General features: G+C 39.1%; 2 protein-coding genes across 5 annotated transcripts; one reads left to right on the forward strand and one right to left on the reverse strand.

Moving 5' to 3' along the window:
• Positions 1–7,597: 7,597 nt before the first annotated feature.
• LOC139780406 (solute carrier family 35 member G1) lies at positions 7,598–19,746 on the reverse strand. Of its 4 annotated transcripts, none has more exons than XM_071719042.1 (5): positions 19,144–19,746; positions 18,746–18,830; positions 18,041–18,211; positions 17,698–17,940; positions 7,598–17,412 (listed from the first exon to the last, which is right to left on the reverse strand). In XM_071719042.1, the coding sequence occupies exon 5, from the start codon at positions 17,408–17,410 to the stop codon at positions 16,364–16,366; it is 1,047 nt and encodes a 348-aa protein (XP_071575143.1). In that variant the 5' UTR covers positions 17,411–17,412; positions 17,698–17,940; positions 18,041–18,211; positions 18,746–18,830; positions 19,144–19,746; the 3' UTR covers positions 7,598–16,363. The 4 variants fall into 4 exon arrangements, 3 of the variants coding, with proteins under 3 accessions (XP_071575143.1, XP_071575144.1, XP_071575142.1); XM_071719043.1 differs by lacking the exon at positions 19,144–19,746 and adding an exon at positions 19,004–19,137; XR_011720224.1 differs by lacking the exons at positions 17,698–17,940; positions 18,041–18,211; positions 18,746–18,830; positions 19,144–19,746 and adding an exon at positions 17,503–17,691 and having other exon boundaries at positions 7,598–15,986; positions 16,078–17,412.
• A 1,995-nt stretch (positions 19,747–21,741) lies between these two features.
• On the forward strand, positions 21,742–39,059 carry LOC139780399 (FHIP family protein GK23746-like). Its single transcript, XM_071719034.1, has 3 exons — positions 21,742–22,393; positions 37,912–38,123; positions 38,629–39,059. Exons 1-3 carry the CDS (start codon positions 22,244–22,246, stop codon positions 38,726–38,728), a joined length of 462 nt encoding a protein of 153 aa, XP_071575135.1. The 5' UTR covers positions 21,742–22,243; the 3' UTR covers positions 38,729–39,059.
• Positions 39,060–72,089: the final 33,030 nt, after the last annotated feature.

The raw sequence follows: 72,089 nt of genomic DNA on the forward strand, positions 1-72,089 counted from the left end.
TTGAAGGAGATGAGGTATCCCAGCTTCATATTAAGCAATTATTTATAAATATTTAATTGAAATATTTATGTTTACAATTGTTTATCTAGATTTATATTGGATGTGGCAAGATGATACAACTGGCATTCTGGGAGTACATTAAACACCGTAGCCACTGGGTATTTTTACGAGAACTACTCGTAATATTTTGGGGCAAATATCATTTGGTAAACAGATGTTTTAAAACATCAAAAGTAACAACTGAGCTGTACGAAAGATCCCCTCGAAAATGCTTTACGCCAAAAAAATACAATAATTTGCGTCGTAAGTATTGATTTTCAGTTGCAAATCGTTAATGATACATTATTACTTCAAATAATTCAATTTCATTTTTAGGATTATTTAAAGATTACCTTGACGAAATATTTCATCATTCTACAAAGAAAAAAAGAATTCTTCGTTGTATGAACAAACACATCGGATATAAGATTAGAGATATCCGAAAATTAGATTATGAAAAAATTTTGGCGAAACTTCCGAAAACGTCCATGCTCAGATTTAGGTGAAACTTTGTGAATAGGTTCCTTTTAGATAAAAAAGACATATACCAAAAGGATTTCTTGCGACTTTAAAGTTTAGCAACTTTTTTAACATTTTTAACTTGCTGCCTCCGCGCATACATTTTCCACGCGAAACAAACCAAAACAGCTCTCAAGTAATGTAAACAACCATAAAGTCATACCCGTCAAAGTCACAACATAAACATCATTGGCGAAACTTCAGAAAATCAGAAACGTTGTAAACATGCATAGTTTTCAAGATATCAATTTATATAATCTATCACATAGTATAATAATATACACAGAATTAGCAGTGAGAGAGAGAGAGAGAGAGAGAGAGAGAGAGAGAGAGAGAGAGAGAGAGAGAGAGAGAGAGAGAGAGAGAGAGAGAAAGAAAAACAGTACACACGTAAGCAAGGGAAGGGCTACCGCACCTCCCCCGAAAGCAGGGGGTGGGGGTAAACCTCGGTTCGCGTGAAAAGTGTATGCGTGAAGGCAGTAGGCTCCGCCCCCCTGCAGGGGGCTCCACTATTATTAAACTAGACACATAGTGTGCCTCCAAAGTACATGCGTGAGTTTTCCACGCATGGAAAGTTGTAAACCCATGTGACACCTCGTTTCGCGTGGAAAATGTATGCGCGGAGGCAGCAAGTTAAAAATGTTAAAAAAGTTGCTAAACTTTGGAGTCGCAAAAAATTCTTTTGGTATATGTCTTTTTTATCTAAAAGGAACCTATTCACAAAGTTTCAACTAAATCGGAGCACGGACGTTTTCGGAAGAACAGCCAAAATTTTGATTTAATCAATTAACAGTTTTTTTTTATAATTATTTTTTTATTTAACAGTTTTTATATTTTGTTACCAAATTTTTATAATTTATTACTTTATAACGATGCGCCCCGAAACGCATCATTCCCGGCGAGCATCAGCCGGATGCCGCCCGGCCGAACACCCGCCGGGCGAGACAAGGCACGGTGTGCCCTTTTTTAAGTACATTATCTCGCGTATAAGTCCGCGAACGGACTTACCGCGGCAACTGACTCGGAGCGCCGGGCGGTGCCGAAAACGGCCGAAAGCCGCCGAACGCAATCGCGGCGTCGGGACGCCGTATTTCCCGAACGCTCCGCCGCTCCATCCCGGCGCTCGCGATTGCCGTCGCGTATACCCCCGCCACACCGACACACCACCGCGGGTGTATATAAACCGACGAATTGTTAGCAACAATTAGATTCCGCCGTGAGCCAGCAAACCGATCCGACCTGTTCTCCGCTGCTCGCGGATCCCGCAATCCCCGAATTCAAACAACCAGGAGTTAGAGAGGCATCTCTGGCTCTGCCGAGTGAAGTATCTAGGCGGTTGACTCGATCTTCCATCCGAGAGCCTGTGACACCGGAGTGAACCAGGGTAAGAGAGCTCTTCTCTTACTCGCCAAAGATCTTGGCCACCCGGTGCCGCTTCCCGCCCGCGTATTCCGAGACGCCAGGATATAAAAAGTTCTCTATATATCTGCTAAGGATCTTAGCCGCTCGATTCCGCGCGCTCCAGCGCCGCGCCGCCGCTGGCCGAAGCTTGCGCTTTCACTGTGGTCGCGCCCCGTGTTCCGCGAGCCCGCGCGCCCGCCGATCCGCGTACAGCGCCCGGTATATCGTCGTTACCGTATCCACTATCGCTGCACATATCTTCGAACTCCGCGATCGCTGCGGATCGCCGTTACCGTACCCGCGCCCGCGACTCCCGCGATCTCTGTATACTGTGCATATCTTCGAACTCCGCGATCTCTGTATATATCTTCGACTCCCGCGATCTTTGTATTCGAACTCCGCGATCTATCCGCGTCCGCGACTCCCGCGATCTCTGTATATGTCTTCGACTCCCGCGATCTCTCTGTACATTTACGCTTTATAGAATAAACTTGTTACATTGTCCATTTTAACCGAGTCTTATGTCTCCCTCCGCGCCTACTCCGAACCCTGACCAGCCGCGAGCTAGATCCGCGCTTCGGAAGCTAGGTTGTTTTAACTTTATAGTAATTTAGTAAAGAAAGATACTTTATGTTTGTGTTGAATACTAATGAAAGATGTTTGTCTTGTAATTTTCAAAATTACATTTCTTGAAAATTAATAAATTTATACTTACATTATTGTATGTTTAATTTTTTTCCTTTTTCATAAATTCTTTTAAATATAAAAAATATTTAAATATAAATATATCAACAAAAATATTTTTGAAACAAATTTATTAATAAAATCGTCATAAACTGCATTATATTGTACATTAGATCTTATTTTCCTATATCAAATGAAATATATCTTTTATGATATTAAATGAGATCTCATATGTGATACTATATGATATCTCATATGCAATATTAATTGAGATCTCGTATGCGCTGTCATATGATGTTTTGGTTGAATACTTAATATGAGATCTCATATGCGTTCTCATTTAAGATCTCGTAAGAGAGATCGTATGAGTTCTCATAAGAGAATTTTCATTAGGGCATAGACTTGCAAGTTGCGAGGAGAAGACGGATGAATTGATGAGGGGGATTATTTAAAAATGGGAGAATATCTCTTGGAGATTGAGGAAAGGTTTCCTCAATGTATTTGACTAAATAAGAGGCTTTACTACAGTACAATCCGCAATTAAATATTACATGGTTAATATTTTGCATTGGGTTGCCGCAAGGGCAGCGTTCGGCTGATGACAAAAAACGAGACGTCTGTCGTAGCGTGGACATAAAGTAAAGCATACATAGTAAAACGTAAGACGTAAAAGACTGTAAAATATATAACCTTTCGCGACTTACGTTATTCTCTACCTTATTTTAGTCTATTAACAGCCTTCCGAAGTTCCGATCACGGACTTATATCCAATTGCAGCACTGCGCTGTTTGGCGCCGTCGGTGCTCAACGAAATATTCAAGTCGTTGCTCGGTTGCCGGGTTGTTTGCGCACGCGCAGTAAATGGCGGCTCATACATGTAACGCAAGTAATAAAAAGCTGTGTTCAGCAGAGAAAACTACTTTGCAATTGTTGTAAAATTTGTGAAGGTGATTGGTGTATGCTTTTAATTTTGGCCGAAACTAAGAGTAATACACCAATCAAATTCACGAATTTTACAACTGTATATAGGTGCCTATATATTATATAAAAACTTTTTTACTTTCTGTCTTTAATATTTATTTTTAGTTATTTAATTTTTTTATTTAATTTAATTATGTTTAAAAAGTAATGGCAAACACGGCAGGTTTGTCTAGAATTCTTAGATAGGTGAGTGACAGAAAGAGAGTTCCTTTGAAGTCAATTTTGTCTTCATTATGTGTAGTTATCTTTACAAAAAAAAAAATGAACGCGTGGTCGCCACGCGCGTTAGAAGTGAAACTTCTGAAGGCAAGGCTTTGCCATAACTTTTCTGAAATTAATACAAAAACAGTACAACGGAATTAGTCACTCCAAGCCGCCCGCAACTCGAAAATGTAGTGTTACACGCAGTTCTCACTATATCCGTCTCGCCAGTGCCGTACGCCTGATCGAATTTTCGTGACGCGTTTTCGAGTCGCAAAATCGAATTTACTTACCGATCCAAAAAGAGTTTCATTTCGTACGCCTATTGGTCGAATTTTCGTTACACTTTTGAGTTTCGTGTCGCAAAATCGAACTTACTACCGTGCTAAAAGAAGGAACCGTCTCGCCAATGCCGTACGTCTATTGGTCGAATTTTCGTTACACTTTTCGTGTCGCGAAATTCGTGTCGCTTTTCCGTGTCGCAAAATCGAACTTACTACCGTGCCAAAAGAAGGAGCCGTCTCGCCAATGCCGTACACCTATTGGTCGAATTTTCGTTACACTTTTCGTGTCGCTTTTCCGTGTCGCAAAATCGAACTTACTACCGTACCAAAAGAAGGAGCCGTCTCGCCAACGCCGTACGCCTATTGGTCGAATTTTCGTTACACTTTTCGTGTCGCGAAATTCGTGATTTCGTGTCGCGAATCGAACTCACTACCGTGCCTAAAGAAGTTTCACTTCAAAAAATATGTTGACGTGAAAGAAATTGAGAGTAACTAAAAAGTTTTTACATTAGTTGAAATAAAAGCAAACCAAATCAGTAATCTGTCCTGAAGATAGAATAGAAAATAAATGAACTAAAATAAAAAACCAGATCTTATACAGGACGGAATTAAGATGTCTGGATTACTGATTGAAAATGTGAGTCCGAATGTTTACTGAAACGTATTAATACCGATTATGAAAAAAAAGAAGAAAGAAAAATGAAAAGAGAGGGGGGTCTCTGCATTAATGTCTATAAGATCTCAAGACGAATATAAACTCTAGCAGAGGCCCTTGTACTTTTTTGACTAATGTCTGTCTTCAAATATGACGTCCCAATGAGAATCTCTTAAGGGCCCCGCTCGCTGGACCGGACTCCTCGCCTCGATCCTCCCTCTCGGACGCTAGCTGCCGCAGCTCTCCCTTTCCTGACGGTGAGCTCTCCCTGGTGATCCGACTCTCGCTCGGTTGGTCTCCAGAACACGCGCCGCAACGATCGATCCGTCAAGAAAGAGGTAACCGACTCGACACGTTCGAAGAAACGCAAGCAAGTGCGGCCATGACACCTAACGAGTGAGGAAGGAGGCGGGAGCTCTTTGAGAGTGGCGACTCGCGCGTCGCGCCATCTAATGTGAAACGATCGGGTGTTGTAAAACGCGAAAAGAATTCGAGCGCAATATCTGAACAAATTATTTAATTTTTAATAAGTCCAATTATTAATATTTATTTTCATAATTAAACTTATTTTTTATTTTGATAAATGTAAATACAAATATCTTATTGTATTAATATTTAATATTAATAATTTAATTAGTTGCTTAATTTAACTTCTTGTTTAATAAATGAGCGGATGTAGTACTGAAAATGTACCTATTATATAATATTTTAATTTTCAAAATTGTCAAATTACAAACAGGAATTTTGTTGTGACTTTTACAGTTATAAAGTAACTATTTAATGGAAATGGAAGCCTAAAAAAATTAATATTGTAACGCAATTATTATAATGCTCAAATCATAAAATATTTACATTATTCATGTCTGCCAATACAATTTTTTATTTATATTGCATTCTATATATAATGGCAATGTTATTATATATTTGACAGGCAAATCAAAATAGCTTCGAATCGATATCGAAATGATGAAATATCGATGTCTTAACAGAAAATACATAATTTGCCTGTTTACAGTCTGACGCGATGAATGTATGTCACAAATAATCTCTTCTTTTAAAAAATGTCATATAGCACAAACATCGAAATAAGCTTCAAATTTCGAGCATTATTTCGATATGATGTAATATCGATGATTTCGACGTCAATTAGACGTCGATTCGATGGGTCATTTCTCGCTGGGGAGGTAACTTATGTGGGCCAAACCAAAAGACAATTGAAAACCAGAGTGAAGGAACATAGATTAGACATTAATAAAAATTCTGATTCCCCCTCGGTCATTTCTTGCCATCGGTTACAGACTGACCATGAGTTTGATTAGGACAATGTTGAGATACTGGACATAGAGACATCACTCCGTAAAAGATTAATTTCTGAGATGATACACATTAAACGACAGTCATCTCCGTTAAACAAGCAAAATGATACAGAATCCCTCTCAGTGGATTATCTTCCTGTTCGTAATTTGTTCCCACCTTAATAGCTCCGTGCCTTCCTTACCTTTCCTCTTCTTCCCCCCTCCCCCCCTTTTTTCCTTCCCTAGCTGTTTATATATACGAGTCGTTCTCTCGCCGCCGAGTATTTTGCGAGTTCTCTTTTAACTAGACACATCACCACCGTAATGCCGATCCTACAAAAATTGTTCACAGCGGAAAGAAACAAATTGAGATGTACGTATTTTATTAACTACTTATTGTTCTTTTTTAATTAACTTTACTAAATTATAACTGTTACAGTATGTCTACTCCGAACTCAACGTTTTCACCATTGCGTTAATTATAGTTGCGTCAATTTTTATTGTAATATTTGTAACGTCGTACTTTTCCGATTTTGACTTAAGTTATTTTATTGTAATTTTTGTAACGTCGTCTAACTTTTCCGATTTCGACTTAAGTTTTTTTGCGACACTGAAGATGGTCCTATTAAGGTCCGAAACGTTTGTTATTATTATTTGAATTAATACAGAATTTTTAACACTAACACCTTGTTACGGCGACGCTCCTTTTATCTTTGATTGATTTATAATCTTATGAGCCTTTTGTTACATATGTTACATAATATACTAATATTAATATATACATTTGTTATACTATTTATTTAATGAAATTGTTTGTATGCAGGGTGATCATTTATAATGTTAATGACAAATATCTCATAAAATATGCATTCTATGAAAAAATGGTTAAGACAAAACTTGTTTGAAATCAAAAAGAACACAAAATAGCACTATTCGCTTCATCACAGATGGCGCTACTATAAGTGAAACAAAAGTCAACTTTATTTTTAAAATGGAAACCCCCATTTTTTATTGTATTATCTTATGTCCCCTTTAATTTCAAACAAGTTTTGTCCAAACCATTTTTTTCATAGAATGCATATTTTATGTTTGTCATTAACGTTATAAATAATTTACCCTGAATAAATCCAAGAAAAGAAGAGACAGAAATAATGTGACATTTCTTTTTCTGTCTCGTTATAAATATCGCAAATCGTCGCGTCGCGTAAAAGAGTCACGGTCGGTCTCGCTCCGCGTGTACTTGGCGCGAGACACTACCGTGTCTCTTGATAAAATTCTATAGCGAGTATTTCTTTAAAATTGTCAGAGATTCAAAAATATACTATACTAATCAAACATTTAATCTTTCTTACTATGGAAATGCACCTTGTATATGTACACTTGAATCTATTACAATCGTACTTTCCTGTTCTTAACATCTCGGGACCAAATAAATTTCCTATTTTTAATTATTTTCTTAATCTCTACTTATTATAACATATGCACATAGTAAACATATCATCGCGTTAATTACACTATTAACAAATAAAGTTGGAATATACATAATATTCTTTTTTATTCACTTTTTCACTTTACAAAGTCACATGGAAAATCACATAACACAGGGTAAAGTTCGAGTTAAAATGTTAAAGATGCGGAAATTAAAAGTGTTAAATGTAGAAAAGTGTTAACAATAGGAAATTTAATTATCCTAATATTCCGACCTTTAATTTAAAAAGATTATGTACAATACATTTTATATAGGGGAGACCGGGGCCTAACCGTCAGTTTTTTTTCGGTGCCGATTTTTAACAAGAAAATAAATAATTTTAGTTAAATGTGGTATACCACTGTAAAGAGTGAACCTTTAGCTACAAAATTTATATAGGAAATTTTTATCTACGTCGCTTTGTTTAACCGGTATAGAGAAAAAACGACAACGGTGGAAAAATTGAAATCTCAAAAATGCCGGGGTTTAACCGTCACACTGCATTTTCAATACATATACGTACATCTAATCCTGAAAAATGATAAGATACATCTTAATAATTGTTTTTTAAGAGAAAAATATAAAAATTTATTTAAAATTTTTATGCGAAACATTATTAAAAAATAGTTACGAGGGTTCCTCTTTCCGCAAAAGTCACTCGCCCGACTTGTTTCACTCCTCGACGTCCGATGACTCTATTCGGTGTCTGAACGGTTGTAATTCCCGTCTCATCCATATTCCATATGCAATGAGCCTGGAAATGCCCGGAAATGCCTTGGAAATGCACCCGGACTGCTTACTGACGGATTAACCCCAAACACAAGTTTCAGGTTTGATCGCCCACGAAATATTAGACATCAACGATAATGAAAAAACTACACTGGATTCGTGTTCAGCATGCATTACTCTTTATAATCACGTACCTCGAGATTTGGAGAGCAAATATTATTGCAGATATTACAAAATTTCCACGCGCAGAAAATGTAACTTTCACCTTCCGAAAACACGTTTGCCCTCGTAAAAATCATAACACGGCAGGTAACCTGCCGAAACTCCGTTGGTCACATGGGTACCATAAGCAGCGTTTACAATGTTAATAGCGAGTTCGCACAATATACAGGTTCCGAGATATTTGATTTGACGGTTCAACCCCGGCGACGGTTAGGCCCCGGTCTCCCCTACATACTTATCCCACATGGGATATATAAACACGGCCGTTTCAAGGGCTTGTTGCGCCCGAGCGCAGAGTGTCCCGTCTTTTTCTACCGATTGTATTTATGTTGATAACCCAAATGAACCACACGAACCTTCATTAAACCCAAATGACTCCTATCCAACCCAACTCAAACTAATACGACCCAATAAAACTGACTCCACGTACATATGGAGGGGTAAAAGTCATAGTGGTATAAGTCAAATTTTTTTAAATTTTTTTTCGCGTGCATAGATGCAATCTATACAATATATAAATTGCATCTATACACACAAAAAAATATTTTTAAAAATTTGACTTACACCACTGTGGTTTTTACCCCTCCATATTGTTATTGGTAATTGATCGAAATCGAGCATCAACTTATATTAACAATTGCATTGACAGCAGAAGCGTTTTTCAAATATAAAATAATGTGCGTAGAGCAAAATTTCAATTATTTTTTGGTTTTTAATGTTCTGTAATATTGTTCGGTAGTATTTAAATATTGTTTGGCTTTTAATGTAATATTTATTTCAATGTTCGCTTTTAATAAATACCCCGATAAGAAAATTGCGCAAATATTGTACAATAATTTCTTCATTTAATTGAGAGGAATTTCACAATTATTGCTCTAAGATACCTCATAATACAGCGTTCTTGCCGACATAAAATTTCTGAATGATATTTGCACAAAAATTGAAAAATTCAATTTTAGGTTTAAATTTTACACAATTATTTCGACATTTAGAAGCAAAATTACTCCAGCACTCCACACTTCACTAAACACCGATATATAACAGTTACAATATATAGATACCACTGTTCATTATATTTTACATACGAGAAAAGATGTCATCTGTCGGCAACCCAGCAAACACAGAATATGCTATATACCTAATACAGGATCAATGACACATAATAAAACTTAAATATATTTCTCAATTATTTCGCAATTTCTTTCCAAATTTAATTTTGCAAATATTCCGGTAAGATAGTTCCTCTATCGCTACTATCTTATTAATTGCTGAAATACTATTCAGAAATAAATTGTGCAAATATTTATCAATATTTGCATAAAGGTCTAAATTTATATTAGTGTTGCTGCAAATATTGAGACATAATTGCAGCATTCCCAATTTCATCCATATTTTGTCATATGATGTTATGAATCTTTTCCTATTGGAGTATTTATTAAAAGCGAACATTGAACTTTAATATATTAATACAACAGTTTAGAACAGTTATAAAATCTGAATATCTTGATAAACATTGCACTAATTAAAATTATATTGATATAAAGCTCTATTTTATATAAAACGCGCACGTCTCGCTTTTACTTCAGCAAATTGTTTGATAAGCTTCGATGTTTCTAATTTGCTCACGATTTTATTTATGCTCGATCGAAATTGTTGCTAAAATTAACCTTTCCTGAGACACACTCGGACGCAAATAATTTTTTATAAATTTAAGTTTTGAAAATAATCAGCGCCACTGTAATTCAGCGTGATTCAGATTTCTAGTTTAACTGATATTTCAATTTTTTTCCAATTTTTTCATTCCCAGATAGCAACGTGTCTGCATTGTTGCTGGCATGTTGCCGACAACATAGTAGGGGAGACCGGGGCCTAACCGTCAGTTTTTTTTCGGTGCCGATTTTTAACAAGAAAATAAATAATTTTAGTTAAATGTGGTATACCACTGTAAAGAGTGAACCTTTAGCTACAAAATTTATATAGGAAATTTTTATCTACGTCGCTTTGTTTAACCGGTATAGAGCAAAAACGACAACGGTGGAAAAATTGAAATCTCAAAAATGCCGGGGTTTAACCGTCACACTGCATTTTCAATACATATACGTACATCTAATCCTGAAAAATGATATGATACATCTTAATAATTGTTTTTTAAGAGAAAAATATAAAAATTTATTTAAAATTTTTATGCAAAACATTATTTAAAAATAATTACGAGGGTTCCTCTTTCCGCAGAAGTCACTCGCCCGACTTGTTTCACTCCTCGACGTCCGATGACTCTATTCGGTGTCTGAACGGTTGTAATTCCCGTCTCATCCATATTCCATATGCAGTGAGCCTGGAAATGCCCGGAAATGCATTGGAAATGCACCCGGACTGCTTACTGGCGGATTAACCCCAAACACAAGTTTCAGGTTTGATCGCCCACGAAATATTAGACATCAACGATAATGAAAAAACTACACTGGATTCGTGTTTAGCATGCATTACTTTTTATAATCACGTACCTCGAGATTTGGAGAGCAAATATTATTGCAGATATTACAAAATTTCCACGCGCAGAAAATGTAACTTTCACCTTCCGAAAACACGTTTGCCCTCGTAAAAATCATAACACGGCAGGTAACCTGCCGAAACTCCGTTGGTCACATGGGTACCATAAGCAGCGTTTACAATGTTAATAGCGAGTTCGCACAATATACAGGTTCCGAGATATTTGATTTGACGGTTCAACCCCGGCGACGGTTAGGCCCCGGTCTCCCCTATATGTTGCTATCAGAATTGTGGCAACTGAGTTCGCATTTGTCGGCAAGTTGATGCCTTCACGATATAACAATTTTGTATAGCAACTTGCCAGCAATTTGTTGGTAACTTATGCTGCGTTCTAAAATCGTCTGATTCAAAATTCGAGCTGTTGCTGTCATGTTGCTGTAATAATTCATAGAATCACACAATGCTGTCATATTGCTATATAGCAACGCGAAGTAAATTTGATGCTGTTCTCTTGCCGACAAATTGCTGGCACTACATATATCCAATGTTGCCTGCGTGTTGCTTCAAATATTAAATTACTCGAAGTCAATTAAAGCAAATGTACGGCAAGTTGCCAGCATCATAAGCAATCACAGGTTTGCGCGATTTTGCTCAGACACGCTTTGCTATCTGGGTTTTTATTTCGGTTGTACGATTACTTTTAAAGACACGTCGGCGGCCGCTCGGGGAAACTGCACCCGTTGCACCCCGGCTTGAAACGGCCTTTATATAATATAAAGCAATGGACAGCAATGTGTGCGCACGTGCACGCACATACACTCTTATCAGCGTCTCCATTATACGTACGCACACTCACTTTCACTTTTTCTCTCGCATACATCCACATATGCAAGTTTACGTATCTAAAGAAAGAAAGTAAAGAACAATAGAAAAACCTGATTAAATAAGATATTCCAAATCTACCGTATCATCTGTTAATGATAGATTGCAGAGATTATTTGGACTATAATGTCAAAATATCAAGACTCTAACAGTTTTTAAACAGAAAGTTTAAAAATTGTTATACATAGTTTTTAAACTTTACTTTATATACTATAATTGAAGTTGGTCAATTAGGTTTGCCAAAAACTCAGGCATAAATAGCAACATCAAATATAGCAACATTTTATAATAGTAAAGATACCCTTAAATATCGACATGATTTGATATTAATTAGAATCATATGAAAAAAATATATTAGTCCTATATAATTTAAGTAATAACATAAATATTAGTAATATAAAAGCTTTGACAGTATAATCTACACGATATCTTAATGTAAATATTTATGCTACTATTAAAAATAAGAGTACAATTGCAAAATTACAAGATAGAACTATTATATTTATGTTCCTTTTTCTCATCACTGAGTTAACATGTTCGAATTCTTTTTTTATATTTTTTTCTAAATAAGCTTTTTCTGAATTTTAATTACGATTTGAAAAAATTAATTTTTTATTATTTTAATGAAATTATTCATACCTTTTAATAAAATTAAAATTTTTTAAAACTACATTAAATCATGATTTATACATTTCTAAAGAAATTTAACAAATTATAAAAATCAGTACTTTCCAAAAAAGATACATAAATGCAAAAATTATTCTTATAAAACAGTATTATAAACATTTGCTATTTAATGTTATAATCTCATAGGGTGAAAGACCCAATTACTGGCATATTAAGCATTCAGTAACATTTGATTTAATATATATATACAAGCAATGATACTTTGTCTTTTAAAAATATTTTTTTCTGATTGCTCCAATTATAAACTTTATAAATAAAATTAGAAAGTTTAAATAAAATTGATTCTTAATTTTTAATTAATATAATAATGACCAAGCTCAACTGCACCTAATACTGGTAACCTCTAAATTTTATGTTCCTAATTCTGGCAACCGGATGAACACATTACTGGTAGTTTTTCTAGCCAAACTTTTTATTTCCGACTGCTGCCGGCCGAAGGTTTGCACACAACGGAGGGAATACATATTTTAATTTATTATATATTTTGAATCGCCTTTATTTAAATAAGATAAAATATCATTGCTTGTATATATATATTAAATCCAATATTAAATTTTTTACTGGCAGCATTTACGCTCATGCCTGTATTTATTGCAGATAATGCTTCCTTTAGACTATTTGTGCTGTACAAACATCTTTTTTGTTTACTTATCTTTATTTTTTCTTAATTATATTAGCACTATAAGCAAAAGTCATAAATAAATTTAATATGTTAGAAGTGATTAAATAATAATTTTACTTACATTACAATAAATTTACTTACATTAACCTCAACAGGTGTGTCAAGCAAATTTTAAGAGAATAATAGGTATCTAATATGTGAGAATGATAGGTATTCCGATGATCTGTGTTTACGCTCTTATCCATCAAAACAAAGTCGACATAGAAGTTTAGAGGTTATTCTGTCATTCACCAAGCTGCCAGTATTATGTTCATTTCATGATTTATGTCCATAATACTGTTGACAATATTAGGATTTATGTCCATAATACTGTTGACAGTATTAGGAAAAACACGAAAAAGTGAACATATTACTGACATGAATAATTATATTATAAAAATTAATAATTTATTCCATATATATTTTTTTTTTCTTTAATTTCAACATTATTTTATCAGAAAAATGTGTTACCGTGAGACTTACTGTTCAAATTTTGCCTATAATCGGTAATCTTTGCAGCTACTTACATCTACTCTACTAATAAAAATGGACGTAACTCAGCAGAAAAATGAGTTTCTCGGACTTTAAGCTTTTTTTTTAATTAGTGGATTGGCTTTTAGTTTCAGTTTATTGTTATAATAATAACCAGATTTCTTGAAGATTTTATTAAAAATTAATAAAATAATATAAGATATAGTATTCATATTTTAAAAAGTATTTTAATTTTGATTGACAGTAATATGGACACTGCCAGTAATTGGGTCTTTCACCCTATTCCTTGCAAAAATTTGTTTTTTTTCTCTTTAGGCCAATATTTCGAATCAAAGCTTCCAGTAGTAAACGCTACCAGGTGACAAATCTAGTAAAAATCTAAAACAAATTTTTTTAATTGTTTCTTGACCATTTGCTTCTAACCATTTAAATTGCGAGAGGACTACTAGGAACAAATTTTTTATATATAATAATATATAAAATATGTCCATGTATATTTCTTGCTCTTGTATAATCTCTGTTTGTATTATATATAAAAATAATAAGAATTAAAAAATAATTAAAAGGATAATTTTTACATTGTTTTCACAAAAAACTGAAGTTCAATAAAATGAGAAAAACTGCCTAATATAATCATATATAAATGTAATTATATATAAAATATAATTATATATAATTGCATATAGAATATTGTATAATTTAATAGCAATTTTATTTTTTCAAAAAACAATGCAAAAATTAATTTTTTAATTATTTTTCAATTTTATTTGTTATTTTTCTATATACGAACAGAAATTATACAAGAGAAAGAAATATATACTTTGAATGAACTTATATATATATAATATATACAAGGTGATTGAGAAAGAATCTGCAATATTCCGGGAGGTAGTATTGATGATTCTAAGCAAAAAGAGTCATATGAACTTGGGTCCTATTCCTAACTGTTACTAACAATAAGATATTCTGGTTATAACATGAAAAGGGCACAATGTATATGGAGGGATAGAAATAAATCCATATGTATTATGCCCTTTTCACGTTATAACTAGAATATCTCGGTAACTGTTAGGAATAGGACCCATGTTCATATGACTCTTTTTGCTTAGAATCATCAATACTATCACCACCTGGAATATTGCAGATTCCTCCTCAATCACCCTATATATAAAATTATACAATATAGAAAATTTTTTTACTGTACGTTCAACTTCTTTTTTTAAACGTTCAGACATATTTAAAAATAATTGTATATAATTCAAAATATGTAAGAAATAATCAGTTTAAAAAAAATAATTAATATTTTAATCGTTTTCAAATACATTCTCCTCAACATTATCAGCAAGCACAACAGAGTTAGCACATAAATCAAACCTACGGCTAGTTCGCACTTTTTCGCCGATTTTGCCTACCGATATCCCAATTTTTCTCATGTTATGTAGCACCTTGACTACTCGTAGAGAAATAAAACACTCGAGCTCAGGGACAGTATTAGCTATAAATACATATAGGGTTTTGGCCAGTGTTGTTCCATGTACAGTTTGTTGTTTATTATTATTATATATATTGCGTTATATATACTGAGTGTCTCAGACCACCCGTATCACCCGATTTATTCGTAAACGCAACATTTTAGAGAAAAATGTTCCAGACCAAAGTTGTATGGTTTCAAGGGGTACATAAGATGGTGTCATTAGTTTCACCTTAAATGTTGCTTGAAGGTCACGTAAAGGTCACCTTCAATTTTTTAAATAGAACCACCTACTTTTTATTACATATTCTTGTAGCTTATCTCGAGGGCTTTCCAAAACACTATAAATAAGTATTTTTTCATTAAGAACTTTTGGAATTATAAGGCTTGAAAGTTCTAGTATTTTGACATAATTTATTGTAAAGGTTATTCGAATGTCTTGGATAACATTTTTCGAGAATTCGTCTCATTATTCTGTGCATAAAATTATTAAGGTGACATTAAAACTTGATGTTTTACAAGATATTTTGTATTTTATGTATATAATTTTATGTATATAATTATATATATTATATACCTATCTATATATGTACAGGGTGACAAGAAAATACCCGGAATTTTTTTAAAATCATGAAGCAGCTAGAAATCGGTACAGAAATTAAACATGTACACTTTAACTTTAAATATAACATAAAACTTTATTAGAAAAACACGATTTATAGCTAATATTCTGAACTTGAGCGTCTCTGCAAGCAGCATAGATGCTACGAGAAGTAGGGATGGCAGTAGGCAATATCGGCCAAAAAGTGCAAACCAGCTATAGGCCTGACATAAAGAAACAACATTGACAATGTTGAAAGATATTTTGAACAGACACAAAATTATATTAATATTTAAAAATTAATTGATATCTTACGAGTATCTTTATTGCAATATTTGAATGCATAAGATCTTGCCAATCCAATTTGCTAAATTCAAATGCTTATTTTGTATTAGAATTTTCATCTTCAAGTAATCACTAAAATCAACCATTAGCAGGTGAATTAATATATCTAAAATACCTTGTACATATAAACTAACAAATTTTAAAAATTAACATTTAAATTGTTATTATTCATAACAATATTTTTCATATATGATTGCTTTTTGGGCATTCTCTTTTGCAGTCTACTTTTTTGTCTCTAAATAAAAAAAATTATTATTTATAAGACTAAGATTCCAAGAGACTTTTTAATATTTGATGTTTCCGGTAATGAAAGAGCCCATTTTCTTAATCCTGTTAATAAAACTGAGCTAGTGACTAATATAGCCCCGCCTACAGAATAACAATTTGGTATTTCATTAAAAAATAATACCTGCCAAAAGAACGCGAAGACGATATCTGTGGATCTTGCTATGGCCACTGGACCAGCTTGTTCAATTTGAAGAGCTAAGGTTAACAAAATTTGGCCTGCAAAACTAAACAGTGCGAGTGCAACAACCAAAAGTCTATCTGTACCACAATGTGGCATACATAATGCGCCAATTGCCCATGATATAAGCGTAGTTTGAATCAAGGCAAATGAACCAAAGTTTGTCATTATAACAGAAAAATGAAGACCTTTTAATGCACGTAGTAAAACATATGCATTCGCACCAAATAAAGTAGCTGAAAAAGCAGCCATAGCACTCCATAAATCTGCATGCTCTGGCTTAATATGACCATCCGAGAGAGATTCTATGGTGTTACCAAAAATTAACGGAGGTCGTGTTATCAATATCACACCAATCAGTGTCAAACATACAATAACAACGTTGAACAGCCCACAGGGTTCTTTCAAAAATATCCGTGCAAATATTGCTACAAAAACAGGAACAGAAAATACAATAACTGAGGCATCAGCCAACGGCATATGTCTAAACGCGTAGAAACTAAACATAAGTCCTGTTGTACCAATAAAACTCCTTAGAATAAGTATTAATCTACGTCCCTTTGGAAAAGGATGTTCACCTTTATAAATCACAATTGGTATAGCTGGTAACAATACCCCTAAAAATCTAAAGATTGCCATTTCTGTTGGATTTACTTCTACCAAGCTCTTAACAATCACACTACATAATGAGAAGAACAGAGATGAGAGTGTCGCTAAAATTAGACCCATATAAGGACAAGATTTACATAATAGAATAGAAAACTTTTTTTTATGATTTGTTGTGTTATTCTCCACATCGGCGTCTACTAAATGTTGCAATTCCACATGCTCTGACATATCTGTAAGAAAAATAACTTATGTTATAAAGATAAGTACACTTGCATTTGTAAATATGTGATATATATTAGAAGATAAAAACAGCATTTTACCATAGAATACAATTTTAAGATAATAAAATGTTCTTGTACAAATCTGTAAAAATATTACCGCAACAATAACTAAAGTTATAAAGTAGGAGATAAAACAAAGATTTTGAAACAATAAAATATCTTCGTACATAAATCTAATTCTACTAAATAATTATATTAGAGAAATAATATGATATAGAATAATATCTTTTATACTCAAGACAAAGTTTCCCAGATAGCAACGTGTCTACATTGTTGCTGGCATGTTGCCGACAACGTAGTATGTATTGCTATCAGAATTGTGGCAACTGAATCCGCATTTGTCCGCAAGTTGATGTTTTCACGATATAACAATTTTGTATAGCAACTTGCAAGCAACTTGTTGGCAACTTATGCTGCGGTCTAAAATCGTCACCCATTTAACTGATTCAAAATTCGAGCTGTTTTGCTGTCATGTTGCTGTAATAATTCATAGGATCACACAATGCTGTCATATTGCTAGCAACGCGAAGTAAATTTGATGCTGCTCTCTTGTCGATAAATTGCTGGCAATACATACACCAATGTTGCCTGCGTGTTGCTTCAAATATTAAATTACTCGAAATCATTGAAGCAAATATACGGCAAGTGGCCAGCATCATAAGCAATCACAGGTTTGCACGATTTTGCTCAGACATGCTTGGCTATCTGGGTTATTATTAGTAGTACATAGGAATCCAAAGGTAATGATCTATATGAAAAATAAATAAAAATTGTAGATTAGAATGTTTATCTGAAACTTTGTCTTTAAAATGTTAAATTTAAATAAAAATTAATATTATTTTACTGATATAGTATCAAATAATAGAATTATCATACTTTGTAGTTAAAATTATAAAGTACAAAAGGTACTAAAGTTTTACGATTAACAAATGTTTTTTTATAAATTTAATCTTATTAATGCAATATTAATAAAAATAATAATGCAAAATTTTAATGTTTATATAAAGAATTTGAATAATTATATTTAGTTATACATTGTACTAAAAGAAGAAAAAGAGAGAGAGAGAGAGAGAGAGAGAGAGAGAGAGAGAGAGAGAGAGAGAGAAAAACGAATCTATAAGTCTCTTGTTAAATTATCTGTTATTTGAAATAGAATAATAATATACAATAATTAGTATAAGATAGAAGAAAAAACAGAAGTTGTTCTATAATTATAATTTTATTTAGTCAATTTGAATTCTGTATTAATTAATCACATGTAGAGAACTTTGTTGGCACTTACCTATTAATGTTTACGTTTCATCACATACGTCATATGTAAACAATCATGAGATTATGTGACAAGTAATATAGCCACAAAAGAGAGCCTAGATGGAGAACCAAAAATAAGCAATCAGAATTTGTTTTCTAATGTTCTGTTTCATTAAATACATGCCTTATGTTTAATTGCTATATTTTATTTTAATCACATTATCAACTATATGCTAATGACAAAAGTTATTTCACATTTACATCTCACAAATGATATAATTTTACTTACAGACGCCTCCTTTGTATTTAGTTATAATTGTATATAATTGTATTTAGTTATAATTGTATATTTATAATCTCTAAATTACTATCTTGTACACTAATACGAAATAACAGTAATAATTCTTTACTAATAACAAAATATTTTACCATTTGACAGATTTGTTCATTTTAATTGTATTTTCTTGCATTTGCTGTCCTTAAATAAGATAAATCTATATCCACTTTGAATGGAAAAAGAGAGGAGAAGAAACAACAAAGTGTAAAAAATATGCAACTAAAACGAGCAGATCTAATTTTCAGTAAAGCTCATATCAACTATATATTGGGTCTGTTTTCTATTGCTGCACTGGCTACACTAGTTCGAGAAGTGATACACTGCCCATGGTGTAAGTAGACAGGTGAAACATTCCCGACGCTGCGCACTCGTTCAGTTTTTGAGCCAATCAGCGTGCGACCCGTTTTGCAAGAAAAGCAATATGGCTGCTCCCGTCAGCGCGTCATCCGTTATGTCCGTTAACCGTCGCGTGCGTCTGTTGTGCGGAAAAAATTGTGTGTGTGTAACCACAATATGTGTATGTAATCCAATCATAGCAGAGGAGTTTAATAAATTCAAAAACTTTGTATATTATCAAACACATCGCAAAACTTGTATTCAAATGCCCCGCCGTATAACCTCTACTATACTCATTTGCGCTGTTGTCATTATTTGCTTGCGTTCATTTCTAGCAGACAAAAAATCAAGCAATTTATGCTTTAATAATTAATTTTTCTACGAAATGTGCGATAACCTACCCCTTTCTTTCACTCATTTATTTGTAAATTACTAAATTACATGTGCATATTTTTCTTTCCTTATCATTTGCATTTTTTCTTGGATTATTTCATTCTGAAGGTGTGCAATATATCATTTTCATAAGAACCTATGCTAAAAAGTACAATTTTTGGAGTCGATTTTTTTCGAAATGTGACCATGAAAAATTCCCCAAAAATTCACATAATTCTATTTTGGATTCCAGAACAATATATTAAAATTTCATTAAGCTGGCTGCATTTTTTTGTAGCACATGAACCTCTTTAACCAATATATTGATTTTTGGTAGAATAACACTGGGAAACACGGATTTTTTATCGGGCCAATGGCAACTGATTCTAATAGATTTTTTCCCGTAGAATTCAAATCTGAAAACAAAATAATGAATTAGCTCTAGTTTTTAAGAAAAACGAGATCAAAAGTGCAAAAAAAACGTGTGTTTTAGACCATTTTTGAACATCTGTAGAAAAATAATGGGAGTTCCTGGAACCTTCTAATTGGGATGAAATGAAAGCTTAAACCTTGCCCCTTTTAGGCTATAGATCGAAATATTAGGTGCCATTAACTTGAAGTTTTTTATACGACCGCGCACCGATTCCACTACTATATGCTTTCCTGGCCGCGCGCACACAATACTTTTCAATGCTTTGTTTTCATTTAATTTTGTAAAGAAAAATAAAATAAAAAATGTTTGCACACTGTTAGTTAACATACTTTAATTTCTAGTTTCCTTGTACCTTTTCTTCATGCTTTCTAAGCGGAATAAGCTTTATCTCGAAAACTAGAGCTAATTAATCTAATAAAACGTAGATATAACAAATTTAGAATCAACAACAGTAAATCACTCAAATTAACTTAATACCAATGATAAAATAGCTGGAGAGCGGAAAGAACAGTGCGCACGGCCAGAAAAGCATGTAGCGGAATCGGTGCGCGCTCGTATAAAAAACTGTTACTCCAAGTTAATGGCACCTAATATTTCGATTTATAGCCTAAAAGGGTAAGGTTTAAGGGAATGCTAAAGCCGTCTGTAATCCCGACACTTGTTTTAACCTCAACTTGCGAAAACATTCGCTTTATATAAAAATTCTACAATGTATTGTTATAAAAAGACTGTGGCATGCCCTGCGGATTACATCCAAAAATACGATACCGTTGTCAGAATTAGGTTTAGACTCTAAACAAAAAAATTTACTGTGAAAAAGCATTATTGCAAACTTACACGTGTAAGTTTGCAATAATGCTTTTTCACAGTAAATTTTTTTACTTTAAGTGTAAGTGTAAGTTTGCAATAATGCTTTTTCACAGTAAATTTTTTTGTTTAGAGTCTAAACCTAATTCTGACAACGGTATCGTATTTTTGGATGTAATCCGCAGGGCATGCCACAGTCTTTTTATAACAATACATTGTAGAATTTTTATATATATAAAGCGAATGTTTTCGCAAGTTGAGGTTAAAACAAGTGTCGGGATTACAGACGGCTTTAGCATCCCCTTAAGCTTTTATTTCATCCCAATTAAAAGGTTCCAGGAGCTCCCGTTGTCTTTTTACAGATGTTAAAAAATGATCAAAAACACGTTTTTTGACACTTTTGACCTCGTTTATTTAAAAAACCAGAGACAATTTAGTATTTTCGAGGCCAGATTCTTGTTCAGCGCAAGCAAATTAGTAAAAAATACCTATTTCCTTAAAAACAATCTGAAAACGATAAGATTTTGTTGATCAGTGTAATTGCTTCTCGCTTGCTCTATATTGGGATATATTCAATCGCTCCATTCGGTCGGTAAGTTTGGACCTATACACTGCCAGTACTGAAGCCCGAACTTCGAGCAGCAGGCGCCAGAAATGAACCAAACTAAGTTAGTAATTTCTAGGAAATTACTAAACTGCTGCTCACTGCTGTTGCATTTCACTGCCCATGAAAACCTACCTTTACTCATTCACACTCTTTTTCGCTTTCTCCCCATCCTTTTCTTTTAACTCTCCCTCCAAAGCCTGCGTATACATTTATCTTAACTGCAGAAAACGCAAAGAGGTATAGACAAAATGAGCTAAATTTACACAGTGAAAAGTGAACGTGCAGCGATAACACAAAATGATACATATAAGAAAGACCATTGAATATAAAAAGTGATTTCGAAAAGAATGACTTCTGAAACTGACGAATGATTATGGCGTAGTTCTAAAAGGAATATACGTTATCTGTCTTCAACGAGATAATATGTTCCCACACGCGTACCAGTGAATCATAGATTGTCTAATGAATACGTGACTCGCGTTATCACACCGTTTTATGTATACACGATTAACGCATTAAACAGGACAATCTTGACGACAACAGACCTCAATTATATCCCAGTGCACTTTGCCCAGAACGCGAACGTGATAATTTCAACATTGGTTATATTGTGAAGAATATATACCGTGAAAAAACAATGAGTTGGCTACGAAGCAGTCCGTTGCGAACAAGCTTCAGCAAGCAGCGATCCAGAGATTCGCCACCAAAAGATGCCGATCCATCTGCATGTTACGACAGCTTCTGCAAACATTCACAACAGATTTACGAAATCATTCTGCATTCTTTAGTAAGAGCAACTATTTTTAAAACCCTCACCGTTTCGTTTATTATAAAATTTACATCTCTCTGCAGACAATGTGTATCTAAAAGATATCTTTCTTACCCAGTAAGAGAGAGCGAACTGCCCGCAATATGACAATATGATTGGTAGCAGATTTGCACAGATATTGCAACAGATCCGGTATCATTACATCTATATTAAACTTGTATTTTGCTAGCACAGCTGCCGATATAATCTTACAGTAGATTGTCGACAGAAACTGAATAGAATCTTGTAAACATTTAAATGTAATACATTGAAATGGTTATGGAAACAGTAGATTCTGCTCTCAGTTTCTGCAGCCAATCTGCCATTGTATTCTGTTAGCAGATTCTGTTATATTTCTATTAACATTCTACAAAAGTTATAGTAGACACTTTCACGTACAATTTGTTCTCGACAAATTTGGCTATCTGCCCTAATAGCCAAATGCTAACAGAATACCGGCAATATGCAAGCAGATCCAAACATGAATATGCAGCAGATTCCTGTCCACTGTGTCCTCATTAAGCTTATTTTATACTGCCACAATATGTAATCGTAGAAACGCAGCAGAAACCATGCACAATGTGCCGTCATGATCTGCTATCATATCATGATGTCAGATTCTGCTAGATTTGTTTCATTTCTACGCATATATCTGACACGACCAGATGCCAGTATAGCATGCGGCACATAATTTGTAAAACCTGCTCTTAGCAGACATTGCTATCTGGATGGGTTCAACTTTAAAACTTCATAAAAGTATACTCTAACAACGTTTTCAAGATTTTCTGAAAAGACATCTGAAGGTTATCTTTTATAAGACACTTTTTGGAGCACATGTATAGCTATCTGCATTATCGACTTATTATTAAAATATGACATGGCTCATCTGTACACAACATAACCTATAAAAATGTTTTGTGTCAGTTAATATAAATATAATAGTTGCAAACAGATTGCATATAAAGCTGATTTAAAGAAAATTAAAACATTAAAGATATCAATTTGTTGCAAACACGGGAAAAATAATATAACACAAAAATAAGAGAAATTATCTAAATATAAAGATGTACGAGATAACTTTATGAGTTGAAAGCACTTTTAATTTAAAAAAATTACTGTTAGTTAAAATCTGACAATTTGATGTTTTGTATTATTTTTTGTCGCAACAAAATAATTAAGAAACTTCTCGGAAATGCGTTAATTCTTTTGTTCCCACGTATAGTCACATGGCTACGTATTTAAAATTATGAAATAAAATATTAGTCCTACCTATATATTTCTATTACTACGTTTACGCGAGCGTTACTTCTGTAGTAACTTACGATAATTCCTTCGCGTAAACGGGATTTTCCTTCGCGTAAACGGGATTTTGTAGTAACTTACGATAATTTACTCCGCGTAAACGGGTGAATTATCATAAGTTACTACAGAAGTAACGCTCGCGTAAACGGAGTATATATCTGTGAATATATGTTAATTCCGTTTAATATTACATACATGGTTCTAGTACATATAGTTTGATATGTATTGAAAAACTTGTTGATAAAGTAGGATATAAAGGTATGATATTTATAATAACAATGTAGGACAAAATTGCTTTTTACATTCTTCTGGATTTGGCTTTTGGGGGCATCAGCAATAGATTGACATACTTTTAAAAAATTACAAATATACATAAAGACGAATTTATCTCCGCGATCGTATTCAATATACTTCACCTTTAATAACGTTATATAAAAACAAACCGTCGGGACACTTATAGAGACCTATGTTAACTTGGTACCCGACTTTAAGAAAAAAATTTTCAAATACGCTTTAAATTAAACTCGGTTTGTACCTCAAAGGATTAAAAATTATAAAGGGAAAAAATTGTAGCACCCCGCTTTAAGATATTAATGTTTTCTAAATGCTATTTGATTAAGCATTATTTTTACCGTTTTTCATTTTGTTTGTACCCTTAAGAAGGTGAGAGATTGTACCGGATTTTCAAAACAAGGGTACAAGCTAACTGCGCCATTTTTTGCTATTTTAAATCCGCAAGCGGGTGCTGTTTCAGACTTGTTTGTACCCGTTTGTACCACCACCCATTTCGTTTATATCCTCAAGGGGGTGATTGTATCAAGATATTAAAAAGAATTTTTTGTATGTAGCATGTGAAGAAATTGCATCGAGTAGGTAGGTACTGTATTAGTTCTTACAGTACAAAATTACCTTCCAAAAAGGTAAAAAAAAGGTGCCAAGTATATGCACAGTGTATGTTGTTACCTCGAAAAAAGCCAAGTGGTAGTGTCATTAATTTTAAATAAATAAAATCCAAATGGTACATAATATCTTTGTACCTCGAAAAAACCCAAGTGGGTATTATCTTTATTCCAAAAAAATTAAAACCCAAGTGAGGTTTTAATTGTGTACATATATCTTTGTACGTATTCCCATTCAAGAGTTTTTCTATTTTAACCCAAGTAGTAGTAGCTTTAATTTTTCTTAACAAAATTATCATATTACAAAATTGCGTTACCTTACTCGAAAAGAAATGGGTATAATATGGTCACATGTAAAAATACATTATTAGATATGAAAAGATCTAATAACATGTATAGGGTAACTCCGGTATTTACGCCGCGCGGGGATTTATGCCGCAGAAGTCAGAAAAAATAGAAGGAATAAAGAAACTTGCTCGCAATCGCACTGTTATGTGCCGTTATGCCATATTAGTATTGTGTTGTAATTTCAGTTCTTTACTCTCGAGAAAAAAAATGGGTATAATATAATCAGATGTAAAAATATATTATTTGATATGACAACATCTAAATTTGATATAAAAATCTAATTTTATATGAATTTTATATGATCATATATAATCAGATCCGAAATTTGGCGCGATATGATCATATCTTTATGTAATCATATTCGACTTGATCTACTATATATGACAATAGATCTGTTGTCATATATGTATAATAAAATCAAATCGAATATAATTACATAAAGATTAGGATACATATATAATCATATTCAACCAGATCAGTTATATATAATAAGATCAAGTGGAATATGTTTACATAAAGATATGATCATATCGCGCCAAATTTCGGATATGATTATATAATAATCATATAAAATTCATATAAAATTAAATATTTTTATATCTAATAATATATTTTTACATCTGACCATATTATACACATTTTTTTTCTCGGGCTATTAATATTAACGAAACCGTCGTGAGTTAAATCGATTTCTCAATGTAGTAAGTAGCGTGATTATATATTACGACTTACGTAAAATGATTACTGTCGAGAATGTTAAAAGTTTAATGGTTATTTCATGATACATAAATGTAGAGGGATAGTAAAGGATGGAATACAGCAAAATACAAGTGCATAGCTCTTGTGTTCTTTGTTTAGCTTGATATCCTGTATATTCCTCCTGTTTGGGATATACGGCATTTTTAGCATGCGGGATTTATGCCACAGTACAGACATTCTATAAAAATCGAAATCTCCTGTGTTCTTTTTCTTGGATCGTTTACCAATAATCTATCGTTCTTCTATTTTCTTTTTAAAATTTTTTAGTTTTTTAGTTTATTATTCTTACATCTTAATAAACTTTTTACACACATTTTATAACTTATTATGACATTTTATTGTCTTATTTATAAACATTATTTGTAATTTTTTATAAAGCGTATATTTTACCCATGAATGTTATATATCCCACCCCTATAGGATATATGTCAAAAATGCAAAGGTTTCTAAAAGTTTTTTTTGTTAAATACAAGGAATAAACTTATTTCACATTTCTAATTTTTTTATAAAAGTAGACAATATAAAGTTTTTATTGGTATAATTTATTATGCCTTAAACATAGTAAATAGTACTCGATAAATTAAGTTTTCCTTAAGTCCGGCGTATATACCGAAGCTACCCTAATTTTATATGATCACATATAATCAGATCCGAAAGTTGGCGAGATATGATCTTATCTTTACTTATATAATATTTGGCTTGACCTTATTATATATCCCAGATAACAGAGCATGCCATGACAAATATGAGTCATACAATTATAAATAGAGTTGCTTTTTGTTTGCTGCATTTTTGTCCATATTTAATTGTGTAAATTAAAACTGCCAATAAGTGAACAAATATTTCTAAAGCATTGTCATCAAATAAATGGCAATCATTTTCTACTTGATACAATAGCAACACACAGCCTTTGTAATACACATAAACATTTCAGTAAGTTGATAGAAAGATACGGACAAGAGTTGCTCTATCAAATACTTTCATTGCTTTCATCTTGCCAACATATTGCTAAGAAGTAAGGTCAATTTTAAATTAAAAGAATATGCAAATGTCGGATCATCCGATAGATGGTATCCGATAGGATTCATTTCTCGTAAGTAAAATATGATAAACGGTGGATATAAGAACGATACATAAATCACGAAACTGCACAACTTGTATCAGTTGTATCATGAAGTCCACTCTTATAAATAAAATGTAGCACACTTTTGAATTGATGGTAACGTTAATGTAATCTTATTTTAGTTAAAATACCTTTATTTTTGAAGACTGATAACAAGGTAATTTGTCAATACGTATGCAAGATGAGAGCTAACTTTGCTATTGAAAACATGAGATGCAAATGTACAACAAATTTGTCTATAAGAGTAAAGCAATTAAATGCAGCATATTTGTTGCAGATTTGTTATCATGCTTTTAAATAATAACTTGTTCGCATCTTGCACACGAGAAATCACCTTGTTCCGTTTACTCTTCAATTTAATTGTTCGACTTGATAGCAACTTGCCGGCAAAATTGCAGACATTTTTTTATGACTTAATTATAGGTATATGATTGTATATAGCTATATATGGGGTATTCCATGAAAAATTAATCAAAATCCGGCGATGACATTTTAGATCTGCTCCGTAATTTTTTATATAAAAGTACTTGTCGAAAAACACCTTCAAAAATTTTTTTAGATTTTTTAAATCATCCGTTTCTGAGATATAGTTTTTTGAAAAATTAAAGAAACTACCATTTTTAAAAATTTGAAAAAAATTCACATAATTCTAATAAAATATAACAAAATTTTTTAGTCATGTACCAAGATGGAGGTTTTATAATTATAGGAGAAAAATTTTTAAAAATGGAACACATTTCTGACACAAAAATGAGCAAAAAAGTTCTTTATGATATGAGTCGAAAAAAGTATATTTAAGGAAATACATTAATAGAAAAATATTTTGATAATATGTACGTGACAATAATATGTCATCAGGTATTATAATAGCGATAATTATATTCTAATTCATAAGTATATCGTAATAACCTCAGTTATGATATTACGGCCGAAATACATTTTATTGGTGATATTACGAAAGAAAAGTATCTAACTGAGACAATGAGTTAAATAAAAATAGGCTGATATATTTATATAAAATATATTTACATAACTATATAAAATATATTTATTGGTGATATTACGAAAGAAAAGTATCTAACTGAGACAATGAGTTAAATAAAAATAGGCTGATATATTTATGTAAAATATATTTACATAACTATATAAAATATATTTATATATCAGCCTATTTTTATTTAACTCATTGTCTCAAATATTTTCTTTATCTTTAATTAAACTTTCCCCCCCTAAAAAAAAATTTATTTGAAAGAAAAACATCGATATTATGGACAGGTGCAATTAGGAATGGCAGTGCTCAATTTAAAGTCAACTTTGTTTGTGATATATTCTACTTTTGATAAAAATTTATTTATTCTAAGGGTGAATCGAAATGAAATATTTCTTACCACAATGTTAAAAGAATTAAAAAAAGTATATTATGGCATTATGTTGCATAAAATCTGTTTAAGAACTGAAAGTTCAATAAAAGATGCTAGTGAAAACATTGAGTCATAGGATTATAAAAGAGTTAAAAGTTATAAGATATAGAAATGATTACAAAATTATATAAAAGATTACATACAAAAGTTTTCAGAAATAGAAAAGGGTTAAAAGTTATAAGATATAGAAAGTCATTAGATATAGAAAGTCATTAGATATAAAAAGTCATTAGATATAGGATTATAAGATATAGAAAAAGAGTTAAAAGAATGAGTATATATTTATATTAATGTTAACATGTTAATGTGATAAAGTTTATTTTAAAAGTTGATATAAGATGATATATGTGTTTAACATTTTAATAAACTACTTGCTATTACTCATTATGTGAAATAAAATAAAAAATATCAAAAATCCAACTGCCAAATTAAATTTTCGAGAGATGAAATCGAACATTTAAATTACGATCAATCTTACTTTTACAACCGCGAACTGAACACTTAATTCTGCTCGTAGATTTACAACGCGGAGAAAATTCCATATTAATAAAAATACAAAGCCAGTAACGCAAAGCCAGCACGACCGCACGTCAAGCCTGTACAATGCCACGAGATCTGTAAGAATCCAGTGCTTTTACTTTCGACCACCAGATGTCATGGCGACGAATGTCAGATCCCAATACTACGCCTCCTCATCATGCACTATGGCCCTAACTACTCCTTCGAGAGAAATATCCCCCCAATCCTAAATCAAAATATGTATATCAGAATAAGGATATAAACTACCTGGATCAGATCTGTTGCAATATCTGAGCAAATCTGCTGCCAATCTGTTGTCATACTGTAGTTTGCTTACAGAGATTCTTAAAAATGAATAAGCGCATTTATTACAAACGTTAGTAATAAATATAATAATATTAATATAATTTATTATAAAACAGTATTCAAATAAATAAGTAGGGGAGACCGGGGCCTAACCGTCAGTTTTTTTTCGGTGCCGATTTTTAACAAGAAAATAAATAATTTTAGTTAAAAGTGGTATACCACTGTAAAGAGTGAACCTTTAGCTACAAAATTTATATAGGAAACTTTTATCTAAGTCGCTTTGTTTAACCGGTATAGAGCAAAAACGACAACGGTGGAAAAATTGAAATCTCAAAAATGCCGGGGTTTAACCGTCACCCCCCCCCCCCTCCGGGGTTTATCCGTCACACTGCATTTTCAATACATATACATACATCTAATCCTGAAAAATTATAGGATACATTTTAATAATTGTTTTTTAAGAGAAAAATATAAAAATTTATTAAAAAATAATTGTTTTACCTATTCCATAAAACATTTTAGGCACGTGAAAACAGAACCTGACAAGCGCACGCATGTGTTGTGTGCCCTACGCTCGCACGCAATGCACTGTTTCCCATATGCTCTGTTTATTGTCAACTTCTTTGAGCACACGCAGCACGTATTATCCAAGTCTTCGTCAGAATCCAACCGCTGCTGCTTCCTTGATTTCGATTTACGCCCACTGCTCGTCGAAGGCTGCGGTTCTGTTTGTGTGGCATTTTTTTATTTTATCTTTTCTCACCGCAAGAACTGCCTTCTTGAGTTGCTCCTTGTCGACGGGAATCGACGGCGTTCTCGCGCCGACGACGACACGTCGTCGGAATCGCTCCGTCAGGACCCAGGGATTCTGTGATTTACGTCGCTTTGTACGGAGCGACGACGACGACGACGACGACGACGACGACGACGACGACGACGACCACCACCACCACCACCACCACCACCACCACCACCACCACCACCACCACCACCACCACCACCACCACCACCGACACCACCACCACTACAACGGTGGCGACAATGACGCCGAGACGATGCGGCGAACGCTAGACGATGCGGTCGCACGCGCGACTGTCACTGACACAACGACCAACAACGACGATTTACCGCGGCCGGGAGTCGTAACGATCTACCGCGCGCGCGGCATGTCAACTCTCGCGCGGAAATCGCGGGATCTCAGAGCCGTGCCGTGCCTCGCCGTACCTCGCCGACGTGCCGTGAGCGCGAGCGATCTCGAAAACAACGGTCCGCCATCTTTTCGGTCGGCCAAAACACCCGTTTTGCGACGATACGTGCGTACCATTTCCCTCCTATACAAACTGACGCACGTGCAAGGGAAGACAGAATCACGCTCGAGAGAAACCTAACCTGAAATCGCCGTGAGTCGAAGTCGTGCGCCCGGCGCGCCACAGTGACGAGACTGACGGATAAACCCCGGGTGCTTACTGACGGATAAGCCCCAAGCACAAGTTTCAGGTTTGATCGCCCACGAAATATTAGACATCAACGATAATGAAAAAACTACACTGGATTCGTGTTCAGCATGCATTACTCTTTATAATCACGTACTTTGAGATTTGGAGAGCAAATATTATTGCAGATATTACAAAATTTCCACGCGCAGAAAATTTCACTTTCACCTTCCGAAAACACGTTTGCCCTCGTAAAAATCATAACACGGCAGATAACCTGCCGAAACTCCGTTGGTCACATGGGTACCATAAGCAGCGTTTACAATGTTAATAGCGAGTTCGCACAATATACAGGTTCCGAGATATTTGATTTGACGGTTCAACCCCGGCGACGGTTAGGCCCCGGTCTCCCCTATATCAAAAATATATTTAAAAGATTAAAATTTATTTATGTTTTAAATGTAAATTGTATGAATGTTTCCACAAAGTTTCTTCTATAGTCTAAACTTAAACACGCATAACCGTTAAGTGGTTTTGACTGTAAGATTTTTGTATAAAATGTTTTCCGATATTTGAAATAATTTTTTATGTATATTTTAAAAAACCGAAAGATGATCCATGTATGAAGAGTGATTTCACCCCTTAAGACTATTTTTGACACCTACTAAAAATTTTTAAATTAATCTATTTATTCCGTATACATGTACGTAAAGTTTCATTAAAGTTAGAATTTCCAATTTAACATTCTCTTGTAAACACAATAGGATCGTACTCTTCCGATCTAAGGATACCCTAGTGAACTATATCCTATATTAGAATGTGAACTCTATTCTAGAAGAAAGCGGGACGAGCGAGATGGAGAATTTTGCCCAACCCTCGTTTTCTGTTGCCCTTAGCTTAACTTACTCTTTATCTCTTTCTAACTGTCTATAGAAAGAGACGAAGAGTGAAGGCCCAGGCACATAGAAAAACTTAAGCAGTAAGACGTAAGCAGTAAAGAAATCAACTGTTTGGATTCGCTACCGCTTACGTTATGTCTTAAGTTCTTGACTGTGATTGGCTGATTACTGCTAACGTCTTACTGCTTAAGTTTTTCTGTGCCTTGAGTTAAGGGCCTTGGCACATAAAAAAACTTAAGCAGTAAAACATAAGCAGTAAGAAATCAAAAGTATAGATTCGCTACCGCTTAGGGCCGTGCCTTAAGTTCTTGACTGTGATTGGCTGATTTGCTTACTGCTTGAGTTTTACTGCTTAACTTTTTCTATGTGCCAAGGCCTTAAGGGCCTAGGCACATAGAAAAACTTAAGCAGTAAGCCGTAAATAGTATGCAAATCAGCCAATCACAGTCAAGAACTTAAGACATAACGTAAGCGGTAGCGAATCCAAACTGTTGATTTCCTTACTGCTTACGTCTTACTGTTTAAGGGCCAGCGCACGTACATTGCCGTAGCGTCTTATGCCTCACGTGAGAATCTTGCGTTATGCGATGTAAGCTAATCTTACGACAACGCACAAAGAAAAACGTAACGTAACGTACCTACACTGCCCATCAACGATTCCTTTCCTGAAATAAGGGGGGAACATAGAAGCCTAGAGACGCTATTGGTTACTTCTATTAAAGTTACCAGAACTTCTGTGTTCCCTGGGAAGGAATCGTTGACGGGCAATGTACGTAGCGTAAGACTAGTTACGTTACGTTTTTCTTTGTGCGACACATAAGGGGAGTTTTCTAGCAAACGACACAAGTCGACACAAGTATCGTTTTATCTTTGTTACTCATTGCCAAAAAAGAAAGATAGACCGATGTTTGTGTCGACTTGTGTCGCTTGCTGGAAGCTCCCAAGATTAGCTTATGTGTCTCGTAACACAAGATTCTCACGTAAGGCGTAAGACGGTACGGCAATGTACGTGCGCTGGCCCTAAGTTTTTCCATGTGCCCGGGCCTTAAGCTAAGATTAAATATTATGGGTGCGTTCCACTTAACGCTCGCAACGCTCGTGGAATCATTCCATCCTTATTGTTTGTCAAATGTTAAACAAGGACGAATGATGCTCGCGAGCTTTGTGATCGTTAAGTGGAACGAATCCTCTACGACGTTAGTGCAACTTAGAATTATCGGAAAACGGAATCGGAAAGGTGGGATGGTAGGGAGCTAACCAATCAGAATGATTCCGTTGCGTGTTTTCACATCTGGGTTCCCCATGGCGATCATTTTTCGGAACGGAATTCATGCATGTGCGTAATTATTCAAATATCTGGCGGTCACTGGCGGTTAAAGAGTGTTGTGATAAGTTGCTGTTGTATTTATATATCTGTTTTGATTGAAAAAGGGGAATATAATGTAATCTGCGGTAAGTATTGTAATTATGAGATACGTATGCTTAAGTTATGTTATATTAGGTTATAATGTTTATATATTGATGGTCTAGCATACATTTCTAGCCTAACATACATATACAATATGGTTATAGTAGTTTCAATTTGTTAAAGACAGTATATAATAAAAATAGTACATTATATTTTGTTTATATGTTTCATTTTATAGAAATGAAAAAATGAAAGCGAAAACAGCAAAATTATTTCTTATGATAATGGAGTGGCTGGAGCCATAGAACAATATAAACAAAATATAATGTACTATTTTTATTATATATTGTCTTTAACAAATTGAAATTACTATAAGCATATTGTATATGTATTGTCACGACTTTTTCACTCCCGGAGCGGTCCGGGACGTGTGCCGGATCAAAAGGGGAAAGGAGAGCGGGATGATAGGCCTCTCCGGTGATTCTCTCGCACCTCCGACATTTCACGAAACGATTTTCTTGTTGGGCGCCAGACGCGTAAATTCGCGTCCGCGAAATCGCGAGAAACCAAAAACGAGACGCAAAACGAAATGAGTCGGTGTGCGAGGGAATGGCTAGCTCGACCTAATAGCAGGGCGGGGTTGATGAAGGGCAGCGCGGTATTCGGCGGGGTGACGCAAAATAATCAAGATCACGAACTCAAGCGGTTAACAGATAAAAGATAACATTTATTCGGTAGAAATTTCTGGATGGAACAGTAAGTGCCAATGTGGCTTTCAAAACAAAAGCAAATAGCAGGTGGTAGATAACGCGGGCGTCAAATTTCGAATACAAAATATGATAACGCGGACGCCAGAAATAAACGGAAAATTACGTTAACTCAGTAAACGCGCGGAAGGCGCAGCAAGAGAACGTGTGAGGAAAACTAAACTTACAAAATCATCGAGATCATATAATTTCACAGCTAATAATAGTAGAAAAGTTCGCGGACAAATAACATAGAATATCGGTACAAATTACGACTGACTACGACATAACGGAAATAAACGCGAAATAATAGCGCGAAATACCGCGAAATGATAATGCGCCACGCTTGGAGCGCGTGAACGCAAGTTCCCAAACCCGTGCCGGGATTCTGTCGCCATAAGAATCTTACTCTAACGCAAGTAATAATCTCAATCTAACGCAGGGAATAATCTTAAACTAACGCAAAGAGTAATCTTAAACTAACGCAAAGAATAATCTTAAACTAACGCACGAACGCGACGCGAGTAACGTCCCAACGCAAGAAGGAACGAACGCAACATGTGATATCGCCAGGGATATCCTCACGCGAAGAATAAGGCGCCGGGGCGCTTGACGTAACGCGAAATACTAAACTAACGCGAGAAAATATGCGGAATTACCGCGAACAATACTATAACTAACGCGAAATGACCAATTTATCCTAACGCAAGAACTGAGATTACGCACGCGACTCTGATCGAACGCAACACCCGCGATCGTCAGCGATCGTCCAACGCGAAAAATGATGCGCCGAGACACTCGGCATAACGCGAAATACTCGAATTAACGCGAGAAAGATTACGGAATTACCGCGAGTAATAACGAGACACGACATTAGGTCGACGCGAATGGTATCTTAAGGCGATCCACATCCTGCCGCGAATAATATCTCAACGCAGCCGATATCGCGAGGATACTCTAAATGTCCGAACGCGAACCGTGAGTAACGCAATTAAACCAACGCGAATATCCCTCTGACGCCATTAATTACGCGTGCAGAATCTAAGATTCGACCGGGCGAAATACTACGCATAACGAGACACGCGGTCGTGAACGCGAAGGGCGCGAGAAATGGCGTATTCGCTATATCGAACGTCGTCATCGACGCGCCTACCGCGATCTCCAGAGGTTCGTAGGTTTCGATCGCGATCCCACGGCCACGAGACCATTCCGGTGCCCCTCGCTCTCGCTATCGATCGCTAAATACGCCTTGTCGGCGAATACGCTAATTATCGCGAATATTCCCGAGCGAGAGCGCGACCCGGGGAGCGGTGTCGTGGCTTTACATAAAACGTTACCGAGGCAACCTCACCGTAGGCAGATTCTCTCCCGAGGGTCCTCGCCGTCGTCCCAAGGGTCGCAAAGAGAGCAGCCGGACGTAGTACTCAGCTTCAAAGTGCGACTTAACGCGAACAGAATATCGCGACTTGACTTGTGACGTGCGTCGGTTTGCGAGGACGATCCACGAATGCTCCCGAAATTTCGCTCGATGGCGGAATCGATAGCGCACCCCACCCCGGGCGTACGCGGCCCCGCGACGTTGGGGCGCGGACCAATGAGGGGTGAGCTCGCAGGCTCGCGGCGGATTCGTGCGTAGGGCCGTGAATTACGGCTTTCCGCAGGGCGCTAAACGGCCCTTCGCTCGCGCGGCAATTTTTCCGGGATTCTTCCCGGCAGCGGACGGGACGTTTTTGCCTCCGCGTTCCTTCCTGTCGGTTCGGGAATGGTGGCCAACCATCCCGGGATCCGGTCAGTAATGTGAGGAGGGCAGGTGAGCTGATTTCGCCCCGGCGTTCCCGGGGCCCTGCCATTATGGGCTCGCCCGCCGCTGTGTCACGCGCCGCGCGCGTGTTTTCCTGCGCTCCGTCGCTCTCGGCGGCCCGCGAGTTGTCGCTTCGATCCGCTTTCCGTCGTCCGATTTCTCGCCTTGTCCTTCTCGTCGACTCCGCTTTCGCGCCCTCTGCATCCTCTCAGGAAACTCCGGTCTTCGGCTCGGTGAGGCGCCACGCAAATGATACAAAATAAAATAAAGGATCAGAATATCGTAACGCAATTATAATATGCCCCTGGAGATCTCGCATCGATTCGTTGAACCGTCCTCGGGCGTGAAAAAGGTCGCGAAACCCGCGCCTTGTGTCGGCGGCGGGGCGCTGCAACTATGCAGCGAAACTGCAACGTCACAGTATATTAGGCTAGAAATGTATGCTAGACCATCAATATATAAACATTATAACCTAATATAACATAACTTAGCATACGTATCTCATAATTACAATATTTACAGCAGATGACATCATATTCCCCTTTTTCAATCAAAACAGATATATAAATACAATAGCAACTTATCACAACACTCTTTAACCGCCAGTGACCGCCAGATATTTGAATTACGCACATGCATAAATTCCGTTCCGAAAAATGATCGCCATGGGGAACCCAGATGTGAAAACACGCAACGGAATCATTCTGATTGGTTAGCTCCCCACCATCCCACCTTTCCGATTCCGTTTTCCGATAATTCCGATGTCCATGGGACACCGGACAGCACCCTCAAGAGAGTGATCGGAATAACCGTCGCCATTCGTTTCAAAAGCGGAAGTGGTTATATGTTCAGCGACAAAACTCAAACGTGTTTCAATGCACATCTGGAAGTCTTTACTTAACGAGTTCGAACACGAAAGTCTTTTTCTTGCACTCTCTCTATGACTGCATTCTAATATTTACTGCCAGTACTGAAAGGCTGATAGCAGAAAACGGGACATAAGCATCGTAATCGTGGACGTAAAGTAAGGCAGAAGAAGATGTAAACTTAGATGAGGTTAATAGTCATACATTGAACGTTTACGTCTTTCTCTGCTTTACTTTACGTCCACGACTACAATGCTTACATACGTTCTCTGCCATCAGTCATAATCTGTAATATACGTGACGTAAACTATAAATTTTCAGCACTGGCAATGAATGTCGGAACGCAGCCTGTATGGCAGGCTGTATCTCTCTTAACCCTTAAATGCCACACCTCTCAAGAATCTCGTAAATGACACATGGGGTCTAAAAGACCCCAGCATAAAAAATGTCTCCTTACTTATTGATTTTTTGATATTTAGTTATGAAAATTATTTTCAATGTTGTTCAAGGCTTAGAAAAGAGAATAAAATGCTTATATTGTTAAAATTTCAATTTCAACATAGTATAAAAAATTAAGATCGCCAACAGTTAAAATGTTGGCTCCAAAATCAAAAAAATAAAAAATAATAAATAAATAAATATGAGCTCCATATTTGGCGGGAACATTTGAAAATATATCATTCTAAAGGGTCTGGGGTCCGCTGGACCCCGGGTGGCATTTAAGGGTTAAGGTCTATCCAGACAAACTTGCATAGGTGTATAAGCATATGCATAAAGAGATGGATTGGCCCATTTTCTTATGCATATGTATATGGACCAATCTATTTTCTTATGCTTATGTTTATGCGCTATGCAAGTTTGTCTGGATAGACCTTTAAGCGGGAAACACAGACTTTTGCATAACGCATAATGCATAAGCATAAGAAAATTGATTGGTCTATTTCCTTATGCATATGTATATGGACCAATAAATTTTCTTATGCTTACGCATTATGCGTTGTGCAGAAGTGTGTGCTCCCCGCTTTACTCGCTCGCTCTTTCTCTCTCTGTTTCCGGTCTTGAAACAAACGACCACCGACCAATAGAAAACGATAGTGCTTATTCCGATCACTCGCATTCACTCCATGGTGGAAAGAAAACAAGGATGTGCTCTTGCGCATTCTTGATGCAATAACCAATGAGTGCGTTGGGCCAAATGGGAGACATTGATGATATTGGCCAATAGAAGGCCACGTATATAAAGAATATTCAATGACGTTATTATATCCAATATGGTTCTCGCTTGGCCTAGGTCGCGACGTCTACACATCCCTCTATCGAGCACACCTTGTTTTCCTTCCACCATGGATCACTCCCTGGAGGATCACTTTTTCTTCTTATGGCGCTAGCATGGGAGTTCACATTCCAGTATAATAGTTCACTGAGAGACCCTTCTTAAAATTTTTTTTAAAAAACTTAATTTTAAATATAAAAATAAATATTATTTTAAAAAACAATTTTGAAATAAAAACTTAATAATATTTGACAATGTACAATCCTATTAATTAGTTCAGAAACTCAAGTGAGTGGCAAAGAAAAAGCATGGATGTTAATACAAAAATTGATCTGAAAGTTGCTATTATCTTAATCATATTCTTAGTAGAATTAACAATTCGTACACTTTTCAGCCTCCTAAAGGGATACCTAGTCAAGACGATGTACTTGGAGTTGTTAATCATGTTGACCAGATGGTGACGTTACTGATACTAGAGCTACGAGATTCAAATTCGCATAATTATTATCAACAGGCTAACACTGCAACGCATTCTCCATGTTTAGAATACTTATTAAGTGAAAATTTACTTGTTAAACTGTATGATTGGAGTATACATACAGGAAGGTATATCTCTACTCTTATAATGTATATACTTTATATATATATATATATATATATATATATATATATATATATATCTACATTTATGTATATTTACTGTACTTACTGTATTTTATATTCTTTCATGTCTGATTCTTTCTACATGATTGAAATCTCATTCGAGCTTTTATGTATACACAAATGTTTACAAAAGTTGGAGCGCTATTGCATATTCTTAAGATCAAATCAAGTGAAAAAGTCCTGTACCACTTTTCTCTTCGACAAACAATTACATTGTTCAACAAAAAATGACTTTTTTTGAACACCAAAACGAGACTAGTAATTTCTTTTCTTGGACATTGAATAACGACCCCGTTTGCTAAATTGCTCTATCACGTCACAATTTTGAGATATTTGCAGTTAAAGTTGCAAGAAACTATTTTCACGTACTTTGTCATATTATAACTACGATATGTGACGTGCTGGAAAAGTTTCATTGCAATCAAAATTAAGTATTGTATGTTGTTAGGACTTTCAGCCCTCAAAAGGAATTTTTTGTATCCGCTATGGTTAACAAGATATTCATCATGGTTAAGGACGTTCTCCGGCTCCAGTCGTGCTCAACTTGAACGAATCATTCCTACATATATTTGTCCTTCTTGTTGAGAGAAATAAGATGAGAACTCACCATACACAGAAGCGCACAACTTTTCCTTCTGCGTCGCTTGAAATAATCTGACAATACTGCATTTCTCGACTTGCGTGTATGTTTACATGGCGTGGGTGAGGTTATGAAAGCAACCAAAAAATCATAATCCAGGTAGATTTATTAGTAGCCAGTAGAATGATCTTGTTATTTTTTATGTATGTATGTTTCAGAATTTATTTAAGTATAACTTATATAAATTATAATTTAAACTGTTACAATGAATAAAAATAAAATAAAATGGTAATTTACAATTATTTGCAATTTTAAATATTTATAACATTTTAAAGTTTATATTTATGCTTAAAAAGAAAATTTATTTTACTGAAGTTAATTGTTTATATACAAAATATTACATATAATAACATCTAAAAAATAAGAGGTTAGCTTCACGCGTGACAACTCATGCGGCGTTGCCAAGTCACCGACGCCTCTCTCTTCTGTCACTCCGAACCGAGCGAAAAATTTATCAAATCGCGTACTTTACACAAGTATTTCTCAAAAATGAGTACCGCAAGGGTATTGACACTTATCGCATATTATTTCTATTTTTATGGAGCATAATCATATACTAGTAACGACATCTATCACAGAGTTCACGAATTAGCGCCAGTAACATTATATCGATGTATGTTAGCCATCTAGGTTGTGGTTCTGTGATACATAGAAATAAAGCATACATATAAGTATGTTTAACGAACATATAAGTGTGGCATTAATTCCCAGCAATCTCGCTCCTTCCGTCACAACAAATTGCCGACGAAGTAAAACGACGAAATTCTTACGTGAAAGAACACCGACGACCACAAGGTATAACTTCTACGATAAAACTGCGGCAAGCGCTAACCTCTAAATACGCATCCGATTGACGTAAGAATAAAATCAATAGTAGAATCGATAATACGTATACTGTTCAAATGAATAAGATGGATCCGTCACAATTCGCACAATTCATGCAATTCCAACAAAACCTTGCTTCAACAAATATTACATCAACAAACACAGGGCAGAGATCAATTGTCGACCGAGAATCTGGCAGGAACAGCAGGAAATGCCACTAATACGACACTTTTACCTAATTTCGAAAATTTTGATTCGAAAAAAGAGTTATTTTGTAATTATAAACAACGTTTCGAAAACTACTTCGAAATGAAAGACATTGTTAGCAATAAACTGTGCCAAATTACTTCTCAATTCGATCGGTGCATAATATGATTGCAGCCCTGGCAGCCCCGAGATTACTCGGAGAACTAACGTACGATGAGAGAACTCATGGCTTATTAGAAAAACATTTAGCTCCCCAAAAAAATGTACTGGTAGCTCAGCATCAATTTTTATCAAAATATCAAACGGAACAGCAATTGATTGCCGAGTTTGTAGGCACACTTAGAACTGACATCGGAGATTGTGAACTAATTTCACCGTGCAATTGCAGGGCATCAATCGCGGATACATTTCTCCGAGCGTAATTTATTCGCGGAATCCGGGACAATACTATCAGAGAACAGTTGCTACAGTCTAAAACATCGGTTTTTAGCGAAATTGTATCTAAAGCCATCGCTCTTGAAACCTCGAAAATCGACTCAAAAGAATCAGTACTAAAGACATCCACACCAACCCCAGTCACGGATATCAATAAAGTAACCAAGAAGAACGACAACCGACGAAGAAACCGCAATCGAGCCCAAGACAGGTAAGTACGGAATCAATCAAAAACAAAGAAACAATCGAAACCAAGAATCGACTACAAGGAACTAGGCATCGAAGGGTTATGTCTCAGATGCGGCAGAAATAATTATTTAGCGGCAAAATGTCAGTCAGATAAATTAAACCTTAAATGTTCCGGATGTCACAAGACCGGCCACATCATTAAAGTCTGCATCCGCTTATTACTCGATGAAAAATCAAAATCAAACCAAAATTCAACTAGTTATTTACAAGATGAAACAGATTCCACGGAATATGGCATATATCGTATAATTGATATTTACCAGAATCAACAATCCAGAGCAACAGATACAGGACGTTATTATACGCAGATTAACATCGAAGGAAAACCTGTTAAATCAGAAATTGACTCCGGTTCAGGATACACATTTTTACCTCGAGATCAATTCGCCAGACTCAAACTTGACGTTCCGCTACATCCTGTGAAAATAGGATTTCGATCTTATACACAAAATTTATTCGTGCCTGACAGGAAAATTAAGGTCAACGCCGATTACAAAGGACGATTGATACAGGATGAAAATGTCGTACCGGAAGAATACGCAGCACTTTTGGGCCGAACTTGGATCCGTCGACTGAAGATCAACTTGAACGAGATCGATCAACAGCATTCAACAGTCTCACCGATGCATTCAATTCAAGCTATCAATGAAATCGACGAGATCATGACAGAATACCAGGATATTTTTGAAGAAAAAATTTGATGATTTCAAACTATAAAGTGACTAAAATTACGTGATAATGCGAAGCCAGTTTTTCATCGAAAAAGAGAAATTCCTTATGCACTTTTCAGCCAAGTCAAAAAAGAATTTGAAGCCCTAGAAGCAGCGGGAATTATTACCAAAACGAAAACCAGCGACTGGGGCTCACCCTTGGTGGTTATTCCAAAAGCGGATGGAGAAGTGCGTCTATGCGCAGATTACAAAGTCGGAGTGAACGAGCGCCTCATAAGTGCACATCGTCCAATTCGGAAAATCGACGATATTTTCAACAATCTTCGCAACTCTCGTTACTTCTCGACTTTGTAACGATGCGCCCCGAAAACGCATCGTTCCCGGCGAACATCAGCCGGATATCGCCCACCGGGCAAAGAAAAGCACGAGGTGCTACCGAAATTCCGCATCCAAAAAATCCGAAAGGACTTACCGCGGCAACCGTCTCGGAAACACCGAGCGGTGCCGAACCCGGCCGAGCGCCACCGAACGCGATCGCGACGTCGGGGCCGTAATACCCGACCGTACCGAACAATCCCGGCACTCGCAATCGCCGTCGCCGCTACCCCCGCCGCCACCTGACGGCAACACGGGGGTATATACGCGTCTGTTAGACGTAGTAAAATTCCACCGAAAGACAGCCAGCCGATCCGACCGATCATCCGCTGCTCTCGGATTCCGAATTCCGAACCGAATCAACCTGAGGTAGAGAGATGCTCTCTGGCTCCGTCAAGATACGTCAATCTTGACGGACAATTCGATCCCGACCAGTTTCCCACCCAATCGTCGCGATGCAGTCTAGAGAGTCACTCTCTAGACTCGCTGAGGGTCTCAGCCGCACAACACCGTCTCCATCAAGCCCTTCTACCGCGAACCAGCGTAGAGAGTTGCTCTCTACGCTCACCGAGAGTCTTGGTCGCCCGGTACCGCTTCCTGGATCACGTATCCCCGATACCGCCTCGCACAAATCCGCGCTCCCGCGTCGACCGTCGACGTATCACCGCGCCGCATTCCGCGAAATCCGCGCGCCCGCCAATCATCGAGAGACAAAGGAAGAGTGTAAAGCCAATCTATTGGCTTGCCTCGATTAGCTGTTGAAATTCGACTTACATCTTAATCGCCGGAACTGTTCTCTGTTTCAAAAACGTATAGAATTTTTGGGGCATGTCATCGAATTCAACAAAATTTCGAAATCACCTGTGAAGATTGCAGCCGTTACGGAAATGCCAAGACCAACATCGACTGAAGAAGTAAAGAAATTTTTAGGATTGGTAAACGTACTATGCCCGCTTCATCCCAAACACTTCATTGATCACAGCATCGTTGCGTTATTTACTGAAGAAGAACACGGCTTTTAAGTGGACGGCTCAATGCGAAGCAGCTTTTATTCACCTCAAGCAAGAAATTGCGAGTGATCGAGTACTCATGCCATTCAATCCGGAACTGCCAGTTCAACTCGCATGTGACGCAAGTCCTATCGGCATTGCGGGAATATTATCGCAACATTGTCAATGATGAAGAACGTCCAATTGCATTCGCATCCCGTTCCTTAACACAAGCAGAACAAAATTATTCTCAAATTGACAGAGAGGCGTTAGCAATCGTCTTTGCAGTCAGACATTTTTTCCGGAACCTGTTCGCACGACCATTCAAACTCATCACCGACAATCAACCATTGATACGAATTTTCCACCAAAATGCGAAGATTCCACGGATGACGTCAGCTCGCTTACAGCGATACGCAGCTTTTCTATCAGGATTCGATTACGAAGTCGTATTCAAGAAAGGAGTCGAAAATTCTAATGTATACTGCTTATCAAGAACATCAATCATGGCAACTCCGTGCACAGACAGTGCTATAAACAAAGAAGTTTATCTAATTTGCGAAGAATCAGTACTCAGAATTTTAACTCCGAAGATCTGTACATTCAAATCCCTTCGTGAAGAGACACGTAAAGACGAACATCTTTCAAGAATTTTGCGAGAAGCACAGAAAAACAGTACAACGGAATCTAAATTTTCTATCGATAACAATATCATATTCAGAGGATAATGGATAGTAATTCCTTTGTCGTTACAGGCATCAGTGCTACAAGAACTGCATCGCACACCTGCATTGCCTGCAGAACAATATCTACATCGACCAATTCGTATCCAGCTAGATGCATTGAAACCCCAAGTACCAGCCATCTATCAAACCTAGTCGCCCGGCTCGACAGCTAAGCGTGAGAGAACGTGTACAGGCACGCTACTAGGCGAATAATAAAAACCAGTGGAAGCTAGGAACAATTATTAAAAAATTCGGACGACTACATTATTTGTCAAGCTTGAAGACGGCTATACATTCAAATGCCATATCGACCAATTGCGAGCATCCGGAGTACAACCGAAAAAATCAGTAACGTTTGCACTGATAAAGATCGCCGAAGTCCAGATGTTCCAGTCAGCCAGCAAACCCCTAATGTCAATAATAGGGAAAGTCCGGATGTAGGAGACTTGGTGAACATCCCATACAGCACAAAATGTTTTCAAAAAATATTTCTGAATATTTCTATAAAAATATTACAAGAAATATTTTTAAATGGTTTTAGGAATATTTTAAAAAAGTTAAAAAACCTTTTATGATAACATTTTTAAGAATATTTTAAGCTTTTAAAAATATTTATAAAAATGTTCTTCTTTATCAGATAATATTTTCTTAAATATTTGAAATATATTTTTGAAATATTAATTTAAATCTACATATTTATTGTTTTATAATCTTGTTCCAAAATATTTAAAAATATTATAAATTTATTATTGGTTCTATAATCTTTTTTCAAATATTTTTGGAATATTATGAAATATTCTTAATTAAAAGATGCATGGTAGCGCATCTTTCCGTGCTAGTTTGGAACGACGCCGCTAGACGGCGCATAATGGTAATACTAACTCGTAAGTAAATTTCAGTTGAGGGCTAATATAAGCAGGTCTCTGGCAAAGCAAAATCATGACATTCGTAAGATATGTATATTTTTCAAATATCAAGATGTACCTACCCAGGTAGCACACATGGTCTTATTGACGTCAATTTAAGGTCATATTTTGTCCTCGACGTCATATGTCCTTTATATGACGTGTATTTGGCGTCCTATTGTGGTCATGAAAAGGACATGAATTAGACGTCATTTTAAGACCAAATTTGGTACACGATAATTTTATTTTCATTTTTTGAGTTTTTCTTAATTTAAACAGACCCATACAGCATAGAAGCTTGCAAGACATTGCAGGAACGTTACAAGTTGCAATGTAGGGGAGACCGGGGCCTAACCGTCAGTTTTTTTTCGGTGCCGATTTTTAACAAGTAAATAAATAATTTTAGTTAAAAGTGGTATACCACTGTAAAGAGTGAACCTTTAGCTACAAAATTTATATAGGAAACTTTTATCTACGTCGCTTTGTTTAACCGGTATAGAGCAAAAACGACAACGGTGGAAAAATTGAAATCTCAAAAATGCCGGGGTTTAACCGTCACCCCCCCCCCCCGGGGTTTATCCGTCACACTGCATTTTCAATACATATACATACATCTAATCCTGAAAAATGATAGGATACATTTTAATAATTGTTTTTTAAGAGAAAAATATAAAAATTTATTAAAAAATAATTGTTTTACCTATTCCATAAAACATTTTAGGCACGTGAATACAGAACCTGACAAGCGCACGCATGTGTTGTGTGCCCTACGCTCGCACGCAATGCACTGTTTCCCATATGCTCTGTTTATTGTCAACTTCTTTGAGCACACGCAGCACGTATTATCCAAGTCTTCGTCAGAATCCAACCGCTGCTGCTTCCTTGATTTCGATTTACGCCCACTGCTCGTCGAAGGCTGCGGTTCTGTTTGTGTGGCATTTTTTTATTTTATCTTTTCTCACCGCAAGAACTGCCTTCTTGAGTTGCTCCTTGTCGACGGGAATCGACGGCGTTCTCGCGCCGACGACGACACGTCGTCGGAATCGCTCCGTCAGGACCCAGGGATTCTGTGATTTACGTCGCTTTGTACGGAGCGACGACGACGACGACGACGACGACGACGACGACGACGACGACGACGAGACGACGACGACGACGACGACGACGACGACGACGACGACGACGACGACGACGACGACGACGACGACGACGACGACGACGACGACGACGACGACGACGACGACGACGACGACGACGACGACGACGACGACGACGACGACGACGACGACGACGACGACGACGACGACGACGACGACGACGACGACGACGACGACGACGACGACGACGACGACGACGACGACGACGACGACGACGACGACGACGACGACGACGACGACGACGACGACGACGACGACGACGACGACGACGACGACGACGACGACGACGACGACGACGACGACGACGACGACGACGACGACGACGACGACGACGACGACGACGACGACGACGACGACGACGACGACGACGACGACGACGACGACGACGACGACGACGACGACGACGACGACGACGACGACGACGACGACGACGACGACGACGACGACGACGACGACGACGACGACGACGACGACGACGACGACGACGACGACGACGACGACGACGACGACGACGACGACGACGACGACGACGACGACGACGACGACGACGACGACGACGACGACGACGACGACGACGACGACGACGACGACGACGACGACGACGACGACGACGACGACGACGACGACGACGACGACGACGACGACGACGACGACGACGACGACGACGACGACGACGACGACGACGACGACGACGACGACGACGACGACGACGACGACGACGACGACGACGACGACGACGACGACGACGACGACGACGACGACGACGACGACGACGACGACGACGACGACGACGACGACGACGACGACGACGACGACGACGACGACGACGACGACGACGACGACGACGACGACGACGACGACGACGACGACGACGACGACGACGACGACGACGACGACGACGACGACGACGACGACGACGACGACGACGACGACGACGACGACGACGACGACGACGACGACGACGACGACGACGACGACGACGACGACGACGACGACGACGACGACGACGACGACGACGACGACGACGACGACGACGACGACGACGACGACGACGACGACGACGACGACGACGACGACGACGACGACGACGACGACGACGACGACGACGACGACGACGACGACGACGACGACGACGACGACGACGACGACGACGACGACGACGACGACGACGACGACGACGACGACGACGACGACGACGACGACGACGACGACGACGACGACGACGACGACGACGACGACGACGACGACGACGACGACGACGACGACGACGACGACGACGACGACGACGACGACGACGACGACGACGACGACGACGACGACGACGACGACGACGACGACGACGACGACGACGACGACGACGACGACGACGACGACGACGACGACGACGACGACGACGACGACGACGACGACGACGACGACGACGACGACGACGACGACGACGACGACGACGACGACGACGACGACGACGACGACGACGACGACGACGACGACGACGACGACGACGACGACGACGACGACGACGACGACGACGACGACGACGACGACGACGACGACGACGACGACGACGACGACGACGACGACGACGACGACGACGACGACGACGACGACGACGACGACGACGACGACGACGACGACGACGACGACGACGACGACGACGACGACGACGACGACGACGACGACGACGACGACGACGACGACGACGACGACGACGACGACGACGACGACGACGACGACGACGACGACGACGACGACGACGACGACGACGACGACGACGACGACGACGACGACGACGACGACGACGACGACGACGACGACGACGACGACGACGACGACGACGACGACGACGACGACGACGACGACGACGACGACGACGACGACGACGACGACGACGACGACGACGACGACGACGACGACGACGACGACGACGACGACGACGACGACGACGACGACGACGACGACGACGACGACGACGACGACGACGACGACGACGACGAGACGACGACGACGACGACGACGACGACGACGACGACGACGACGACGACGACGACGACGACGACGACGACGACGACGACGACGACGACGACGACGACGACGACGACGACGACGACGACGACGACGACGACGACGACGACGACGACGACGACGACGACGACGACGACGACGACGACGACGACGACGACGACGACGACGACGACGACGACGACGACGACGACGACGACGACGACGACGACGACGACGACGACGACGACGACGACGACGACGACGACGACGACGACGACGACGACGACGACGACGACGACGACGACGACGACGACGACGACGACGACGACGACGACGACGACGACGACGACGACGACGACGACGACGACGACGACGACGACGACGACGACGACGACGACGACGACGACGACGACGACGACGACGACGACGACGACGACGACGACGACGACGACGACGACGACGACGACGACGACGACGACGACGACGACGACGACGACGACGACGACGACGACGACGACGACGACGACGACGACGACGACGACGACGACGACGACGACGACGACGACGACGACGACGACGACGACGACGACGACGACGACGACGACGACGACGACGACGACGACGACGACGACGACGACGACGACGACGACGACGACGACGACGACGACGACGACGACGACGACGACGACGACGACGACGACGACGACGACGACGACGACGACGACGACGACGACGACGACGACGACGACGACGACGACGACGACGACGACGACGACGACGACGACGACGACGACGACGACGACGACGACGACGACGACGACGACCACCACCACCACCGACACCACCACCACTACAACGGTGGCGACAATGACGCCGAGACGATGCGGCGAACGCTAGACGATGCGGCGAACGCTAGACGATGCGGTCGCACGCGCGACTGTCACTGACACAACGACCAACAACGACGATTTACCGCGGCCGGGAGTCGTAACGATCTACCGCGCGCGCGGCATGTCAACTCTCGCGCGGAAATCGCGGGATCTCAGAGCCGTGCCGTGTCTCGCCGTACCTCGCCGACGTGCCGTGAACGCGAGCGATCTCGAAAACAACGGTCCGCCATCTTTTCGGTCGGCCAAAACACCCGTTTTGCGACGATACGTGCGTACCATTTCCCTCCTATACAAACTGACGCATGTGCAAGGGAAGACAGAATCACGCTCGAGGGAAACCTAACCTGAAATCGCCGTGAGCCGAAGTCGTGCGCCCGGCGCGCCACAGTGACGAGACTGACGGATAAACCCCGGGTGCTTACTGACGGATAAGCCCCAAGCACAAGTTTCAGGTTTGATCGCCCACGAAATATTAGACATCAACGATAATGAAAAAACTACACTGGATTCGTGTTCAGCATGCATTACTCTTTATAATCACGTACTTTGAGATTTGGAGAGCAAATATTATTGCAGATATTACAAAATTTCCACGCGCAGAAAATTTCACTTTCACCTTCCGAAAACACGTTTGCCCTCGTAAAAATCATAACACGGCAGATAACCTGCCGAAACTCCGTTGGTCACATGGGTACCATAAGCAGCGTTTACAATGTTAATAGCGAGTTCGCACAATATACAGGTTCCGAGATATTTGATTTGACGGTTCAACCCCGGCGACGGTTAGGCCCCGGTCTCCCCTAATGTTGTAGAGACAATTGCAACATTTCGTTGAAATATTAGAACAACATTGCAGAAATAATATAAGAATAATTGAAACTATAGTACTATAACTTATAACTTACTCCGTGAACATATATGCACACACATACATAAAGAATATTTTTTTTTTAGATTTATGTTTCTTTAAATTTGATTCCTAATTATTTTTCAACTTTGATTCAATTCATTAAATAAATTCTTTATTTTGTCAGGTAGCGTTTTTAGGCGTTATCATGCATGTTGTTAACGTTATTATATTAATATTATATTATGTTAAATATACAAATTTCATATTAATAATTATTGTACTTGCGTTATTATTTTTAATATTTACCGGTTATTATCATTACACGATTTTTGAACACTTTAAAGATATGTTATATAGGAGTATAAGCAACAAGGAAGCGTCAGAATCAAAGGATCGCCACTAGTCCGTTCGATCATCGATGTCAAGCGACGTTAGGTGCGGTACTGACTCGGATGGGTGACCGGGCGGCTGTATGCACACGACATATATATAATAAATGTATTTTCTTTTTTTTTTGTTTTTTTTTAATTCTTAATTCACAAAAGCAATATATTTTACAGATATTAAAAAAATCTTTCAAACATGAAACACACAATTATTGCTGATTCGGTTAAACATATTTTATTTTTTGAAGTAATATTTCTAAAAGATTTGACAATTATTATTGAATATATTTATTTGCAATATTATAAAAATATTTTTGAAAATATTTTTCTGATATGATCTGGCGGACATAGAAACATTCTAAATATTTTTGTGAATTATTTTAATCTTCCTAAAAAATATTTTGTGCTGTATGGGATTCCAATCAGCCAGTCAAACCCTGATGTTAACAATAGAAGAAGAGAAGGATCTGGGGATCGATCATGTATCTTTTCCCCTAGGACGGAAACGTGAAAAGTGAAAAGTTTATCTCTTTCTATTTGTTGTGAACAGAAATCTTCCGCATCAAGATGGCTCGGCCCTTTGTAGGTTTAGTTCAACTAGAGTCCGCCTTCTTGGTTCGGTTAGATATTGCTTTTGTCCTACTGTCACGTAACAAAGACTGAAATTTGCATATATACCAAAGACAATACGTGTAAGGATATATACGTGCAAGGTTATATACGTGTAAGGTTCTATGCCTCTTGAAACGGTCTTCTGTAATTAAATATACTAAGTTTTATATATTGAAGCCTGCCTATCTGATCCTTGCTACATAATCCACAACAGGTTATGGGCACAGCACGCAATCCGCGCAGTGTTGTTATTCTGTAGTAAAGGGTCTGCTCGCAAGAAATGGCATCCTTCGCGGATCAAAGGGCTTTTGTTGAAAAACTCAGTGGTCCAGAGGATTGGGCGAAGTGAAAATGGCATATGGGACACATATTTCGTGCAAATGCGCTCGAAAGTATTGTTTACGGGACTCGTCTATGTCCACAACTGAATGCTGCACCAACCAATGAACAGAAGATCGCGGTCGAAAAGTGGCAAGAAGATGATGCAAAAGCGGCAAGTTACATTGCATGCGCATTAAATAAATCCGTAGCAGAACTTGTTTTGACATGTAAAACAGCAAATGAAATATGGATAAAGCTTTGTGCGCGTTTTGAACGCAGTTCTACTCAAAGATTAAACATGCTAATTGAAATGTTTTTCAAGGCTGAGCGCGAAGAAGGTGATGATATGAGCACTCACATCGCAAAATTGCAGAAACTGTTTGTCGATTTAAACGCAGAGCTTGAGAAAAATCAAGAGAACAGGCTGTCTGAGCGTATGTTAAATGGAAGGATTCTGTCAACTCTAGGAAAGGAGTACACAAATTTCAAGGACGTCTGGGACACGATTCCGTCTGATCAACAAACTCTAAATCTATTGATTGAAAAGTTGTGCAATATTAAACTGAGGGACTCCCAGAAAAGTGAAAGCAAGTCTGCGTTCGTTTCACAGCGCAATGGGAAGCAAGACTCTTATCGTGATAAGCGCATTGAAAAATCTGCTAAAGAAGCAAATCGTGCAAAACAGAAGTTTCCTTGTAATAAATGCAAACAGCTTGGTCATTGGGCTGCTGAATGTCCAGAATTGAAGGAAAAACCTGATAAACCTGATAAAAACAAGGTTGCATTTATGGCATACGTCTTAGGAGCATCAACGGATGTCAAGAATTCAGAAGATTGGTATTGTGACAGTGGAGCTTCAGTCCATATCACCCCGAAGAAACAGAACTTTGCATCATACGAAGAATTTACTGTACCAGAAACAATCTCACTCGGAAAACGTGATGTTGTAATAAAGGCCCACGGTCAAGGCTTAGTCAATATTAAATTGCACTACAATGATTCATGGCATGACGCTGAACTCAACAATGTACGGTACGTTCCGGACGCCAGCGCAAATCTATTTTCGGTAAAAGCGGTCAAAAGGGTTTCAGTGTGACACTTGATAAGAAGCAAGTTTGTATACGCTCTGTAAACGATCAAGGCATTCGCGCCACGGGTCACCTTTCGAACGGATTATATGTATTAAACTTGAAGGTTACAAAGCCCAAAGAACAAGTCAACTTAGCAAGTAGCACCGACATATTCCACGAACGGTTAGCCCATCAAAACAAACGCCATGTCAAAGAAGTCTTAAAGCGCATGACATTAATGTGACTAGTACGGACGAAAGTTTTTGTGATAGTTGCGCATTGGGAAAGATGCATCGTCTGCCGTTTAGAAATCGTCCAAATCAATCGGAAAATGTCGGCGAATTGATTCACGCAGATGTAAACGGGCCCATGTCAACTGCTTCCTTAGGAAGATCAAGATATTTTGTCTACTTCAAGGATGATTTTAGCAAGTTTCGGCGGATCTTCTTCTTAACAAAGAAGAGTGAAGTATGCGGAGTGTTAAAACAGTTCCTGAATGAAGCTAAAACCAATGGTCATGTTGTGAAACGGCTCCGATGCGACGGTGGAAAGGAGTTTGACAATAAGGATGTCTCTACTCTGCTCAGCAAACATGGAATTGAACAATTAGTAACTCCAGCGTATACGCCGCAGCAAAATGGATCGGCAGAGCGCGAGAATCGCACTATCGTCGAGGCAGCGCGTTCTATGTTAAATCCAAGTAAGTTACCGAGATTTTTGTGGGCAGAGGCATGCAATACAGCTACCTATATACTAAATCATACTGAAAAAACTAGAATTGATAAAAAAATCGCCGTACGAATTGTGGTTCGGAAAGGAACTTGAAAGCTTAAATCACCTAAAAATTTTTGGTACAGAATGCTACGTACACGTCCAAAAGCAGTTTCGATCCAAGTTCGACGATAAAGCACTAAAAGGACATGTTGTCGGTTACGTTAATAAACGAGATGGATATCGAATCTGGATTCCTTCACAGAATAAAATTATATGCACTCATGACGTTCGTTTTAAACCAGAAGTCGTTTGCAACAAGAGCAATGATGCGGTTGAAGTACTTGTTGAGTATAAGCACTCTTCGAGTCAAACTGAAATGCAGAGCGAAATAGAAGACACCGGAGACACAGAAGAAATATGCCTCTGTGTTCAGCGAAGAATTAGAAGATAAAGCCTCTTCTTCCAGTAGCAAGCGTGCAAGAAAGAGACCAGGATGGATGACAAGCAGAGAATATGTATGTCTTGCGCAAGATACAAGCCTTCCAAGATCGTACCACGAAGCAATTGAGTCGGAAGATCGAAAGTCTTGGCTAGCAGCTATGAAGGACGAATTGAACTCCTTGGCTGAAAACAAAACCTGGGTTCTCGTGAAAAGGCCTGTTAATGCAAGAATACTTAAAAATCGCTGGGTTTTTCGCGTCAAGGAAGAAAATAATGGAAATATTCGCTATAAAGCTCGTCTGGTCGCAAAAGGATATGTTCAGAAATCAGGAATCGACTACGACGAAACTTTTAGTCCAGTCGCCAGGTATGACACGGTAAGAACTCTTCTTGCAGTTGCTGCTGCAAAGAATATGAGTCTGAAGCAATTTGACGTGAAGACGGCTTTCCTGTACGGTTCACTTGAGGAGGAAGTATACCTGGAACAGCCAGAAGGTTTCGAAGATAGAACAGGACGTGTGTGTCTGCTGAAAAGGAGCCTATATGGATTGAAGCAGGCTCCACGTTGCTGGAATAAACGCTTTGTCAACTTTATGAAGAAGGCTGGCATGAAAAATAGCAATGCAGATCCATGTCTATTTTATCGTGAGCGCAACGGAAACTTTCTTTATGTTGCAATATACGTGGATGATGGTATGATTGTCGGAAGCAACGATTCCGAAGTTCAGTCATTTCTTGAACTTCTTCAGCAAGAATTCAAGATTACAATGGGCAATCTAGAAACCTTTCTCGGACTAAATATTGCTCGTCAGAAAGATGGTTCAATTACTATCTCCCAGCGAGGCTACATAAAGAAAATTTTGAAAAAATTCCGAATGGATGAATGCAATGCTGTATACACTCCTGTTGGTCGTGAAGAAGCTGCATCAACTGAGAATCTCGACGATCATGTTCCCTACCAAGAAGCTGTGGGAAGTCTGATGTACTTGATGACAGCGACACGTCCCGACATTGCATTTGCTGTAGGCAAAGCAGCTCGTGCTCTTCATCAGCCAACCAGAAGCGATTGGAATAATGTGAAGAAAATCTTCAAATACTTGAAAGGAACTACAAGCCACGGTATTACCTACAAAAGTCAAGAAGGTCTGAAAGTATATAGTGATGCCGACTTTGCTGGTGATGTCAAAACGCGACGTTCAACTAGTGGAGTTGTGGCATTGTATGCAGGAGGCGCAGTCTCATGGACAAGTAAACTGCAAAGTTCGGCGGCGGCGATCGATCCAAGATGGCGGCGACGCGCGGGCGCCATCGCGCGGCAGTGCGCCGCGAGCGGTCTCCGCGGAACGTGTAACGTGTGTGTGTGTGCGCGCGCGCGCGCGATCTTGACGTTTTTTCGCCTCGATCAGCGGTTGTGTATTCGATACGTGATGCCGGCGGCGCACCTGACGCTGCGCGAGGAGGACGTGGTGCGACTGACCTTGGAGTTTCTCCACAGCCGCGACCTTCACATCTCGCAGCTCTCGCTCGAGTGCGAGACCGGCGTGATAAACGGCCAGTACAGCGACGACGTGCTGTTCCTGCGCCAGCTGATCCTCGACGGACAATGGGTCGACGTTCGGTGGCTCTCTCTACAACCGAAGCAGAGATTATGGCAGCTAGTGAAGCAGCTAAGGAAGCTGTTTGGTTAAAACACTTGTTACATGAATTGCTCGGTGAAAGTTGCTTGCCGACCTTGTTTGTTGATAGCGCCAGTGCTGTTAAACTCGCTAAGAACCCCGAATTCCATAAGCGAAGTAAGCACATAGAAGTACGCCACTTCTATGTTCGAGAAAGATATTTGGAGGGTACCATTAACCTCCAACATGTTGATGGAAAGTTGTAGCTTGCTGATATCCTGACGAAGCCTTTGGAGCACGTGCGTTTTAACAGACTGCGACAGAATATTGGATGCAGAAGCTTGGAGGAAGTGTTGTGAACAGAAATCTTCCGCATCAAGATGGCTCGACCAATAAGCGCACGTTCCCATGTGCTATCTTTGTAGGTTTAGTTCACTAACTAGAGTCCGCCTTCTTGGTTCGGTTAGATATAGCTTTTGTCCTACTGTCACGTAACAAAGACTGAAATTTGCATATATATCAAAGACAATACGTGTAAGGATATATACGTGCAAGGTTATATACGTGTAAGGTTCTATGCCTCTTGTGTGAAACGGTTTTCTGTAATTAAATATACTAAGGCCGGTATTCATAGTTGGTTCTTATATTTAAGACCGTCTTAAGTACAATCTCAAGATGTCATTAACCAATCACAGAGTCGTATTAGCATCTTAAGATATTACTTAAGACGGTCTTGAAATAAGATCTGACTATGAATACCGGCCTAAGTTTTATATATTGAAGCCTGCCTATCTGATCCTTGCTACATAATCCACAACACTATTCAACACCAATAGAAAGAGATAGTTACATGAAATTTTCACTTTTCAGGTTCGTCGATCAAACAAAGAACGACGGCCACCGGGATACCTTCGTGACTATATAACCTAAAATAAATAACAGTAAAGGCCATTGCACGTAACAAAATTTTATCGTAATCGTAAGGCCATAAGAAAATTGACCAATCGCAGTCGAGTATTTTCCTTATGGTCGAAAAATAAGGTATAGTGATTGGTCAGTTTTCTTACGGCCTTATAGTTGTGACTAAATTTTTGTTACGTGCAATGGCCTTAATTAACGATAGGATTCCGGTAACGAAGTCAATAAGCGTGGGAGAACTATAGTAACGACACCTATCACAGAGTTTGCGAATTAGCGCCACTAACATTATATCGAGTATAAGCGATTTTTGGCAATCGTTTGGTATGGTTTGGTACATATACCAAAGTTGCTATCGGTGGTTGCTATTGGTTCTGGTGCAGTTTGGTACCCTTTGGTTGCTTATACCAGTGTCACGCCAAAAATCGCCTAATGTTAGCCATCTAGGTTGTTGTTCTGTGATACATAGAAATAAAGCATACATATAAGTACGTTTAACGAACATATAAGTATGGCATTAATTCCCAGTAATCTCGCTCCTTCCGTCACAACACTAGTTTTTCAAAAACATTTAGAGAAAACTTTTTTCACAATTCATTATAATGTCTCTTTCACAATAGCTCGGAATAGGAACCATGTTAAAAGTTGAAACTTTGAAACTCACATCAGTATCTCGATTTTTAATACCGCAAGAGGTACTGAAATTTATACCACGCATAAAGCACACCTAAATTAACGTATATTCATAGTTTCAAGAAAATCTAGAGAAAATCGATTTTCCGGAGAACGTTCTTGAACGGCTTGAACATGGGGTTTATTGCGGAAAAGCTGTGAATTAGATCATTGACGATTTACTATAAAATAGCTTTCAATTATGTTTATTTAAACTTAAAGATTCTTTAGGTCGCTAAATAAGAAAGTCCGATGTCAATTTAGATATCAAATTTAAATAATGTGTGAAAAATTTCTTATACAAGATTATTTACTATAATTTAAACATAAATTAATTTTTATCTTCCATTTAGAATTTGTCAATTTTGACATTGGATTCGTATTCAGCGACTTAAAAAACCCTTAAGTTTAAATAAACATAATTGAAAGCTATTTGGTAAATCGTCAATGATCTAATTCACAACTTTTTCGCAATAGACCCCATGTATAACCATGAATATCTTGTTAACCATAGCGGATACAAAAAATTCCTTTTGAGGGCTGAAAGTCCTAATAACATACTTAATTTTGATTGTAATAAAATTTCTCTAGCACGTCATATATCGTAGTTATAATATGACAAAGTACGTGAAAATAGCCCTTTTTGTAACTTTAACTACAAATATCTCAAAATTATGACGTGACAGAGCAATTTGGCAAACGGGGTCGTATTCAGCGTCCAAAAAACTAAAATAAATTACTAGTCTTATTCTGATTTTTTTTTTTACAATATTATCGAAGTCATAAGCTAAATATTGAAAAAGTTACCAAGTTTTCCTTAAATATTTCAAAAAATATTAGATAAATAAAAAAATGTTTTACACAAAAGTTGTTCAAATTAATTAATAGAAAAGATTATACAATAAAAAAAGGATTTTTCTTTAAAAAATTAAAAATGACACATAAAGGCCCGGGCACATAGAAAAACTTAAGCAGTAAGAAAATTAGCCAATTACAGTCAAGAACTTAAGACATAACGTAAGCGGTAGCGAATCCAAACAGTTGATTTCATTACTGCTGTAGGAGACGGAAAAAATTAACGAAGCCAACCGGGGCTCGAACTCGGGATCCTTCGTTCACACGCCTAGCACTTAGGCTGCTAACCCACGACTTTTCCGAATTTTGATATTTTTCAATCAAAGGAAGATGGAGCGTGGAGCCGTAACAAGGTGTTGGTGTTCATATATTCTCCTTTGATATTTTTTTTGCGGCCCTCTTGATAAAAATTAGAGTTTGCCAACTTGCAATTCTGGCAAAATTCTGCGAGAGATAAGGATATACATTCACTTTCTCTTTCTTTCTATCTCTTTGTCTCTTTTCTAGCTCTTTCTCTTTCTGTTTCTCTTGCTTTTGCCAAGAAATGACGAACTAATCAAAAGTTGCTACCGTATGGCCAGACTCTGATTAGAAGAACCCTAGGCAAAAATCTTTGTTGTGACTCCGACAGTAATAATCGGGGGGGGGGGGGGAGAGTCGGTTTGAATCTCGTAGCATGACGTGTTTGTGAGAATTCCCGACAGTCTTAAGTAATTAGTCTATTTCTGGGCTAAACAAAGTTTTTTTCGCATTATTAATTGTATCCGGCTTCGCGAGTGCGGCCTTGTGGATTTGTGCAGCTTATAGATCGAGTCTTGCGGCCGAGATATCTTCTTACAGTTAACCGACTTTCATGTGGATAAGTCGGCCATCTTGATTTCCTTTTCTTTGTCCTTGTGTTATCTGCACAATTTTTCTCCCCCTTCTCATTAATTTTCCTTCCTTCCTTCCTTAATTTTTCTACGCATTGCTTTCCTTTATTTTTGCTTAGTAATTTCCTCCTTACTCCCTTTATTCCTTTTTCTTTTCTTTCTCATTCCTTCACTTTTCCTCCCCCTTCTTTTTTTAGAACATCCCGGACAGGTTTTGACATGTCGGTATCTGGTACACGACGTGATTCGAAGGGTATCGTTCGCGGCGACGCTATATGGATGTCGATGTCGATGATGAGGAGGTTCGAGTCACTCTTGATTCTCTGATTCAAGAATCGGGAACGACCATGGAAATGCCTTTGGTGAACTCGCAGCCTGATCCTACAGATCAGGATGTGCCCTTTTACAAGGCTCAGGTAAACTGGCGGGCATCCTTCTCGGATGTCTGCCGGGGCCTGTTGTATAAATGTTCCTCAGATGCCCTGTCCGTCGATCAAAAGGGATTATATGATGAAGCGTGCTACTAAGGATAGCGATCCTTCTCCTTTGTCGTCTCCTTCGTCTCTTAAGGTGCGAAATACCCTTCCCGAGGAAGGGAAAGGAATTTTGATCATCATACCACTTCTCCGTCATGTCCGGAGCTATCTCGCTAGAAGGAGTAGATTAGGATGATAGCAGCCTACAAAAATATCTCTCTTTTGAACGCGAGAGATATAGTAAAGGGAGGTATTAACTCTTATTCCTCTCCGCCCTCGGATTTTTATTCTTTTGAGAAGTTTTCTATTCTCCACTCTTCTGCTGAGAGAACGAATTCTTTTGACGCTTTATCATCTTTCGCGCAGGCGGCGGCGCTCTCTTAATCCTATCGGATGCCATCTATCGGATAATCCGAATTTAAAAGTGTAATATTATATATAGTCATATATAATTGTATATAATATCATATATAAGTACGGAAATTTTGCTTTTTATATATAACGCTACATGAAATTATATATAATCATATAGGGTTATATATACTTCCATATGAATCTTATATGTATCCATACATGAGTGCATATATGATCTATTGTTCATATCTAATTATATTTAGAATTATATATGCTCATATATAATGATATATATGTGGACCCATATATAATTTTATATAAAGTACCAAATTTCATATATAATAACATATAATCATATATATTTATATATTGAAGAAGAATATTAAGAAGCTATTACCACTTGGGTTGGAATAGGAAGACCCTTAAATGGGAACACAAAGATATATACCACTTGGGTTTTATTTTTTCATCAAAGTAGTTGCACAACAATAATTTTTCAAAGCAATATACATATTCTCTTTGCAATTGGCGCAATTTAAAGATTTCACATCTTTTTTTGAAATACATGTCACTTGGGTTGAGTTAGGTAACATAATTTTGTGATATAATTTTGTTAAGGAGAATTAAATATAAAGCTACCACTTAGGTTTAATTTTTGAATTTACAAAATACATTGCGTGTACTTGGCGTTTTTTTAACTTTTTTGAAAAAGGTAATTTTGTACTGATATTACACATTTTGTACTGTTAAGCAGGAATCGGCAAAAAAAATTTATTTTTTATTTTTTTATTATTCACGAAATTAGCAATAACAACAAATTAAATTTTTATTTGTGGGAAATAGGGACGCAATTGCGAATACGTTTAACGAATTTATTACACGGCGGCGGTCAGATACAGAGAGAGCTTGCTCGAGATCGGGATACATATATATATGTCAGGGGAGGGGGGATAGACGGCGTAGTGATACGCAAGTAGTTCCCTCGCGTGGCTGCGCGCTGCGTCCTTAGGGCACGCTCGTAATGCATGCACGGCTTGGTTCATGTGCGGGAGCTTTTTGATTCTCCAACACTTACTCTCAAAAAGATACCTGTAACAGAGCGAACAAGACAACAAAAGGAATGAGAGTTAGTGCTCCATGCCCATGTTCTTGATACAATTTCGATGCAAGGTTGTATTTAACCCTTTCGTGAGCACGCCCGCCGTCATCTCTTCGGTTGGGAGATACTCCACTTTTATTTCCTTCCTTTTGATTACTTCACGAATGAAGTGATAGCGGAGATCAATATGTTTGGCTCGTTTGTGCAGGACAGGGTTTCGAGCCATGTTGCCAGTTCCTTGATTGTCGTTGTAGATTGTTGTTGCTGGCTGTTTACTTATGATCCCTGATAAGAACGCTCTTAAGTGTACAGCCTCCTTGGCCGCTTCCGACAGGGCGACGTACTCAGCTTCTGTGCTTGACATCGCCACAGACTTCTGCTTGCGTGACATCCAACTAATTGCTGTGTTTGCCATTTTGAATACGTAGCCTGTGTAAGAACGCCGGTGGTCTACATCTGCACCCCAATCTGCGTCAGCAAACCCAACTAGAGGTTCAGTCGTCTTCTTGAATACCAATTTAGCGCGTTTCGTTCCTTGAAGATACCGAAGGACACGTTTTGCCGCTTTCCAGTGTTCAGGCCCTTATGAAAAAGTAGTACTGGTTTTAATACTGGAAAAAGTATTGGTGAAAGTACTGGAGACATAAGTACTCAAAGTACTACTAAATTCGACCATACTGACTTCGTCAGTACTCCTTCCCAGTACTCATCCACTACTCATTCAGTACTCCCTTCTCGGTACTTCCTCTAGTGTACTCCCTCCAGTACTCCCTCTAGTACTCCCTCCAGTACTCCCTCCAGTACTTTTTCCAGTACTCCCCCCAGTACTCCCCCAGTACTCCATCCAGTACTCTCCCCAGTGTACTCCTTCCAGTACTCCCGCCAGTACTCCCTCCAGTACTCCCTTCAGTTCTCTTTTAGTACTTATCGAATACTCGTGGGATACTAACGTGTGGTACAGGCGCAGTAGGGGAGAGTGGGCACCCTTGAACCACGTTTTTTCAAATCACATTAAAAATGTGAATTTAAAAATTTTAATAACTTTATTATAATATAAATGAGACTATTCGATATTTAATATAATAAACTTTGTTTGTAAATGATTTAAGAAGTAAATTTTCAGAAATATTTTGCAAAAATAATGATATTTCGAAATGCTGCGTTTGTCACAGTGGACCCCACGCGTGGGGTCGATTGAGCCATAGCGTAGGGTACACTGTGACATGTAATGTGAAAGGTAGGGTACCCTGTGACACGTAGAAGAGATCTGTTTAAATTCTGTTTATTACAAATCTTTGGTCAATTGAAAAACCAAGACTGTGCTAGAGAACCAATTTATCAATAATCGTGTCATATTTGTTTCATCAGATGACCTAAGAAATTGAAAACTGAAAACAAAGTCCTATAACCTCACTTTTTGTCGTAACCTAGCAGAGATCAACGAATATTGCCTCACAGCGACTCGATTTCATGTGATCTGTAACTAAAGGGTGAAAAAAAGAGAAAATGAAAGTGTGGATATGATTATCGATGGAAATTATTTCATTTTATAGGAAAATTTAGGCACTAACATTTACTATTCCGCGATCGAAACACACTACGGAAACTTGCGCTGTCACGTAGGTAGGTTAGGTAGTTCTGTAAGCGTGGCACAGAGGACCCCATCAACCTGCGTCATGTAGGGTTGTGCGCGGTAGAAGGTTAATTACGAGACGAGATATATTTTAACTATAACTATTTAATATGACTCTCAATCTCTTTACAGTTGGTATGTTCGCGTGTTACGACTTGTATCTGTAGAAGACTTGGCGCGAAGTATCTACTTCGGAAGGCGGTGTGTAACTAACTTAACTAGATGAGCAAATGCGTTGGAAGTGTAGCGTGAGTGTAACTAGTGTAAAAGGTGTGGTTCAGTGTTGCCAATATCCCTACAGTACTCCCCCCTGAGTGAGGTGTTTGCTGTTACAAACTAAAATGAATAAATGTTAATGTCTCTTTGGTAGATCGAATTGCACTTTCTTCTTTGCTCCTGGATATTGCCTTGGTCCCTCGGATTGTCCTTTGTTGCTTGCTGGAGTTAACTGTTGGGCAGTTGGTTGACTCCTACTCGGTGAACTGGTAGTTTGCTCCGGTTGTCCTTGCTCCATAGGTCTTTCTGCCTCCGCAATCTCCGTTGATGCGAGATGCGCAGGTTTAAGTCGCTCAATAGACAAGTTGGTTGGCTGTCCATTGATATCAACCTTGAAAAGTCGATCGTTGATTCTTTCAATGATGCGATGTGGGCCTGAATATGGATTATCGAGTGTTCCTTTGCTTGTGCCCTCCTGTCGCAAAAAAACGTGAGTGCATGAGTATAGGTTTTTGAAACAAAAGGTTTTCTTGTGACCGTGGTGTGCTGCTGGAGTAGGTTTCAGTGCCCGCATGTGCATGCGAAAATCTTCCAGGAAGAAATTTGGATCATTTGGCAAATCTTCGTGTGTGAAAAATTCTCCGGGAATTCTGAGTGTAGTCCCGTACAAATATTCTGCTGGTGAGGCTTTGATGTCTTCCTTGTAGCATGTCCTGAGACCGAGAAGTACAACAGGAAGTACCTCTGTCCATTTTTTGTTTTCGTGACATTTGATAGCTGTTTTTAGTGTACGATGCCAGCGCTCGATGAGTCCATTTGAGGCTGGATGATACGCTGTCGTGCGGATTCTTTTGCCTCCAACAAGTTGAATTAAAGCTGTGAATAATCTGCCCTCGAATTCGGAACCTTGATCGGTGGTTATTATCTTCGGTGTGCCGAAACGAGAAATCCAATGTGTGAAAAAGGCTTTGGCTACCGTCTCTGCTTGGTGGTTTGGAATAGGTATTGCTTCCGGCCACCTTGAAAATCTATCTATCATTGTGAGACAATATGCGTTGCCTTCACTGGGAGTCATTGGTCCGATTATATCGATATGCACGTGGTCGAAACGTGAGTCTGTATGCGGGAACGTCTCTGGTTGTAGGTGAACGTGGCATCCTATCTTCGCGCGTTGACATTGAATGCAGGTCTTGGCCCAATCTCTGATATCTTTCCTCATCGATGGCCAGACATAACGTTGTCCGATAATCTTTGTAGTAATTTTCCCACTGGGGTGATTTAAGCCGTGAAATGCGTCGAATACTTGACGTCGAAACGCTTGCGGTACGAAGGGACGGATATCGTGTGCTGAAACGTCGCAATACAGTGCTTGATGATCTGGACCGAATGTAAGTTTTTGAAATTTCAAAGATGTTTGGTTGTCTCTGAGTAATGTGGTTAGTTCTTCGTCTTCAAGCTGCGCTTTGGACAAATCTTCGAAGTTGATGATCGATGGAAGTCGCAGTGCATCTATTCTGGAGAGAGCATCAGCTACTGTATTCTGTTGCCCTTGGATGTAGGTGATTTTTGTTGTAAATTGTCCGATCAAACTGAGCTGTCGGAGTTGTCTGGGAGAAGCCTTGTCTGACTTTTGCAGGAATGCATACGTCAGTGGCTTGTGATCCGTCCTGATTTCGATGTCTGCGCATCCTTCGATCCAAGGCCTGTAGAACTTGATTGCTTGGTAGATTGCTGTCAGCTCTCTGTCATAAGTACTGTAATTAGTTTGAGTTGGCGTGAACTTTTTTGAGAAAAATCCCAGGGGTCGCCAGTTGATGTCATCTGTCGATTGTTCCAGCACTGCCCCCATAGCGATCCCTGAAGCGTCTGCCGTAATTCGCAATTTAGCGTTTGGCGCTGGATGCGCTAGTTGCGTTGCATTAGCCAGATCTTGCTTTACTTTATTAAAAGCTTCGATGGCCTCTGCTGTCCATTCTATTGGTCGTTTGTCGTTCTTTTTTGAGTCTTTGAGGTAATTATTCAACGGCGCTTGCGTAGCTGCGGCGTTTGGGATACATCGATGATAAAAATTAACGGCTCCTAGAAATCTGCGGAGTTCTTGTACCGTCTCTGGTCGTTTAAAATCAAGGACGCTTCTGACTTTGTCTGGTAACGGTTCAGATCCTTTGCTGGAGATCTTATAACCCAAGAAATTTACCGACTCTGCTCCGAACACACATTTGTCAACGTTGATTTGAAGTCCGTGCTCTCTCAGCCGATTGAAAATAATCTTCAGGTGTTGCTTATGTTCTTCGAGAGATGACGAAGCGATGAGAAGATCGTCAATGTAAGCGAAAACGAAGTCGAGCTCTGCCAAAACTTGATTGATAAATCGTTGAAAAGTCTGGGCTGCGTTCCTAAGACCAAATGGCATTACCAGGAATTCGAAAAGTCCGAAAGGCGTAGTGACGGCTGTTTTAGGAATGTCTTCGTCAGCTACTGGTATTTGGTGATAAGCTCTGGTCAGATCGATGGTCGAGAAAATTTTCTTCCCGTGTAGAATTGATGAAAAATCTTGAACGTGCGCGATTGGGTACCTGTCGGGTCGTGTTAGTGCGTTTACCCGACGGTAATCGCCACACGGGCGCCAGCTGCCGTTTTCTTCTTGACCATGTGAAGAGGACTGGCCCATTGGCTTTTTGATGGTCGGCAATAGCCTAAATCAATCATGAATTGAAATTCCGCCTTTGCCGTTTTGAGTTTATCGGGATGAAGACGTCGTGGTTGCTCAAATACTGGCTGTCCAGACGTTTCTATGTGATGCTTAACGGTATGGCGTGGATTCGTGATGACGGTGGATGGTTTGGTAATCTCCGGGAATTCGGCTAGGATGTCGGTTATAGGAGCTGTTTTATCGAAGCTGGATATTCCTTGTAATGGTGCTTTATCCATAGTTGTTTTGACCGTTAATCCTGTTTCCGCGTCTTCCAGTATCTTCGAGCGAAGATTCAGAGTGAGATTATGCTTGTATAGAACGTCGGCTCCTATAATCGCGTATGGCACCTGGGCGATGAGACAGACACAACGAATTGGTCGACGGAGTCCGAAATCTAGCATCTTTACTCGTTCGCCGTATGTCTTGATGTGTGTACCATTTGCGGCATAGAGTGTGCCTTGTTTATGGCTGACCGGGTCCCAAGGACGTGGTGGAACGACTGAGACATCCGCTCCTGTATCTATCAGGAAACGAAGTCCGGATATCTTATCCGTGACAAAAAGTCGGCGAGATGAGTTGGTGCCGTCCGTTGCCGCCGATATCAACGACGGCTGTTTTAGTTTCCCGTCGTTTGTTTGTCTTGCTTATCGGCTGTATCTTTTGGCCAATCACATGGGTCCGCACACTTTCTTGCTTTTCTTCCGAACCGCATGTGATAGAAACAAATTTTAGGTCCGCGCGACCGTCTACGTGACGAATTCCTGGAACGCGAGTCAGGGCGCGAGCGTGGGCGCGAACGTGAATGCGAATCAGACGTTGGCTTGCGGCGAGTCACTAAATTACTTACTTGTTTAATCAGTTCTGCGATCATAGGATCAGTTTCTGCTTTATTGACTGCTGCCGTTTCGTCGTTATTGCTCGATTTTTTTATTGCTACAAGTTCGCGGTTATCGACTGTCGGTCGATGTTCCATGATTTTGTCTGCGACGGCTGCTAACGCGTTAAGGTCTCCCGGTACTACTTGTAATGTCATGCGTACGTCGTTGGGGAGATATTCCAGAAAGAGCGTTTTTAAATCTTCATCGTCGATTCTTCCGGGGCCGGCTAGCGATCGCATTTCCGCGAGTAGTCTTGACGGTTTTTTTCCTTGAATTGTTAGACCGGATAGCAGCTTCCGTAATTCTTGTCCTCGCGTTAAGGAATAATGTTCAATCAGCAGCGACTTGAGTGTTTGATAGCGATTTTCACGGGGAATTCCGATGATCGTACTGCTCATACTTTCGTAGACTTCGTCATCTAGGCTGGATACCAACGCCGTGAATTTCTCTGCTTCTGATGTATTGCGATCGCGAAATTCATTTTCTGCAATTTCAAACCATGCACGCACGTTGGTACCGGCTTTAAATTTGCGTAGATTTATCTTGTACTCGCTATATCTACGGTACATCAAATTGTCTGGGTACATCATTGGCGGCTGCATGTATTGGTACAGCAACTCAGGTGGTACTTGCGATGTTATCGTCCTCGATGTTGTGGCTTCCGCGTTGTTTCCTTTTTTCGGGGCCTCGCTACCTTGGTCTTCTTGCTGGTTTTTCTTCGCGTCTTCTCTAATACGGCCGTCGTTATCGAATTCGATGAGGCTGGTATCGGGTTGTCCGTTGCCCTCGGCCTGCTCGTCTGGTCCGTTCTTCCGTGGCGAATGCATCACGTTCATGTTTCTTCCGGTAACTTCCGATGGATTGTACGAGAATCCAGATCTCAGAATGCGTCTATCGTTCATCTACCGGCGCGCGGTCACGCACTTCCGCGTTTTTTGCGAATCTGAACGACCCGAGCGAATACACGACGCGGGTGAACGTACGACGCGAGAAAATATACGACACAAGCAGTTACCCTGCGCACGCGGTGCGACGGACTACGCGGAACTCGATTCGCGGTACGCGAAGTTACGAGAAGATTCCACCTCAGCACAACGTTACGAAGAATTAGCTCGGACGTTTTGTTATACGTCGAGATCACGTCGGGGTCACCAATTTGTAGGGTTGTGCGCGGTAGAAGGTTAATTACGAGACGAGATATATCTTAACTATAACTATTTAATATGACTCTCAATCTCTTTACAGTTGGTATGTTCGCGTGTTACGACTTGTATCTGTAGAAGACTTGGCGCGAAGTATCTACTTCGGAAGGCGGTGTGTAACTAACTTAACTAGATGAGCAAATGCGTTGGAAGTGTAGCGTGAGTGTAACTAGTGTAAAAGGTGTGGTTCAGTGTTGCCAATATCCCTACAGTCACATTGGACCCCACTGAACATCGATATTATTTATCGTAAATATTTCAGATACAGAACAATTAAACGTTTTTGTGCGCACGTTGGTATTGAACCTAGATCCCGACGAACGTCTTATGAATTTTTTTTTAACTGTAGAATCCCTAGAAATCCATATTATACATATCAAAAAGTTATGACAAGTAAAAATTTACTTTGCAAGGCTCCAATTACATATCTGCCTTTAACTAAAGTATATGTGCTTATTTCGGCAAAATTTTTTGATGGAAGTTATATGTTTTGTGAAAACGAAAGTTTTTATACCCACCGTCACTATTTTGCAGAACGTTAATACAGAAAACTCGCACTGTCACATTGGACCCCGTGGCTCAAGGGAGCCCACTCTCCCCTAATTGCGCAGTACTATCCAAGTAGAACAAAAAGTCAAGATGATATCAAAATAACGTCATATTGATAGTTTAGTGTGTTAATTTAGTATTTTATTAATTTAATATTTTCAAGATACGTTACGAAAAAGTAGTACTAGCAATCAGTACTCGTAGTATTGACAGTATTAGTATGTTAATATTCATGAATATTGCAGAATGGTCAGTACTGTGCCTATTAGTTCTTACAGTACTGGCAGTACTATCATGATAGTACTCCGAATATTAATCTGATAAAGTACTGACCACTTCAATACTTTGAAGTACTAATGAGTATTATTGCTTGTAGTACTGCCAGTACTGTAAGCATTGACAGACACAGTACTGACCATTCTGCAGTATTCATGAGTATTAACATACTAATACTCTCAATACTACGAGTACTGATCACTCAGTACTGAGTACTGATTGCTAGTACTACTTTTTCGTAAGGGGGTCCATAGTCTGAATTATACTGTGCTAAGGCGCTGACGGCATGGGCGATGTCAGGACGAGTTGATACTGCGAGATACATAAGAGATCCGATCAGACTTCGGTATGGTATTTTTGACATCTCTTCTTGCTCGACGTCGTTTCTTGGACACATTTCCTTGGATAACTTCACGGACGTACTGATTGGAGTTGTTACGGCCTTGCAGTCAGCCATATTAAATTTTTCGAGCACTTCCTCGGTGTATTTTTCTTGGTCCATGGTGATGCTGTCGTTGGTTTGAATGAACCGAATCCCAAGGCAATGGTAAATTCTTCCAAGATCCTTCATTTCGAAACTGGATAATTGCTTTTTGATTTCGTTCATCTTCTCAACATTGCTTGCAGCGATGATGACATCATCGACGTATATCACCACGATTATGACATCATCTCCATTTTGCAGCGTATACACGCAGTTATCGGCTTCTGACTGTTTGAAACCCACTTCAACTTTTCATTGAGTTTGGTGAACCACTGGCGTCCGGATTGCTTCAGTCCGTACAACGCCTTCTTCAACTTGAGCACCTTGTTTTTGGGAATTCCTCGTAGTTCTGCCTCACTCAGTATACTCGGTAGATGGTCCGGTATTTCCATATATAGTTCCTCTTCTATTTCGCCGTTCAGGTACGCGCTGACAAAGTCAAGCTGGTGGACTTCGAGCCCTTTTTCAACCGCAAGAGCCATGACAAGCCTTATTGATTCAGGCCGTGCCACGGGGGCAAATGTCTCATTGAAATCAATGTAACGACATTGCGTGAATCCTCTTGCCACCAATCGGGCTTTTCGACGCTCAATTGAACCATCTGCATTCAATTTGGTACGTAAGACCCATCGGCAACCGATAACCTTTCGATCTTTCGGCCGGTTGACGACAGTCCATGTCTCATTTTTTATAAGTGCGTCGAACTCCTTTCTCATTGCAGCTTTCCATTTATCCGCTTCAGGTGTAGTCAGGGCGACCTTGGCGCTCTTCGGATCGAAGTTGGTCAATCCGGCGAATTCTTCGTCGTTGGATTCTTCTCCGGTGACGTTTTCGAATTCTTCTTCGTCTTCAAAGGTGGCAACGTCTGGTTCGATTTCCGTACGAAGTACGTCATTCAACTGCTCTTTTGGAGCTTTGACTGCGAGTCTGCGTAGCACTTTCTTCGGCCTCCCTGGACGGCCATCCCTTATGAAAGTTGGACGACCTGGTGCCGGGGCGAATCCCAAGATGTCCGAGTCGCTGGACGAGGGTTGCTCTTGTTCAGACGGAGGTCGCTCTTCTTCAGACGAGGGTTGCTCTTCTTCAGACGAGGGTTGCTCTTCTTCAGACGAAGGTTGCTCTTCTTCAGACGAGTCGGCCCTGTAGAAATCGTCAGTTGAATCTTTGCCATCAGAAACGATATCTTCTCGTTGTACCGGGTTGACATTTATGCGGTCTCGTTCCTTTGCACACATCAGTAGCATAATGTCGTCATCTATAATCTCTCCGGTATTTTCATTCGCTGGGAACTCATCCATGAATGATACGTCACGGCTTTTTAATACTTTATGGGACTTTGGATCCCACATCCTGTATGCCTTGGAAGTAGGTGAGTAGCCAATGAAGATGCATCTATTTGTTTTCGGGTCGAATTTCCCGCGTTTACCACTTTTATCAAGCACATGTGCCACTCTCCCAAACGGCTGGAGGTGATATGCTGTTGGCTTCTTTCCGGTCCAAGCTGTGTAGGGTAAATTTCCGTACAACGTCCTGCATGGACATCGATTCCGTATGTAGGCTGACGTCAATATAGCCTCGGCCCAAAATTTCGGTGGTAGGCCCGCCTGGATTAGCATACATCTAGCCATTTTGACTAGTGTCCGATTGAAGCGCTCGGCTACGCCATTTTGTTCCGGCGTGTATTCGGTGGTAAGCTGGTGCACTATCCCTTCCTTTTCGAAGAAGTCTTTGAATTTGTTGCTAAGATACTCGCGACCGTTATCAGATCTCACTGTTTTGATTGTTAGTCCCGTTTGTTATTTCTCGACTTTTGCCTTAAAGGTCTTAAATTTTTCGAAGATCTCGCTCTTTTGGGCCATGAAAACAACCTCACAGTATCGCGTTTTATCGTCAACAAATGTCGCGAAGTATTTTGATCCTGCTAGAGATGGCACTCTCATCGGCCCGCATATGTCCGTGTGTATCAGCTCTAATGCGTTTGAGCTCGTTGAAGCTGAGCGCGAGAATGGCGCCCGCGTTAACTTTCCAGTCACACACACCTTACATTTTTGTAACTCTTCGTCACATTTGATATCGACCGAATGCATCCTCTTGTTCTCCACCATACTTTTTAAGTCTCTCATATTTAAGTGTCCGAGCTTTTCGTGTAGATCCTGCCATGGATTCTTCTTTGCGCTTCCGGTTCTCGCAACACTCACGGTTTCCCTCGCTTCCGATACGAGGTACAAATCGTTTTTGCGTTCCGCGGCCATAATGGTATTCCCGTGCGTGTCTACTACAATGGCTTTCGTTTTTCGAAAGATTACCTCAAACCCGTTGTCCGTAATTTTTGCCACGGACATTAAGTTTGTTCGGAGATCTGGCACGAGTAACGTGTCCTTTAACGTGATGTTCATTTTATCACCAATGTTCACTCGCACCGTTCCTTTACCGTAACTTTTCTTCGACTCGTTATTCGCGAGATTTACCGCGGGTTCGTCGCCATTTCGGCGTATATTGTGGAACTTCGTTTCATCGTTCGACATGTGCGATGTCGCGCCCGAATCCACGCACCATTTTCGCTCGCTTGCTATATCACTCGCGGAACCGTTGAACGCTGTCTCGCGCACAATGTAGCTTCCGCACAATTCGTTGAGTCATCGGTCGATTTCTCGGTTGATTTCTTCGTCTGCTTATTCGTTCGGCACTGTCTCGCGATGTGTCCCGTCTTTTCACATTTATAGCACTTGATGTCCGCGTTTTTATTTTTCTTCGTCGCGTCCGTGCCGCTCGGATTGTGTCTCTTCGACTTTCCGGTTTTATTTCGCGACGTGAACATGGCGCTCGTTGCACCACCGTTATCCCTGTGCATCCGCGATTCGTACTCTTCGATCATTTTTACCTTGAGAGCTTCCGGTTCGAGAATTTTGTCCTTTGCCTCGATGGCCACTCTAAACGGCTTATAGCAATCTGGTATGCTATACAGCAGGAGGATGGAGATTAACTCTTTGTCTATGTTGAGTTCCATATCTTCGAGTTTTCCGACGACGTCGAAGAAGTCCGCTAGATGCGTGCGCATGTCTTCACCGTCCTCCATCTTTCGTTGTATAAGCCTCTTGAGCAACATGGCTTTCCTCGCCGGGCCCTGTGACTCGTACGTCGTCTTAAGTTTGTCCCAAACTTCCTTGGAAGTCGTGCAGCCCTTGATGTTTTTTAGCTCCTCGGGTGCGATTGAGAGGATTAGGTCGGACATTGCCTTGGAATCGGCACTAATCCACGCGGCTACTGCGTCGGCACCGACAGTCGGTTTGACCGTTGTACCGTCTACGTATCCCCATCCATTATTTTTAATCAGTAGTGCTCGTACTTGTATCTTCCACGTGTCGTAATTGTCCTTCTTCAACGGTTCTATGCGAAAACCCGTCACACTCATTTTTGTCCACGATCGTGTAGCACACAAAAGAAAACGGAACGTTCGACACCGCCTTGTCTCGCGTTTTGGCATGAGCGTTTTCCGCACATCAAACACGCACTCGCTCTTCGCGTTTTACGGAGTTTACTTTTTACTCACGCGCGTCTGGGCCCATAACCTGTGGGAAATAGGGACGCAATTGCGAATACGTTTAACGAGTTTATTACACGGCGGCGGTCAGATACAGAGAGAGCTTGCTCGCGATCGGATACTATATATGTCAGGGGAGGGGGGATAGACGGCGTAGTGATACGCAAGTAGTTCCCTCGCGTGGCTGCGCGCTGCGTCCTTAGGGGACGCTCGTAATGCATGCACGGCTTGGTTCATGTGCGGGAGCTTTTTGATTCTCCAACATTATTGAATTAGCAAATTAGTAATTAGTCACAAAAAATTACTAATTACATAAAAATTAATAATATTTAGGTAAAAGTGAATTACAGATTAGTTAAAAAATTGGTAATTTGTGAGAGAAAAATTTCTAGTTCGTGAAAGTTAATATTTAGGTGAAAATGAATTAATTTCTTTTGCAAATTGGTAATTAGTAGAAATAAATTCTTTATTATTAAAATAATTAATAGTTTGTAAAAAATAAATTACTATTTGAAAATTAATAATTAGTAGAAAATAATTATTAATTTTTTCAATAATAAATAAATAGTCTCAGGTAAATTACTTATTTTAAAAATTATTAATTGGTTGAACATAAATAATTTAATTATTGCAGTTAAAGGTGGTTTAAGAAATAATTATGTTAATATTATATATGTATACATATATATATATATGGGGCATTCTTTCTCAACGAGAGACCCTCCGCCCCCAAAGTTGGTTTTGACGTAAAGAGTTCTAATATGGCTTAAAATTTAGGTAATTATATCTACTTTTAAATGCAAAGTGGCAAAATAAAAAATTCAAGATGGCCGATCCAATATGGCGGACAATGTACATAAAATTGCTTAAATTCGCTTGAAACTCGTTACTCGGGGGTTTTTGGTGTCGCTGAACACGAATCTGACATTAGATTTTCAAAATTCAAAATGGCGGATTGAATTTTGAAAATCTAATGTGGGAGGGACCTAATGGGGTAGATATAATTACCTAAATTTTAAGCTATATTAGAACTCTTTACGTCAAAACCAACTTTGGGGGCGGGGGGTTTCTCGTTGAGAAAGAATGCCCCATATATATATATATATAGGT

This window comes from Temnothorax nylanderi, unplaced genomic scaffold, assembly GCF_030848795.1.
Source record: "Temnothorax nylanderi isolate EJ_2023f unplaced genomic scaffold, tnyl_v1.0 TNYL_tig0276_pilon, whole genome shotgun sequence".
Lineage (NCBI taxonomy): Eukaryota > Metazoa > Arthropoda > Insecta > Hymenoptera > Formicidae > Temnothorax > Temnothorax nylanderi.

Excerpts from the sequence above, each read along its gene's own strand:
- LOC139780399 (XM_071719034.1), top strand. The coding sequence starts at position 22,244 with ATGAGTTGGCTACGAAGCAGTCCGTTGCGAACAAGCTTCAGCAAGCAG. Across the intron at positions 22,394-37,911 it reads AAATCATTCTGCATTCTTTA|CCTCCTAAAGGGATACCTAG; the intron begins GTAAGAGCAACT and ends TACACTTTTCAG. Across the intron at positions 38,124-38,628 it reads TGGAGTATACATACAGGAAG|GACTTTCAGCCCTCAAAAGG; the intron begins GTATATCTCTAC and ends GTATGTTGTTAG.
- LOC139780406 (XM_071719041.1), bottom strand. The coding sequence starts at position 17,632 with ATGTACGAAGATATTTTATTGTTTCAAAATCTTTGTTTTATCTCCTAC. Across the intron at positions 17,413-17,502 it reads TCTTAAAATTGTATTCTATG|ATATGTCAGAGCATGTGGAA; the intron begins GTAAAATGCTGT and ends TTTTTCTTACAG.